At 41.1% G+C, this 72089-nt stretch overlaps 1 pseudogene; it reads right to left on the bottom strand.

Annotated features, from left to right (window-relative positions):
• Positions 1-25739: 25739 nt before the first annotated feature.
• On the bottom strand, positions 25740-45219 carry LOC110591264 (annotated as a pseudogene).
• Between the last annotated feature and the right edge of the window lie 26870 nt (positions 45220-72089).

The raw sequence follows: 72089 nt of genomic DNA, 5'->3' as shown, positions 1-72089 counted from the left end.
ACATCCTCACCCCCCACACTTCCTACCCACCCCCTGTTCCTGCATTATTTAATAGGATTCATAAATCTGGTCTAACAGAGGCATCATTCAACATATTCTACCCCTAATAAAAATTCAAAAGGATAGTTCTGGAAGGGACACTTTGTGGGCAGCTTTAGACAAACAGAAATACTTACTAACCCTTGTGGAAAAAATTATAGCAGGTTACAAGAGCGAGGAAGCCAGGGTAATTTGGAAACAATGTATGTGCCTCAGGAACAGACTTAACTAATAGAAGATCCTTGATTTTGTTGGTAATCATTGCAAGAGATTTCCATAATGAAGTAGGTGAAATGCTCCCATGCTTGGAATTTTATCCAGAATTGTTTTAACATGTTGCCTTTCCTTTACTGGTATTCTAGACACACAACACAGAGTTTCTCTACAATACTAGGAACATTTATATGGAATTCAGGATTGTTGAGGCTAATTTAGGACACCTTCCAAAGGGGTCAGTTACTGCAAGTACCAGAAGGATCTTGGTATCCACCTCACCCATACCACAGTAACATAGCCTCTAACAAAAAAGGGTTTCTGTCACTTTCTGCTTAGTTGTTCTTCTACACACACACACACACACACACACACACACACGACTTTCAGAGCTTTCCCTGAAAGCATGCATGAGGTCCTACTTGACCTATTTATATGGCTAGAGCAATCTGTTAGGTTGGGTTCTCTGGCAGCCTTCCTTGGTTTTTTGTAGTTAAGTCCATCTGTTTTTGCTACCATTTAGTATTTAACATTAGTATGACTTGGAATAGAAGTTCAAAACCTAGTCTAGGCGTCATACTTATATCCAGAGACACATACCCTTTCTTTGGCTTTCTTGTAATCCTTCTATAGGTGATAGGCTTTGCTGGGTACAGCTTGAGACTAATCTATCATTGTTTTCGGGCAGTTTCTGTGTCTCATTAGTCAGGGAAATTGAGAACCAGCTAGATTTGTAAAACAAAGTCTGTTGGCTTCAAATTTGTCTTGCATTTGTCCCACACTGGAGGACGTTAGCAAGATGGCATTGGTAACAGATCAACTATTGTACCCAAGAGCCTAATGGCTTAGCTGAATGCCATGATAACTGGCATGTTCTGCAGTACACTGACTGGGGCAAGGCAAAATGCTGTCTGGCTGGGACAGACAGGGCCCCCACCCCTGGAGAATAAACACACTTGCTGGGTTTTTGTTGGAAGAGAATTCTTCAAGCAGGGGGAGAGGGTCATGATGAGTTGCAGGCATAATGCCACATAGGGTCCCACACCTCAGCTCATAATTCCCACAGCTGTTTTGAGGATAGAAGCCATGAGACAAAGTGTGGCTGCTTGGATCATTCCTTCTTACAAGCTCATTCTGTGCAGAAAGTGAGAGAAAACCTTATGCAAACCTCCAACTTCAGACCCAACAACCACACAGGTATTCAGAAGCAAGGGCAGCCTGCACCTGGGACCACAGCCATACTGCATGAGCTTCTCGTCCATCCCTCCCACTTTCTCAGCCCTTGGAGCAGAACATCCTATAGAGAGCGGCACCTGGAGATAACCTGTATATTACCATGCCTTGCGACAAACAGAGGTTTAGCATCCAGGGTCTGAGACTGAGCCCTAAGCCAAGTCCAGCACATCCACCTTACTGAGCTTCCATCTGTCCAAGCCACTCCCTCTCTGGTCACTTCCAGGACTCTAGCCATCATTTAGATCCTCCTTGTTGACCTCCTTCAGCGACTCTTGCTCCTTCCACTGCCGTACTACTCTTTGAGTGCTTCCTGGTGCCCTATAACTTTACACTTTCTTCAGCCCTATGCACAGACCATCAGAATGTGAAATTCATAGGATATGGGATGAGGCAGACCTGGATTTGACTTTTTGCCTATTTGCCATGGCAGCTCGAACAAGATGCTTAACTTCTCATCTTTGCAATCCTTACAGGATGGCTGGAAGAATTAGCTTACCCTTCATTCACCAAATGTCCCTTAAACAGCCTAAAGTAGGAGAACAAGAAAGCATAGTCCCTGGCATGGAGGAAGTACGTGATAAATAGGAAGTACGCTTATGATGGTGAATATGATAATACAGAAAAAGGTAGTATTACACACAGTCTGACCTGGGTCCCACACTCTCAGCCACTTCTTCTTTTTTTTTTTTTTTAAAGATTTTATTTATTTTTTGACAGAGAGAGAGACAGCGAGAGAGGGAACACAAGCAGGGGGAGTGGGAGAGGGAGAAGCAGGCTTCCCGCCGAGCAAGGAGCCCGATGCGGGGCTCGATCCCAGGACCCTGGGATCATGACCTGAGCCGAAGGCAGACGCTCAACGACTGAGCCACCCAGGTGCCCCTCTCAGCCACTTCTTTCTGAGCTCGATAAATACGGACCCATTGACTGTTGCTTCTGTGACTTTTGCTGGGCCTCTCATTGCTAATCCATTCTTGGCGGGGCTCTTGCAAAGTTCTCAGGCTGTAGTCGTGTCTTTTTCCCTGGCTAATGTAATCATCTGCAAGAATGTGAATGCCTCCACAAGCTTCACATTATCAAGTGACTCTCACTAGATCAGTTCCTGTCCTGAGGTGATGCTGGATGACACCCTGAGCAGTCTCCACCTGCCATATGGTGTGGCGAATGTCATGAGGTCCTTGCTTCCTTCATTTCAGGCCAGCTTGCCAGGAACCTGATGCCACCTCTTGACACACAACACCAATGGCTTAACTGTACTCAGGCCTTCAAAAGCAGCTACTGTGAATGTGCTAACCTCATGGATTCTCTGAACTCTCCACAATCTCAAAGAGCTTGGGTTTCCCAAGTTCATCCTCATAAGTACAGCTCTCTAGTCTTGTGTTCATTGTGCTGGTTTTGACTTCTAATTCCTGGAATTGGTTCTAAGTTAATAAGAGTGTTCCTAGTACAACTGCCAAGTGATGATCCCCTCAGTATTTGTGGTTAACAAGCCCCAGCTAATAATCTTACAACTTGAAGAAGGCTATTTATAATTATTTATGAGTATTTTGTCTATCTTAACCACTTTACAGAAAACCAAATATTAATTGTGTGTGTGTATGTGTTTTGCTTGTTGTACAGCTTATTCATGTCATTAAGCAACAGCTCCCACAAAATGGGTGTCTAGAAGGCATTGTCTTTCTTTAGCTTAATATATTGTCTAATTTATTAACCACATGTATGGCTGATTGGTCAAATTAGTTGCTTTACATAAGAGTCCTTGTATAATGAGATTTTCATTGAATTTCTTTTTCTTGGTCACATCTTTAAGGTTAGGTAAGCAACAATACAATTTATCCTTAACTTCTTGTAACTTTCATTTACTATAAATTGCCTCATTAGCCACTGTGATATTTTTTCCTAGGGTTGCACCTACAAGTCCCTAAACAGAGTGGCAAGAGCACATAGTAGAAGGCTGAGAAGAAATAATGAGTTCTTGTGCCACATGGGGTAAGCCTGGTGTTGCCAGGGCTTCTGATTTTTCAGAAATTAATAAAACAGACACTAGAGACCAAAAAAAAAAATTAATGGACCAGACTCATTTTATGGAATGATAGTCTACAACCCCTGATTTATTGTCTTAGATGAGTGTTCTAATATTTTTTACATAATGAAGGCCAAGGTACTTTGATACTGAGATCTATGCTGTCAGAGACCGAGGACATTTCATTATGCAGAGAATAGTAATTATTTTCATTTGATGACTTCAAATATAGTTAAGAGTTTTTAGAGTGTCACTGGTTGATCTGTCAACCTTTCTGTCATGCCTGGAGTATATGAGTGTGTGTGTGTGTGTGTGTGTGTAAATGATCGTCTTTGGTTCTCTAGGCATTTTATTATTAGCATAATGTATATGTATCTGTAGGACTTTATTTCTACATTCAATTAATATATCAGGGGCTTTTCTTAATTAAAGCCATGGAGATCACAGAATTCTGAATCTTCTCTCAAAATCTTCCAAACTTTGGTTAAAGAAATATCTGACTAACATTCTGGTTGACAGATGCACAGGTCTGTTGCTGAATACTTGATAAGGATCTCTCCCTATGGTTGGCATACCATGTTCCCCTGACTTCCATAGTGTTAAATGTTACAAGAATCTAAATTCTCCATTTCCATAATCATTTGTTTCCTTATAGTTTCTTGATGTGCTCTTAATTTTTTGTGTCCTCCCTAGGAAAAAAGAAACCATGGCCACTATGAACTAGCCCCAGTCTTTAGTGGTTTATAACATGTGCAAGGGAAACTGAGAGCATCTTAATAGACTCACACTGAAATAAATGTGCATAGAGGGGGAGAATGGAAAGGGAAAGCAAAAGGGAAGGAAAAAGAAGACTTCAATCTTTATAGAAACTTTATGTTATCTTTGGCAAATACAACTGGAACTTCTGTCTGGAGAACAACTGGAGGAATGTACACTTACCCAAAAAACCTCTAGCCCTCCCTGGTAGCCTTTACCCTCACAGGCTGTAGATAGTTTACTTAATGTTTCAAAAACATACTTCCTTTTTCAAAAGTACGGGTTAATTCTTAGATAAACCAGAAGAAATCTGATCTATCTCTGAGCAAAGATTTTGCTTATATTGTCCCAGCAGGATATTTTCCTGTTCCATTAAATTTCAGGTTCTTTATCTTTGGCTGATTTTTTTCAATAGATTTGCCAGTTTCAAAATTCAACAGAGGACTAAAATGGCTGTAGCATTCACTGGGATCTTTATACTTGGATCACGAGATGATGGATCTGGCATACACCACTCAGATGCCCCTTTCAGGACCAAGGTACTCATTTCCTCAGCTGTCATGATTGTTGACTGCTAATGGTTCACAGCTGGGTCTCAGGTCAGTATTTGTGGAGAAAGGAAGCTGACATCCAGTGACTGGTTCCAGTGGCCTCCTCACCTCAATCTGGGAAATCTCTGAAGCACCATTACAGTACCAAAGATGCCAGTGAGACCAGCTAAGACCTCTGTTGCAACCACATGGTGGTTCATTTCTCCTTTCCACAGCCCTGCTTCTCTCATTTCCTCTGCAAACTTCCTGCATACAAATCTCTACCTCAGAGGCTATTTTCTGGGGAATTGATAAAAAAAAAATATAAAAGAGAGTTGATGCCAACAGTGGTTCTAGGAAGCAGACTCTAAATTGGAATTTTTGAACTAGATTATCTGCCAGCAAGCTAGGCATGGAGAACCCCATCACTAGTGGTAGGTAGAGGACTAATAGCTCCTGGTGTGTTGTACCATTACACCAGTAGAGAAATGGAATGGGACACGAGCTAAAGAGAATGCACTTGTTGGTGGAATACCTGAGGATAGTCTGAGAAGTATGGGAAAAGAAGTAACCAGGAAGAATATGAAACTCGATGGCTGTTCTGGTCTTACTGGTATATTGGATAGAGACAGCAAAATCCTGAGGAGATTAATCTCCAACATAAGACCAAATATAAATGTTAGAAGGTCGGGCGCCTGGGTGGCTCAGTCGTTAAGCATCTGCCTTCGGCTCAGGTCATGATCCCAGGGTCCTGGGATCGAGTCCCACATCGGGCTCCCTGCTCCGCGGGAAGCCTGCTTCTCCCTCTCCCACTCCCCCTGCTTGTGTTCCTACTCTCGCTATGTCTCTCTCTGTCAAATAAATAAATAAATAATCTAAAAAAAATAAAATAAATGTTAGAAGGTCTTATTGGCAGCACAGAATGACACTCAACTCTAGCAGCTGAAGGGCAGAACAATCTGAGAACCAGGCACAGTGCTCAGTTATAAGAGCAAGAGAGCTCAAGAGAAGGTTGAATTCTCAACCCCCATCAGTCCGCTTCATAAAGATCAATTTCTAAACTTGAGCCTGTAACTTAGATTCAAACTCAGTGACAGGAAGAGAAGCCATGTTCTAATAAGAAAGGACCTGATGCACCATAGCAAGAATGTACAGGAATGAGTCTTCCAATCAGGAGGGAACACTACCCTTTTCTTGGGTAACCATATACTGGGGCAGGGGCATGATCAAATGTTTTGAGGACACTTTGACAAAGGTTCTATGTAAACTCTGATAGCCAAGGACTAAAAGCATCATCATAGCCCTTGTTAGAGTTGTGATGTCTGAGTGCCAGGTAATAAATGGTGTCATGTCCCATATCTGGTTCACAAAGGGTCCAGTTAGTGGCCATGTCTCCATTCAGTAAATGTATATTCTGCAGGATCATGTTTAGCAGTTAGCAGAAACCCTACATTGGTTCCTTGGCTTATGGTGAAATAGCTATTATAATGGGGAGGCAAAGTAGAAACTGATGAATGCCCCTTACTCTATTCAAGAGAGTAAATAAAAAAGACTTTTGCATCATTGAGTAGAATGCCAGCAATTAGTGGCTAAATACTTAGTGTGGCGGTCACCTTCTTATCCCTGTTTAATTCACCAGTCTGGCCACTAGAAAAAGCAGGTGGATCCTAGCAGATGAGAATGGACTTCCCCTAACTCAACCAAGCATTAGCCCCAATTGTACAGGCTACCTAGATTTGGTATTTCTGCTCAAATAGATCAACATGGCCTCAGGAACATAATCGGGCAGATGCATTCTTTCTCATTCCTATCAAGAAGGAGGATCAGAAGCAATTCCCTTTCAAGCAGGAAGGACAATATTTAAGGTCTTGCCTCAGGGTTCTGTCAATTCTGCAACTCTCTGTCATAATATGGTGTGAAGGTACATTCCACAGAATATCACGATGGCATTGGATTTGAGGGCCATTGTAAAACATTTGCTCCTGAGTGTGGGAGATAAACTCTCTGAAGATTTGCATTTCCTCCACATCAGAGAAGTTTTTAAGAGTCCAGAGGTCCAGGGCATGCTTAGACATTCCTCTAAAGTAAAGGACAGATTGTTGCATCTTACCCCTCCTGCCACTAAGAGGGAAGCACAGGTTCTAGAGGCAGCATATCTCACACCTGAGAACACTGCTCTAATCCATTTACTGAGCAACACAAGGCTGAGAGCCTCAGGTGGAAGCCAAAGCAGCAAGTACAAGCCATGGTAGAATCAGCCCTGTAAAATAAAATCCACAGACATGATGGTGCTAGAGGCATCTGTGGCAAAAGGGTACATTCTGTGGCAGTTACAGTCATCCCCCACAGGAAAATCACAATGTAGACTGCTACGAGTCTGGAGTACGGTCATGCCATCTGAAGTGTGGAACTGTACACGCCATTCAAAATACAGCTCTTACTATGCTACGAGACCCTGGAAGAGACTGAGCTTCAGACCTGGGCCATGAGCGACCATGAAGCCACAGCCGTCCATTCTAGCTGGGTTCTGTCTACCAAGCCATAGGTCATAAAGTCACAATAGTGCCCACCTTAAGTTGCAAATGGCGCATCCACGATCAGAAATGAGCAAGGCCAGAGACCCAAGTAAGCTGCACAATCAAGTAGCCCAGATTACCATGTCATCAAACACTATTTCACTAGCTTCTCTCCTTTAGCTCACATCTATGCTGTATGGGAGACCTTCAGACCATATGAAGCAGGGAAAGATAGGTTATTCATAGATGAGTCAGTTTGGGATGCAGATACCCACTGAAAATGGACTCTTACCGTACCACAGTCTTACTCAAGAATGGAGCAGAAAAAGGGCAGTGAGGAAAAATCCTGCTAATGGGTGGAGTTTGGGGCAATGCATCTAGCCATCAACTCTGTGTAGAAAGAGAAATAGTTGAGGAAAAAATAGAGGTGGATTATTGGGCAGTGGTGAGTGGTTTCGCTGGTTGTTCAGGAGTCTGGAAGGAATAATACTGAAAGATCAAGAAGAAGCTGTGGGAAAACAGCATGGGGGTGGGCCTATGGGAACAGGCACAAAGGGTGGAGATCTTTATCTTGCCTGCTAACACTTTCCCGAGAGCACCCACCCAGAAGAGTGCCTGTCACAGTTCTAGGCAGAGAATACGTGCCCAGCGAAGATATATTAATTGGGAAATAACAGATAATGGTCCTTGTCCCCAGCAGACTACAAAGAATAAAAATAACTGTGTGAACCATAGAGATATAAAACCACCCCAAAATTCTCATTTGAGATATTTTTTTTTAAATATGCACAACCAGAAAAAAGAAAAATACACAACCAGAGACAAAAATGAGATAGGAAAGCCACATCATATGACAGCCCAATCTTATATTCTGTACCACATAACTATCATTAGGGCATGATGAGGAGAATATCTTGACCTGGGGTCAGTAAATGAGCCTCAGCACTGCAAGGAAAATTTTGTGACACTGTGTGGATTCCTTTCTTTCCAGCTATTTTCTGGCTTTTTCTTCCAAAATTTTTTTAAAGACAACTGATATATTTTACCTTCTGTAAGATTTAAACTTATTCTCATGTAAGAAACATGCAGCTGAAAAAAAATAAAATAACCCCAATATCTTAATGATTTTTATCTTTTTTAGCTTGGGATGAAGTTTTAGAATCCAACAGCTCAAGGTTTGCTCTATCTAGTTTTAAAGAATTTTGGCTAAAGTTTAATAGTTTTATAAATTTCAACTCTGTTTCTTCCCACTCTATGTAATTCAAATATAACTGTCAGATTATTCCTATTTAAAAAGTTAAAATACTTTCTTCTAGTTTATGTAATTCATAATAATTACACTTCTTTACATTTTACCGTATTTTTAAGTCATTCTGACATGACCATACGATACTGTTAAAATAAGAAAAGTGCTATTTAAAAATATAATCTCCTCAAAACTAATACAGACTTAATAAATTGGTTGATGAGTATCATCAGTTCATAATATTTAGGATTTGTTACAGCATAAGAAAACTTGAAATGTAGTAAAATCTTATAGTAACATAGTAACTGAATAGATGGGTTCTAAAATTTGACTATAATCCTAAAAATTTATGTAGCATTATCATAATGCTCTGTGAATTAAAAAAAATTTTGTGTGTGATCAACCATGCCACAATTATCTTTCTTCTTTCTATCTAGGATAGCATTAAAAATTTACTGTCAAGTGAAGAGACAGCTCAAAAGTATGGAGCCAAGAAACAAAGGAATAAAAAGTATTAAAGAACTGTGTAAGGGAAATAAGTAATAAAATATGTAATTTTCTAGAAAAAAATATCTTTGAAAATATTAACATGTAATGTTAGGTTATTCAATAAAGAGCACCAGGTTGACTGGCTAATCAAAAAATAATCATTTTTCTCTCCATCATACTGTACCTCAAAATATATTTAACATAGATTAAGAGTGTTGTAAAAAAAAATAAATAACACCCAAGAATATAGCACATACTTGTTTTGTTATATATTAGTAAATACTGAATGATGAAAGTTTTAAAAGCTTCAAATCAAAGGCAGAGTCATAAAAGGAAAAATAATAGACTGGTCAACATAAAATTATATTTTTATACGTGAAATAACAATGTTACCATCAATGATACACAAAAAGAAAACAAAAGGGATATACTCATAACATGTAACATACAATACAGTCATTTAACTTAAAAAGAGAGATGCCTAGGGGCACCTGGCTGACTCATTTGGAGGCGCATGTGACTCTTGATTTTGGGCTCCTAAATTTGAATCCCACGTTGGGTATAGAGATTCCTTAAATAAATAAAGCAAAAAGAGAAAGAAAGAGAGAGAGAGAGAGATGCCTATATACATAGAAAAGCAGAAACCATAAATAAGAAATTCACAAAAGAAGAATTACAAAGGGACAATAAAATTTTCACTCTCACTAGTAAACAAAAAATGCAATTAAAACACAAATGAGATACTGCATTTCCTTAGCAAAGGAATGAAGATATGACATTAGAAGTTTTACATAAATAATGTAAGAACACATTATATAATATAAACTTTTGTATATTGGCAGACTATGAATTTGCTGAAAGAATATTTCATATTTGCATATGAAAATAAAGAATGGAAAATAATTTTGGAGAGTTCTCATCTTCTTTTCTAAATTAAAAGTTCTTTTCAGATTAAGTTCTGGGGAACTAATGTACAGCGTGAAGATTACAGTTAATAAGACTATATTATACACTTGAAAGTTGCTAAGACAGTAGGTATATGTTCTCACCTCAAAAAAGAAATGGTAATTATGTGACATGATGGGGGTGTTACCTAACACTATTTTGGTAAACATTTTCCAATATGTAAGTGTATAACATTAACAAGCTGTACACCTTAACTTACACAGTATTATATGTCAATTATTATGTCAAAAGAGTTGGAAAATAAATAAATAGACCTTTTTTTTAGTTAGAGACTTCCTCTCATGCATTGTTGAAAAGCTATTCATCACTCACTGCCCATCATTGAACTTAAAATCTATCACAGTGGCCAGCAACCAAATATTTAATATTTATCTGAATGAATTCATCATGATATATCCGTTTCATGAAACACGAGTTTTCAGTCCCCAGACTTCTATTTTCTGATTGTCCAGGTCTTCACCCACAGAGCCTCTCACCTCTCAGGCCACGCAGAAGGCTGTAGATGTTGCTGAAGAAGAGGTGGGTGGGACTCTCTTGTCAGCCTACAGGGCCCCAAGGAAATAAGGCCCTATTGTGTCCAGCCCAGGAAGGAGCAGCAACTCTCAAGCAGGCAGGTCTCAGCAAGCCCAACCATACTAGGACCTTTCAGGTCAGCTATCCAGAGACTGCTCCTGACACATAAGTCACCCATGAATTATTCAATACTTAATGCTAAAAGATTTTCCATTTTTACACGCTGCCAAAAATAATGTTGGAAGCTAAATTTAAGATCCTGTATTATAATCAACTTGTGTCAACCAGCTTTTATTTAAGGCCTACAGGTACCCACTCATTTAGGAAATGAGGTTGGATTAATTTAGGGGAACTGGTCCCTAAACAGGATTATCCTAAAAACTGCTACCAAAACATCAAAGGAATTAATATTTAATAAGAGCTAACATTTATTAAGTACATACCAAATTCCAGATATTGTTCTAAGTACTTTGCCTGTATTAATTAATTTATCCAATGAGAAAATTTTACAATTGAGGAAAATAAGGCTCACCCAAAAGATAAGTGACTTACCCAAGGTCACACTGCTAAAAATGGCAAGGCCAGAATTTGAACCCAGCTGATATGGTTCTGAGACTATGTTCTTAACTACCAAGCTATTTGATAAAGATAAAAGGAAAAAAAAAACTAATATGGAAGAATTGGTGGCAATTTTTCTGATTAAAAATTGGTCTAGCAAATATAGAGTTGGAAATTTATGATGCATTTAAATAAATAAAATCACAATGTCAGTACTTAAAGGAGAACAAAAAGGTTTCTAAGTCAGGTGGGCTCTGCCTAGGATGGTGGGTTAGACACCAACCGGCTGAATTACGGTTGCCAGCGATTTGTATCTTCTAACGTGTACCAAGCCAACACATTAAGCCTCATTACCTCAGTTATATTGAATTACGTTTTGTAATTTAATGAAATGTGAAGTTAGACCATGAAGTGCAGTCATCAGCTCAAAGCACTGATGTGTTCTCTGGCAAGAGGTCAACTGAAAAGATTCTATTTCCAACCATCCCTACTCATGGAGGTGATCCCATTGGTCACCATTTTGGTCCAAGTGCCAAATGCTTCTTTCTTTGTATCTTTTCTCAAAGTGGTTATGTTACAAGTCAAATAGACAAATTATATTTTTATTGTTATCTTTTATCATTACTTCTCTTTTCCTTTTGATAAGAAGCCTATAAGTTGAGAGATTGTTGGAAAAATGTAACCCAAGATATTGAATACTAATACAAGGCAGAGTCCTGCTTAGAAGGATGACCTTAGTGTCAACATGGTAGGGAAAGTTAAGTGTCCTTGTGTGTGTTTTGGAAAGATCCTGGTACTTTGGTAAGTAGATCCCATTAGATGAGCTGCAAGAACTTATTTTAGGCCTGTTCAGGTTTGATTGTTTTACTTCTTATTCTATTTTTTTTTTTTACAGATTTATTTATTTATTTGGTGGGGGTGGGTGGGAAAAGCAGAGGGGATGGGAGAGAGAGAATCTCAAGCAGACTCCCCACTGAGTGCGGAGCCAACATGGGGCTCCATCTCATCACCCTGAGATCATGACCTGAGCCGAAATCAAGAATCAGAAACATAGGGCGCCTGGGTGGCTCAGATGGTTAAGCGTCTGCCTTCGGCTCAGGTCATGATCCCAGGGTCCTGGGATCGAGTCCCACATCTGGCTCCTTGCTCAGCAGGAAGCCTACTTCTCCCTCTCCCACTCCCCCTGCTTGTGTTCCCTCTCTCGCTGTCTCTCTCTCTGTCAAATAAATAAATAAAATCTTAAAAAAAAAAAAAGAATCAGAAGCATAACCGACTGAGCCACCCAGGGGCCCCTACTCTTCTTTGCTTTTACTATAGCAAGAGGAGGTTATTATAGTGAGGTTTCAGAGCACAAAAGCTGAATGGATGCTCTAATGTCCCTCTGAAAATAAAATAAAGGCAGGATGTCAGAGAACAGGAGGAAATAGAAATGGCTTTTGTCCTAGAGTCTTCTTCTATTTTCTCTCTGGTCAATTACTCTGCAAATAAAGAGAAAGAATCAAGAGGCTTCCCTGACAGCAGTAGTTCACAAAATGTGGTCCTTCGGCTATCAACATCAGTGACACCTGGGAATTTGTCAGAAAAGTAAATTCGTGGGTCTACTAAATCTGAAACTTTGGTCAGGGGGCTGTCTCAGCAATCCGTGGTTTGACAAGACCTCCAAGTGATTCTGATGTACACTCAAGTTTGAGGACCACTGGCTCAGGCTACTCCTAAGATCCTCCCATCTGTTGATTGTTAATAGTCAATAATTAATATTTTGGGAGTAAACAACTGATATTAACCCAAACATACAGAAATAGGTGATACAGTCATTATGAGTTGTCTTTTGATCCATGGAGCTGCGTCAGGTCCTCACCTTACGTCCAATTTGGTATCCCAAGTTGAAAGTGACAGGAAATAAGAGCCAGCATCCCCTTGGTGGGTCAATGCCATTTAAGCAAGAAACATCCTTGTAGATGATATTTGTACTCTTGCCCAATTATTTACTTAAAACATACTCTTGGGAGTGGATTTTCAGAGACTAAAAACCATGTATTTAAAAATGTAATCTATTTTTTTTTAAGATTTTATTTATTTGACAGAGAGAGAGAGAAAGCAAGAGAGGGCACACAAGCAGGGGGAGTGGGAAAGGAGAAGCAGGCTTCCCACTGAGCAGGAAGCCTGATGCGGGGCTCGATCCCAGGACCCTGGGATCATGACCTGAGCCGAAGGCAGATGCTTAATGACTGAGCCACCCAGGCTCCCCACAATGTAATCTATTTTAAAGAGATCCCCCAGAGTACTGTAACAATCTGCATTCTTAACCCATGCAGGCAACATCAACAAATAACAGTCTTTCCCATTTCTCCCAACTGGCTAAAAAATGCGACATTTTGAATGTGTTTTCCTCTGGTTAAATATGATGAAATAATCTGTCAGATGGATTTACTTGTATTTCTTCTTTGAAGAGCTTTTCTTCATTCTTTTTTATTTTCTCATTAGCCTCTTAGAAAATGCTAAATGGTACTGATAGATTCCCTGTTGCATGCCAGGGATAAATTCCAGGTTGGCATGATCCATGTGCAAGTAAACACACACAGTAGCACACTCACAGGCACACACTGTCTTCCATTAACCAAAATTTCTAGTATTTTTTACCTACCTTCATAAAAGCAATGGGGCTAGATATTTTTTCTTAAACTTTTCTCATTTGATTTGGGTATCAAGGTTATACTCCCCTGAAAAAATGAGTTAGATATTTTTTCCTCTATTTTTTAATTATCTTAACAATTTTTTTTTATAATATATGGATTATCTGTTTCTTATAGTTTTGGTAAAATTTCCCTAAAAACTTGTTTGGGCAGGTGGGTTTTTTTTTTTTTTTTTTTGGTGGGAAAATTATTTTTGGTGTAATTTCACACTCTTTGATAGTTATCAAGCTACTAAGCTATTTATTATTCAGTCAGTTGATAATTCATATTTTCTAGAAGAATATTTTACAAGTAGTGACTCAGAAGTATGGAAGAAACCTGATTAGTCAATTATAATAGAGAAATTCAAAAGCTATTGAGGTCTCTACAACTTAATCAAGTCTGACTTTTTAAAAAAAACCTTTTTGAGATAATTTTAGACTTACACAATAGTTATAGAAATAGTCCAGAGTACCCATAGACCCTTTATTCATCTCCTCCTAACGTTGACATTTTATATAACCATAGAAACATTATAAAAACAAAAAATTAATATTGTTGCAATGCTATTAACAAACTATAGATTTCATCAGTTTTTTCACTAAACCTGCTCTAGGATCCAGTTCATGTCTGGATGAATGTGACAACCTAGTTGTCATGTTTCTTCCAATTTGTGACAATTCCTTGATCTCTCCTTATCTTTTATGAATTTGATACTTTTGCGGAGTACTGATCAGGTGCCTAGTAGAATGTCCCTCCATTTGGGTTTGTCTGGTATTTTCTCAGGATCGGATTAAGTTTATGCTTCTTGGGAAGAACACCAGAGAGATTTGCCCTTCACAGTGTATCCTATCAGGGTTTACAGGATATTGATATGTCTTACCATTGATGATGTTAACTAGAATCATTTGATTAAGGTATTATCTGCCAGGTTTCTTCACTGTATTTTGGGAACGGATGATACTTTGAAGTTATTTATACAACATCTTGTTTCTCTTAAACTTTTACCCACTAATTTTAGCAATTATTTGTGGATCTTGCCTGAAGCAATTATTATGGTGTTCTATGGTATTTTCTATCTTCCTTATTCCTTCTACATTTATTAATCAGAATTCTTCTGTAAGGAAGACTAATCCTTCCTTCATCCTTATTTATTCATTCAGTTATTTATTTATATCATCATGAACTCATAGGTATTTATTTACCTTCCCCTAACTCAGAAATCAAGCATGCCTCCAAGTAGCCAAGGTTACTTTTATTAGAGAATGGTATTTTGGAACCAAGATCTGGACTGCGGATGTTTTAATCTTATTTTATAATCTGTGTATTTTAAAAAGTGAATTTAATCCATTCATATTTTATTGTGGAGAATAATACATCTGGGGTAATTTCTATCACCTTTTTATGTTTCTGTTTACTATGCATTTTATTTAATTCTTCACATCCTTCCTACCTTCTATTAACTTGAGGAAATTTTCTTTATTCTGCTTTTTTTTTCTTCTGCTGACTTTGAAGCTGTGGAGTGTTTTATATATTTAGTTATTACTATTAAATTTTTAATATAAACACTTATCTAAAATATTTTCTAGCAAAGTCCAGCATTAGTCAGTATTTCTAGCCCCTTCTAAACAAGGCATCCCTTCCGCAGCATCTACACATTGAATCACCTGCATGACTGCTATCCTTAATTTTACTTCAGCCTTTAAAAAAACTATTTGAGTGTGTGTATCGTAAGGGTACAGTTTGGCTGATTTTCATAAAATGAAAAATTAAGCACACCTTATGACAGCATGCAGGTCAAGAAACGAAATATTATCCACCCCCACAGAAGTTCCCACTAACTCTCTCACCCGGGAATCACCTCCTTCCCCTGAGCCCCACCGTGGCTTAACCATTACTTAACTTCTGACAGCACAGACTGGCTATGACTTCATTCAGTCTCCTTGCTATATACTGTTGAGTTGTGAGCATAGTACTTATTCAACAGTTCAGTCTCCTCGCTATATACTGTTGAGTTGTGAGCATAGTACTTATTTATACATGCTGCCAGGAAGTGGCACTTGAGACCCGGCACCCATTGCTTTTTAGAAGGATGAGCACTGTTTCAGGGTTTGTCTGAAGCGGAACGATGTCATCACCTGGGCTGAGTGACAGCAACCGGATGTTTAAATCAGTGTTGTGATAAATGAGCACTGACGTGGAGAAGAATGAAGACATGTCTGCATTTTATTAAGATTTCTGGTGCTTTTCAGCCTTCCTGGCCCACCTGCAGGAAGGATAGGACTTTAGGAATTGCGTTTGTTTCCATTAAGCAACGGTTATAACTCCTCAGCTTAGGAGAGTTTGGGAAATTCTCCTTCCCTTTGGAATGTTGGCCAGGCCTGCATTTTTCCCCTGCACTCAGGAAGAAATACGAACTGCCCACTAACTCATGTTTTTATAATCCGTGCATTTTCTGGGGAGGGGCAATGTACTCCCTACCTGCCAGGGATCAGAAACCATGCGACTGGTATTCAAAGAGAACCCGCAGGAGATTTCCCTTTTTTAGGAAAACTAATCTCTGAAGAAGCAGAGTGAGCAAACTTCCTCGGTGGAGAGCAAGAGCACATACTCAGGACAGATGTCCAATGTGAATGGGTGGAAGACTCCAGCAAGACGCTCCTTCTCCTCTTACTAAAAGCCCAGTGACAAGCCAGATGAGAGGACAGCTGTGGCAATGTTTCCACAAAAGCATGTGAAGCGCTGACACACCAGACCCAAGCAGAACTGCCAAACCCTTGAGAAAACCACAACCACAGGGCCTCCTAAAGCTTTCAGCAGGGCCAAAAAAGAGGGTGTGGGGGGGAACTATTAAATCCACCCACCTGGTTACATGAACTCTTCATCTTACGGCGTTGTGGTCCATAACTGTCATCTTACTATTTGAGCATCAAAGATGGATCCAGATAGGGACCCAGTTAAAACCGAAGAGAAGAGAAATTCAATTGTTGTATCCGGTTTCTCTTTTTTGAGTAAAAGCAGTGAAACAACTGCAAGGCATGGACCACATGCTTCACATCTTGGATCAACAAGGGAGCCAGGCCAAGTGTCAGATCAAATAGTCCACAGCTGAGGTGTCTGCATAATTTTTCGGCGTCTACCATTTAAAGAAAGATAAACAGTGATGGGCCTTTAAAAAAAAACAAAAAAAGATTCCCTTAACTTGACATGCTCACAGTGTCCTGCCTGCTATGGCTCTCAGCTTGGAAGGCAGGGCCGTGCATATCTTGTCCCCGGAGTGTCGGCGCCAGGCTGGCAAGCGCGGCCCTGGATCTCCATTTGTCCCAGAGCGTGAAGACCCACTGTGCGCCCTGAAGACCACAGCTGCACTGCTGTGTCGTCTAACGCTGTCTGCTGTGGCTAAGAAGCAAATCATTTTAGAAAGGAATTTCCTGATTCTTGAAGTGTCTGTTGTGTTTCAGTAATGGGTTCGCAAGCACTGCGTGTGTTTTCAGTTTGGGTTGGCTCTCTGGGTCTACTGACGAAACGAAACGGGAGACAGGTCTCTTATTGAAACAAGATAACAAGTCTGAATAAATCGACCTTATTGTCATTGGCTCTGGCATGGTTTGGATTAATTTTAGCTTTATATTTCTAAAGGATTGCTCAAGAGGTGACGCTCTGCAATCAGGTTGTGTGAGGGAAGGGAAAGAACGGGCAGGACATATCCTAAGCACCTACGAAGTGTCAGGTGCTTTCATCTAGTATCCCAGTGACTTTTCCTAACAATCCAAGGAAGTGGTTGTTCCTCCATTCACTTTACTGAGGAGGAAATGGAGCTGCTGAGCGAGTCATTCCCTTGCCTGAGGTCATGTAGTCAAGAGCATGAACTGTGAAGTCCAACTGCTTGGTCTCATCCCAGATCTGCCATTTACTTTCAAGACATAATGCAAGTCCCTTTACCTTTCTGCTCTAACTTCCCCATCTGGAATACAGGAATAATCATCAGAATACTCCATCAAGGATTAAATAATGTGTCAAAGTGATCAGTACGGTGAGTGGCCGGTAAATTCAGCCATTGTTATGTGATAGTGCAGATATTTCAACCTAGTACAGCTCCTTTCCAGGCTGGTGTTAAAGCCACTCACCACCCTGCCAGTCAGTGTCTCTTTCCTCCATGGGGAAGGCTGAAATCAACACTGATATTTAAGAGACTCAAAGTAGAAGGAGATTTAATGTCCTGATTCTAAAATTATTTTCCCTATTGAGGCAAACTAGGCCTGTAGCTCTGGCTCAGACTTCTACAAAAGCAGCTTTTTCTGGTAAGAGACCAGAAAGAGAGGAGACCGGATGGGAGATATAGAGGTTGGAGGGCTCTTTCATCTCATTGTCCAGGCCAGTGGCTTGGATTCAGAATTTTATTTTTTTTTAAATTTTATTTATTTATTTGTGAGAGAGAGAGAGCACAAGCAGGGGGAGCAGCAGAGGGAGAGGGAGAAGCAGACTCCCTGCTGAGCAGGGAGCCCGATGCGGGGCTCGATCCCAGGACCCTGGGATCATGACCTGAGCTGAAGGCAGATGCTTAACAGACGGAGCCACCCAGGTGTCCCTTGGAGTCAGAATTTTAAAACGAAAAACTAACATGTGACATGTTTTCTCAAGACAGCTGATGTCTGCTCCATTCACACAGCAAAAACGGAGTTTAACTCATGATTCCAGGATCAATCATAGTGCCTGTCAGCCTGATGCTCCGTCCGACCCCACCTCTGAGTGCGTCCTGTGTACCAGGCTCTGTACTGGCACCTGGGGTGCAAAGAGGAGTAAGATATGGTCACTGTCTCCGCAGAGCTCCAGACTGGTGATCAAATGAGCCCACTCAACACACAGACCTTCCTTTCCACTGAGGCTGTTAACCTCCAGCTCCTCTGGAATTCATTCTAAAGGAAGCCTTGCATACTTCGAGGTTGTCACATACCCAGGAATTATGGATGCTTTGTGAAGAAGCTTAGGTAACTTTTTTTAATAATCCTCAAAATCAACAATTAGGAGGGAGGCCCATCATGCAACCAACTTGGTTAATCACATGGAATTTACCCCAGTCTTACAAGGATTTCTTGGGCACCAGGAACCACCCCCCTAGGGACGTGGAATCAAGACCTGAACACGAGCTCTGCCCTTGTCACTTAACAAGCTGTACAGTTTTAGCCAAAATCACTCAAACTATCCGAGTCATGTTTTTGTGTCTGTAAAATGGGGAGATGAATAATGATGAGGCTACAGGTTTATTACCAATGAGTAAACAGATTAATGTCTTTGAAAGCATTTTTATGCAGTAATGACTTGTAAATATTTATTTTGTTACTTCCCTTCATACTTTCACTTCCATTTATTTTGGATAAATTTTGCATAGTGTAACTTTTAGGCTGTGTTTCTTGCTTTATATTCTGATGTTTGTGAATATTTTTATAAAGAGAGGGCAGAAACGAATAGCATCAGTGAGCAATCTTTCAAAACCATATCCATGAGGGACAATGGGTAGAGAGGACACCTCTACTATTTTCTTTTTTATTCTTATTTTATAATTTTTTTAGAGAGAGTAACAGTGAGTGGTGGGGAAGGGCAGAGGGAGATGGAGAGAGAGAATCTCAAGCTGACTCTCCACTGAGCATGGAGCCCGACGCGGGGCTGGATCTCATGACCCTGAGATCATGACCTGAGCTAAAACCAAGAGTTGGATGCTTAACTGACTGAGCCACGCAGGTCCCCCTATTTCTTTTTTAAATGATTATTGTGATTATTTACTTTATGTCGGGTATTGTCCTAAATACTGTATGTATGTTTGTAAAATCTCAGAACATTCTCATTCTCATGACTAACTTATTAGATATGATTGCTTCCATTTTACAAATAGAGAAACTAGGGTTCTGAAAGCCTAGGCAATATTCTCAAGGTCAGAAATCTAGTAAGCAGTTTAACTGGGATGTGAACTTCTGTCTGTCTGACTCCAAAGTACAGGTTTTTAACTATAATTGATTCTGTGTCTGAGGATGATAATAATTATAATAATCTGAAATGGGAAAGGGAAGACTAATAACAATGTCCATTTATTATGTATATAGGAGCGTGAAATGAGATACAGCTTTGAGGGTTGGATAATTGCTATAAATATGTACCTATGGATAGGAAGTTATGAGATACGATCTAAATAAGCAACAAATAGAATAAAATACAGTTGACCCTTGAACAACACAGGGATTAGGGATGGCAACACCCTGTGCAGTTGAAAATCTGTGTAAAATTTCTGACTCTCCCAGAATGTGACAACTAACAGCGTCAGTTAGATTTGCTGCCTCAAAACTAGAATGGCACTTGGCACACAGTAGATGCTTAATACATCGCTAACTTTAAATGAATAAATGAAGAATGAACAAATACGGCTCTTTTTCTTTTTTCTTTTCTTTTTTTTAAGATTTATTTATTTATTTGAGAGATAAAAAGTGTGCGCATAAGCAGGGGAGGGGCAGAGGGAGAGGCAGTCTCCCCATTGAGCATGGAGCCCGACATGGGGCTCGACCCCAGGACCCTGAGATCATGACCTGAGCTGAACCCAGGAGTCAGCCGCCTAACCCACTGAGCCACCCAGATGCCCCTGGCCCTTTTTCTTTTACATCATATATATGGCAGTCTTACCTCACCTAGGAAACTGTGACCTTGTGAGGACAAGATCTATGCCTAGGTTCACCTTTATATCTCTCTAGTTCTTAACATAATACTTGCAATTTGCTTATTGATTGAAATTTTACAGAGATTTTATATACAATGTCTCATTTGTGACCTAACAACTCTTTAAAATAGGTTGGTATTCTTATTCCCAGCTGTCTCAGTCAACTTGGGCTGCTATAACAAAATACCACAGATTAGGTACCTTAAACAAGAGACATTTATTTCTCATGGTCCTGGGGGCTGGCAAATCCAAGAGCAAGGTGTCAGCCAGTTTGGTCCATGGTGAGAGCTTTCTCTCCTGACTTGAAGACAGCCATCTTTTCATCGGGCCTCACATGGTAGAGAGAGGGAGAGAACTCTGGTCCCTTTCTCTTCCTACAAGGATATTAACCTCATCCATGAGGGCTCTACCCTCATGACCTCATCTCACTTAATTACCACGCAAAGGCCCCCATTCCCAATACCATCACATTAGGGTTGGGACTTTGACATGTGAATTTAGGCAGGGGAGACATCAACATTTGGTCCATAACACAATCCACACAAAAGAAATCATAATGCAAGGAAATGTAATGATTTTGCCAAGGTGGGAAAGAATGGATAAATCAGATTTGAAGCCCAATTCTTTGTCCGTAAGTCCAGGACTCTCTTTGAAGGACAACTCTCTCTCCCAGTATAACTACTGAACCAGGAATGAATAAATAGAATACTGAAGCAGGGCTCCCTCCCCTGTGAGTCCAGAGTAGGCAGGACTCTTCCGGAACATAAAAAGCCAGCTCACATGAAGGTACATTTCTACTTTGGGGTTTTGGGTTTTTTTTTTTTAATTTTATTTTTTAAATTAAATATGGTTTCTTAAGTTTGTTTTGTGATAGCCAATCTGTCCTCACACTGCTATCTCCATGCACTACCCCCACCCCCTGCTTTCAGTGGAAGGAATGCAGACTCTGTGAGGTAGAATAATTCCAATAGGCCACATAACGTTAAGATGGGGAGACAGGGTTTGAACCCAGGACAGGTCACCTCCCTGTTTTACCTGCAGGGTTGAGAAAGCACAGTGTGCTCTTCTGTGTGGTCTGCTTGCTCCAACGAGCAGGGGTAAGTATAGCGTTCTCTTCTCCCATAGAAGTGAACAAGATACAAGTCTGAAAATTTAAATCCTTGGTCATTCATTATTCTTAAGTATGTATGCATATAGATATCTATATATATAGTCTATATACATATATACACGTGTGTGTGCGCTTGCATGTGTGCATGTGTTTGAAAAGTCCTTAAAGCCCATGTATTTTTTTCTGGTTTTGATGAGTTCTTTAACCTCCAAATAGTTCTGCAATCTGTCATTAAGCCTCAGAACTCCTGGAACCCTCATATGAAGTTAACCCATATTCCAAACTTAATCAGATTTATCCACCACTAATCTCTGTATCTATTTTTAACAGAAATATCTTATTTGTTATTTTCCCCAGACAGAACATGTCTCCATAACAAGCCACTGCAGCAAATTCTTCATCCTTGTAGATCAGAGTATAAGACCTAGATCTCAACCCAGAGACTGTTTTATCTTTCATTTTTTAGGGTGGACTATAGAAGGAAGGACTGTGTGACTTAGGCATTACAAAGACTAATTCACATTCAAGGCTACATTTAAATTTATATGTCCGTCAATGCATGATTATGCCACTTAATTGGTAATTCCATTCCAGTTCTACCACCCTGGGCCAAAGCAAAGTGAATCACAACAAACAAAAAATCAAAAACTTGCTTTATTTGATGATAGTCCTAAATGTGTAGCATTCTTACAATTCACATGATGAGCTGCTTTTCCCTGGTACCCACTAGACATGAAAAACTTGTGTGTCCCTAGGGTGACCTAAGTTAAGAAACTTCAGAGGGGCCACCGCAAAAGGCTTGTACTAATGATGCAAAGAATGCCAGAACCCTTTGGAACTCTTCACTGGAAGTGGGCCCGTCTTTTAATGCTGACTTGAGAACAGAGAAGAAATGCAAGGCAAACAAAACTAAGATGCCCACCACACTTTCTGCATCTACAATATGAAGGATTTTGGGCTGATGAAGAGAATGATAAGGACCATTTAAGTTGCAACATTCTCTGATGATCTAATTTTCCCCTACATAATATGCTTCTCTGCCAGACCCAATGGTATTTTCACAGAAACTCAAACTACTTTACATGGAGTAGGCTGCTTAATATGATTTCCCTGTGAGTAAAATAAAATAGCTTTTTCGAGGCCTGAAAGGGATTCATAGCATATCAGTACTAGAGCAGTTACTTTTTTCCCTTGGGTTTCTTATTCTGGACTCATGAGCCACAGAGTACAAGACACAGACAGTTGTTTACGCTACTTCCAACTAGCTTCAGAAATTGTCAAGGTCTGTGCAAGAACAATGAAGAGACTAGAGGTATATCACATTTCCAGAAAACCCAGAGTTCCTGAGAAATAATTTTTTCAAACTTTAAGATGTTCTAAAGTAGCTTGTTATTTTAAGCACTGACATGGCAAAGAATCCCTTCCTTTAGCAGATAGCCTTCTAACAGCTTTTCTATTTGGCAAGTTGAAATTTTCCTAAGTTGTATTTATTTAAAGTGAGTACACCTGTGAATAAATAGAGAGCATTAAACTCGGGAGAGGGACAAAAATCTCTGGTGAACCGGCGGTGGCTTGCATTTGCTGCCCCACATCAATGCCATGGGGCTTCCTCATTATCAGTGCATTTAGAAGCTAAGAATCTTTGACATGACATTTCTTAAAAACACATATTTATTGTACCCATTTGTCTATGACTACTTATGGAGTGCTATCATCACAACACCTAAGCAAGTTTAATAAAAAACATTTTAAAAATGAAGAGTCTTCACAAGATTCCTTCTTGAATATAAATAAAAACATAGTGTGGAAAATATCAGCTAAAAAAAAAAAGGATGGCTACAAAAAATTGAGGTGTAGGCCTGTACTCAGAATACAGCTGACTCTTGAACAACGTGGGGGTTGGGGCGCCAATCCTCAGCACAGCTAAAAATCTACATATAACTTTTGACTGTCCAAAAGCTTAAGGACTACCAGTAGCCTTACTGAGGACGTAAATAGTCGATTAGCATGTAATCGAAGGGTCTGGCCGAAACAAGCTGCTTTAAGAAAATAATTTGGGGATGCCACAAAAGAGTCATTTTAGAATGCCAATGAACCTGATAAAATTTTAACCTCCAGCTTTTCCCGAGGGACATTGTGCAAAAGATTCGTATCCAAGTCCCCAGTTTCCACACCTGCAAGAGGATCTGCCGGCAGCATAGGGCTATATCATCAGCATGGCCTTTCACATGACACTTGATCTGATGTGGCCGCTATTTTCTGAGCCAGGGCAGAACCACGCTGTTACAGACTGCATGTGTCCCCTCCAAATTCTTGTGTGGAAACCTACTCCCCGGTGTGCTGGCAGTAGGAGGTGGGGTCTATGAGAGGTGAGCTGGTCACGAGGGTGGAGTCCTCATGAGTGGGATTAGTGCTTTCATAAAAGAGACCCTGGCCCCTTCCTCCATGTGAGGACGGAATGAGGGGACAGCCATCTGTGACCCAGGAAGCAGATGACATCAGACACCCAATCTGCTGGAGCCTTGATGTTCGACCTCCAGCCTCCAGAACAGTGAGAAACAAATGTTTCTCAAAGCCAGAGTCTATTGTAATTTGTGACAGCAGGCTGAACAGATGATGTCACACAGTAGGCCCTGATCCTGCCTAACTGTGCTGATAAGAAGCAATCTGATAAACTTCCCTTACCTTTTAAGGAATGCTAGCATTTTCCCCTCAGCACCTTGTAAGCTCATGGAAATGCCTCTGTCATCTGCTGCTTGGTTTCTCTGAAGCTATTTATAGCTCAGGTTAGGTCCTCCTCCAGGCTACTTTTTTTTTTCTAATTTCTTAAACTGAGTATCAAGTCTCAACTTGTTTGAATTGCTCCCTCCACCATTCCCCATGTGACGGATACTTTAAAGTGGTTAAAGAAAACATTTTACGCACCTGCCTAACATTCAATGAACATGTATATGCAAAACATCTATATGCAAAAAATTTTGGACGTGGAGCATCCAAAAGTTGAATCAGACTCAGACCCAGCTCTCATGTAGTTTCAGCTTACAGGAAAGATGTTTTCAAAAAAGGAAAAAAAAAAAAGGACAGAAGAAAGTGTTCAATGTCACTAGCATAGCAAGTTCAAGGGAAAATGACATTTGGTCTTTCCAGGGAGATCAGGAAGAGTCTCCTGAAAGTCATTTTTTGATTGAGACTTAAAGTATTCTTTTTAAAACAGTTTTATAAGAAACAATATATTTCCTTTTTCTGATGTCACAGCCCCAGCAAGTGGTTTTATACCAAATTTAATGGCAGTGACACACAATGTTTTGTGTGTGGGAGGAGGAAGAAAGAGAAGTAAGCACACAATTCAAAAATACAAAAACAAAAACAAAATCTTGGATAACTTTTAGCATCTGTTCCACTCCTACATTAATAAAATTCACCTGGGAATTCTGAGGAAAAGGAGAACAGAGAACAAGGGCGGGGGGTAAAGAAGGGCATACTGGTGAATAAAAAGCCACAGGGGGAGAAAAAAGCCACAGAGATCCGCCCCCAGGACAGACTTCACTCCCCCTCCCCAAACCAGGAGGACACTGTGCTGGGAAGCTGAAGCTCTTCTGCTGGATTATGTCCCCCAAAAGAAGGCTGCCTGCTGCAGCACCCAGCGGAAGAGTGGGGGAGGGCAGCAGGGAGGGAGCGGCCGGGTGGGGGGCGGGCATAAGGGAAGGAAGCACTTAGCTGAGCAGATGGTGAAGGGTGAAGGAGCTGTATTTGTATATTTAGAGAGATGGACAGGGCTGAGGAGCTTGTAAACTGAAAAGGAAATGTCCTAAACGTCATTATTTTTAAAAAAGAAAGATGTCCTTGCTATCCCTACCCTACACCCAACTTGTTAATAACTTAGTTCTTTTTCTTTTCCTCTTCTTCTTCTTCTTCCTTTTTTTGGGGGGTGCATTTTATTAATACTTTGCTCTTACTTGAGAGAGGTCAGTGATCTCACTGGGCTGAGGCGTGGCATGGACGCACCTGTACCCAGAAGGATGGCCAGAACTTCTGCTGACCCCAGACCCACCCTGCCAGGTAATGCTAGTGCCATTCTGAAGTCTGGCTTGCCATTGTCCCCTGTGCAATAACCCAGGTCGAGGATCCCAGTGCTGTGTATAGCCTGGGACTTTACTTCTAACTCTATGACCTAGAGATCAGGGTCCATAGACATAGAAGGCATGCCATTGCTCAGCGTAATGAAGGAGTCAGGACCCCTAGGGCCTCCAGGCTTGCAAGGTGCTGCATCTGCTGAATTTTGAGGTAGGTTATTGGGATGGCCAAGTGTGCCTTCTTCTGGAACACCAACATCTTTTGGGAAGTTCCTCTGCCTCCACTGGGACCATGGTAAGGAAATGGCACCTACTCCCATGACCCACTGTAGGTTTGTGTGACATCAAATCAGGCCCCACTGAAAGACATGCTGGTTCCCATGGTATTCAGGTCATACGGTTGGAGTGAGAAGTGGCTGGGTCATTCCCACTGGGCTGAGGGTTGGCATTAGAACATGAAATTTGAGGATTTCGTGTGTTAATGCCCATTCCTGGCGTGCTATTCACGGATGGCAAGGTGGGTGTAAGAGTTAGAGGGGAGTTGTCATGTGAGTCAACAGCAGTCTTGATGGTATGATGGTACAAGGAGGCATTGCCAACTTGGATATTCAACACATCATAATGGAGAGCAGGTTTGGGAAAGGACAGGCTCTGGAGGCAAGCTGTACCAGAGAAGACATCTGGATACTCACAGAAGCAGAACAAGCAGAGCAGCAGCAGACCCTAAGATGGGACTATTTAATCAAAGTACCAATGTCTGAGCCCACCATCAGGCCCACCACATACGGTGGAATCTGGAGAAGCTTGAGGTTCCCCAATGGCAAGTTCGGCACTGACGATTGGACTGCACATGGTGGGAGGTTTCAGAGAAATATACGAGCAGAATGCACATGGTGGCTTGCCAGAGATTTATTCATGGGCTTCTGCCTTGGTTGTGTCAAACTGGGGGAGCTGTGTGTAGAAGCTAATGGGGTTTCTAGAAGAACCGACAAGTAGCAATGACTATGACAAAGCTGGCCATTAGCCCTTTGGTGGGTCTGACTGGCTCTCTGAGATTTTGCAAAACGATTATTGCCTCCTGGACCTTGAGACACAGGAGGGAATGGCCCAAGGCCCATGCCTTCCTCCTGCAGGGTACTCACCATATGGCAGGGAAACCATCCTCTGCTAAGCAGGCAGCATCTTGGAGCCACCTGAGTGTAATTCATCATCTCTCCAGGGCACACCAAGCCTCTCATCTTTTAAGGTATCACATCTGTTGGATCTTGTGTTGACATTTAAATTCACATCTCTCTTCATGGCATTAAGGCCCATCCCAAACTCAAAGCCCAACCAGTGCCCATCTGTGGGGCATTGCTTTTAGAAAGTCATCGCTGGTGAAACTTAGAAATGGAAAATGGAAATGTGCACTGAGAGCCTGGGATCATCCTGGTTATCTCCATGCTGGGCCTGATGCCTGCCATGCTTATCCCAGGGAGAAGGCCTGGGCATTCTTTTGCCAAATGCTGTTGAAACCTCTCCACAGACAACTCTGGGGATTTTGGAAGTGCTCCCCTCAGTCTAGACCACCGAAGATGGCTTGGCCAGGAGAGAAGTTTCAGTCATCTAGGATTTTTGACCTATTGTCTGGCCCAATGACTCCAGAAAGACCAGGTCTAGGTGCACAACTGGGGATATCTGTCCCTTCCATTGTTGAGCTTATCATTCCTGCAAATCCAAGGAGGCCTATCTGCCCCCTGGCATGTTGGGGTTGAGGGTAATCGCCCTAGGAACAGAGAATGTGGCATACCAATACTATCAGGAGATGACTCTTCTTGCCCAGGTACCTAGCTTTCATCAGGAGTCATCTGCTATCAGAGGAGAGCCCCCTAGATCAATTTGCATGTCCATGTTAATAAACAGTCATACCTGGGGAGAGTACTGTGGTACTGATTCCTCTACTACTCTTTATAAAAATGCCTCCTGTCATTTCAGCCAAAACTCTTTGCTCAGGAACTATATGATCTGGGTGGTTGGATCCTAGGGGCCCACAAGGGAGTTTGTTGAAGGTAGAACCACTTCAACTGGAGAAAAGGACACATGTCTGTATCCTATAAGGACAAGCAGAGCCCCCACATCTGTCTGGGGCCCAAGTCCCTTACCTAGGCGTTGGTACTGAATCATCATGACCTGTATAAACCGTTATGGTTACTTGGGAGTTCCGTGTAACACCCCAGCATTCTGCATTGTTTGTGCTATGTGAATACTTTCTCATTAGGTAAAAGCATATGCCGGATATTTCTGAGAGTTTGAAAGGAAAGCTACTGATGTTTCAGCTGCTCATGAAACAGTCTATCTGGATTCTCTCCCAGGGTGGGGGGATCTCCACCCAACATTAGTGGAAGGGCTGAAGGGAGAAGGGGGAGGAGATATAGGGATTTTCCAAAGAGCTATTGCCCTGGTAGGAGACAGAGGAAACTGCTTGGTTTGGGGGCATCAAATTTATTTGTCCCAATACCATGTAGGAGCAGTGAAATATAGCTGGCCAGGCTACATTCTACAGAAGGAATCAGTTTGTTTTCTCCCCCAGGCCTGTCCTAGGCCAGGAGACACATGGGAGCAGCTGGTCTGGGGGCTGATGCCAGAATGCAGAGTCATGGGCAGTTGGCATTCAGAGAGGAATTATGGCCCTGGTTGGCTGGAAGTGGGGGCTGTTGTAGGAGAGGTTTTAGATCATTCCAAAGGCAGTTATCTGTGTGTTCAGAGGGGCTTTGGTTCTCTCTCTGTCTTGCTGCTAGGGATGTCCTGGATTTGGAAAGGAGTGGCAGTTTCAACTTCACCCTCAGTGCAGCTTCTGCAGTCTGTAAACATATGTACCATTTGGGCTAACATCCTCTGAGCAGGTGTGGGATTTGGACAAGTCTGACTGTGGGAAAGTCTGGAAGACCTGTGGGTCATGGAATTTGATAGGGTCATCACTGTGCTAAGAATCCTGGGACTTCCTGTGGTCAGCATAATTACTTTCTTTAGTCCTGGGAGCTCTCTGACCAAAGGAGGGGATGAAAATATCTTGCGCCCTTGGCACCATTTCCAGTTCCATTCTTCAGGCCCATGATCTCATCTGACCCAAGGAGTGCTTGAGGGGTATGGCTCCCACTCTTGGAGTCACAAGGAGAAGGGGGAAGGAGACTGGGATTAACTGGCTAGTTTCCATGTTTACTCTGCATAGAGAATTTAGGAACCAGGTGGGGCTTTGCAGAAAGGGACATCACTGTAGGAGGAATGCCCATTACCTCCCACTCTACCTTGAGTTTTGACTCTCTTTCGTGATGCGGAATTTCCCTCTTTAGGGTTACTGGAATGGACCGAACCCCTGAGCTTGCTGTCACAAACAGGAACAGGCTCTCTGAGTTCTTCTCAGATGGCAGCAGAAACAGCTGTGTGATAGTAACCTGATGCTTTCTGTGTGTGTCCCCTCATGCTGGCCACCTGAATGCCTTGTTCCTCTTTGTTCTTCTGTGCACTGAAGTTGGTCTTGCAGCTACACCATTCTCTAGGTAAGCCTCCTGCTGCCAGAGGAGAACCTCGTATCTCGAGGGCACAACAATACAGAGAGCTTGCTGATCCTGGAGCTCAGGGGTCCAGGAACCATTCTCAAAGGCAATCCACACCTTTCAGGACATTCGATTTCTTCTTTTTCTATAATGGGACACAGAAGAACTTTCCAAGATCATCTCCCACTCCCAAACAAAAGTGAAAATCAGGGCGCCTGGGTGGCTCAGTTGGTTAAGCGACTGCCTTCGGCTCAGGTCATGATCCTGGAGTCCCTGGATCGAGTCCCGCATCGGGCTCCCTGCTAGGCAGGGAGTCTGTTTCTCCCTCTGACCCTCCCTCCTCTCTCTCATTCTCTCTCTCTCAAATAAATAAATAAAATCTTTAAAAAAAAATAAAAAAAAGTGAAAATCAGGCTGACATCAGTTAGTTCCATGTTCAGTCTCTGGATGTGGAGTGAGGGCAGGGAAAGGGGAGCTGGCTTTGGTCCATGGCCTAGCCAGCTGCTAGGCTGGGCAGCCCCTCCTCTCCTAGCCCCTGCAGCTCTTAAAGTGTTTTAACCACTGGAAGGGATCATGTAAATGAAGCATATAAGAAATGAGGTTGGGGGCATCTGGGTGACTCAGTCAGTTAAGCATCTGACTCTTGGTTTCAGCTCAGGTCATGATCTCAGTGTCATGAGATCGAGCCCTGCCTCAGTCTCCCCACTCAGCTAGGAGTCTGCTTGAGATTCTCTCCCTCTGTCCCTCCCCCCACTTGCACGAGCTCTGGCACGTGCATGCTCTCTCTCTCTCATTCTATAAAATAAATAAACAAATCTTAAAAAAAAAAAAGAAATGAGCTTGGAGAGGCAAGTTGGGACAAAATTTACAGTGTTTTGGTAGGGAGTGAGGAACTACCAAAGATTACTACTGCACGTGAGAGTGACATGATCATGACTTGGCTTCAGAGTGATTCACTCTCCCATTATTGTTTAAAGGAAAAAGAGATTCTTTTGGATGCAAGCAAGAGAAAACCAAATCAAGATGGCTTCGCTGATAGAGATTATCTCATAACAGGAAGTCCATATCTATAAAGAGAGATTTGATTGTCTTTTACAAAGCAATGGTGATATTTGAAACCAAGGGATTGGCTGAGGGTGTCAAGAGAGGACACAGACAAAACAACAACAAAAAAGTGACCAATAACAGAAGTTCAGAGAACGCCAAAGAGGAAAGCTAGGAGGCAGAAAAAAAATTGAGTCCTTATTATCCAATTTTTTGCCATCTCTATTTTAACACAAGAGTTCACCTCTACCCCCTCAATGATTATTTTTAAATGAAAGTGATTTATTTAAATGAAATGAAAAAGACACTCAGTCTGTCAGGAATATTACATTCTCATTTCAGAAAGCCAGTTTATCCAAGCCTAAGGATAACCACCGGTCCTTCCTCCATAGACAAGCCTTCCAATCCATTTCTAAATAATTTTATTTACTGTTACCAAAAGTAACTAGAATATTCATCCCTAGGGGCCATTTGTCACCTTATGAGAAGTTTCTGCATGTATATAGGGAGCACCTACTGGAATTCATAGAGAAACTGAGTAACCCACAGCACAGTGTCCCACTGAAAACAGGAAAGGTGCTGTTTCACAGATGTGCTACAGTTGTCTGCAGCTAGGCTGGGCACTCAGCCAGAGGCTCAGATATGAATGCCCAAGTCAGGGACAACTCTTCATGTATCTTGGCAGATCATCCTCTAAGACGTGATTATAATCACCATGAGATTCTATTTTGCACAGCAGGATAAAGGGATATGGACTTAATATTACAAAATGAAAAGGCTATTTGCCCTCTTCCATTTTTTTTGAGAGAGAGAGAGAGATAGAGGTGGTGGGGTGAGGAGAGGGAGAGGATGAGAGAGACTCTTAAGCAGGTTCCACACCCAGTGCAAAGCCTGATTCGGAGCTCGATCTCATGACCCTGAGATCATGACCCGAGCCGAAATCAAGAGTCAGACACTTAACCGACTGAGCCACCCAGGTGCCCCACGCCCTCTTTCACTTCCAAGCTAGCTCAGTTAGGACATCACTTCTGTCATTCTTGTGACCACTTGAGGTATATGTGCCAACCCCCAGACAAGGCAGACATCACTCAGCACTCTGCCACCTGTTTCCTCATCAACAGACCAAAATGGCCCCTCACAGGAAACACACACTAATGATTCCAGGGGAACCAAAGGGGATGATGAACCTCTGTAGATGATGAAGTCGATGTTAGGCAACCAGCTCTTGCCAAATGATTCCAAGGTTCACACCTAAGGACTCAACTCCTTGCCCTTGGGCAGATGTGCTTTTGCCACAGAAAATAACGAAAACTATCTAACTTGAATTCAACAGTGCTATATTCTGTAAAATTATATCAGAGCTTTTAATTTAGAAAGGCCAATTGTGTAATTTTTAAATTAATCCCTCAGATACTATACACTTCTTAAGCAGATCTGAATGAATGAAAGAATAAGTAAACATGCACAGACATGTAGCTATAGATAGTTAACGTTTATTAGTTAACTAGTGACCTGGACAGGCTGAGCAGCAATCTTCAAGACTGTAAAGGAAAGCTGCTAATTAACAGAACCTAAAACACCCCATACTCTTCTGGAACAATGTGTCCACAGACATTTGCCTCACAGAGCTAGCTGGTGAGAGTTCCATGATGGCTCTTCCAACCATGTCTTTAAACTGTGCTGTTACAATATGCATACAATTCAATGCATTCAGTAATTAGTTCTCAGCATCTTGTGAACTGAGAACCTATTCCCAGAATGATTTAGTACAGTTTCCTCTAAAGTTCATGCTAAAATAAGAAATAATTAGGCTCAGAAGGGTTTTACGTAAAACCTTGTGCCTCTACTTATCTAAAATGACAGTGTTAATTAGGCTTCTCATAAATTTCCCTGCCACACTTCACTCTGAGGATCACACACCTCAGGTGTTCCCTCAGGGTCTGGCACGGTGCTGAAAACCCATTGAGGTGGGAGCTGCTCTGTCTGGAATTCCTTGAAATACGTTATTCACTTAGAGACACAAGGTTCTTGTATGGCAATGTAGTCAATGGTGGTTTTTGCCCTAACCACATATCCAAGTCAATCTGTTGGGAGTTAAAAAAAAAAAAAAAAAAAATTGGTCTAAGCAGAGATACAGCAAATGCTCTCCATGGACCGGGTGATGGCCTGTGAAATGTCACTAGTGCACGGAGTGATATGTACAGAAGTTGGGAGTAAACACTGAGAAACTGTTATAGCAATCTGATGGAGTAATGTTTTATCCAATAAATTTAATATTTTTTAAATGGGGATTATATTTTATGTGTCACGTTTTTCTGTTTCATTTTCATTATAGTTCATCTTCTGGTAGTTGATTTTTCTTTCTGCTTATAGATCATATTTCCTATTTCTTTGCATACCTGGTAATTTTTTAATTGGATTGTGGAGAGTGTGAATTTCCACTGCTGGGTGCTGGCATTAGTCATATTCCTTTACACAGCAGTCAACTTTGTTCTGAAATACAGGTACGTTACCACAGATCAGTCTGATCTTCTCAAGGTGTGCTTTTGGGCTGCCTCCAAGCAGGTCTCACCTTGTTTGTTTCCCTTCTGTGAAAGGATCATACTCCTAAAAGGACTTTCGTCCAATATCTGAAAACCACTGTTTCATATATTTTGCTGGTTTCCTAATCATTTAAGGTGGAAGGGTAAATCAAGCCCTATTACTTCATTATGGCTAGAAACAGAAGTCCTAGGACTTAACATCCTTCATTTTGGTATCCAGTAATTCACAGATAGGTAATTTTACTGTATTTTATAAAAATATCAATTTATAATGGAAGTGAAGTTAAAAAACGAAACAAAGCAAAACAACCAAGAAACCCAAACAACTCAATTTAAAAATGAGCAAAGGACTCAGATAGACATTTCACAAAAGAAGATCCCCAAATGGCCAATGACCACATGAAAAGATGCTCAAAATCACTGATCATTAGAAAAAGTGCAAATCAAAACCACAATAATATACCTACCTCATACTCACTGGGATGGCTACTATCAAAAACAACACCAAACAGAAGCCCCCAGAAAATAACACATCTTGGCAAGGGAAAAATCAGAACCCGCATCCTCCATCCCTAATGGTGAAGTAGTACAGACTCTATAGAAAACAGTATGGTGGTTCCTCAATTAATGAAAAACAGAATTAGCACATGATCCAACAATTTCACTGGATTGAAAGAACTGAAAGCCGTGACTCAAACAGATACTTGTACACCCATATTCAAAGCAGTATTATTCACAATAGCTAAAAGGTGGAAGCCACACAAGTGTCCACTGATGAATGAATGGATTGAAACGTGTGGTATCCATACAACGTAATGTTATTCAGCTTTCAAAGAGAGGGAATTCTGGCATATGCCACAGCCTGAACGAACCTTGAAGACATCGTGCTAAGTGAAATAAGCCACTCAAGAAAGGACAAATACTGTATGATTCCACTTACATGAGGCACTTAGCATAGTCAAACTGGGGGAGTCAAAAAGTAGAAGTGGGGTGGCCAGGGGCTGGGGGAAGAGGAGAATGGAGAATTATTGTTTAACAGGTACAGTTTCAGTTTGGGCAAATGAAACATGTTCTAGAGATGGTAGTGATAGTTGCACAACAATGTCCTTGAACGTACAGTGAATGTACTTCATGACCCTGAACTGTATACTTACAGATGGCAAAAGGGTAAATTTCAGATGATGTGTATTTTATGCCCAAAAAAGTATATTTAAAAGCAAAACAAAATCAACAGCTACTGGATCTTTTCCCAGGTAGCCTGAGAATCACTTATCTATAGAGGCTGGCGGTAGGAAAAGGCCTAAGTGAGGGGGAGTCTGATGAGCTTTCTACCCACGATCAAAGATGACAAACAAGCCTTTCATGCCACGCAGGGACCACCCAGCCAGGGAAATGGGAAGGTCTAAGGACGTCAGACCTATAGAACCTACCATGGTGGCTATTTTTCTATCATCTGTTTTCCTACTTAATTAGCAGCGAAATCTTTAACAATGGTCTATGTGGTGGGCTTCACGCACAGTGAGGAAAGTAGGATCTGGGAGGCTTATTGTCTTCTGCAGTGAGTCTGGGGGACAGACCTCAAGAAGTTGGGGCGGTAGCAGCTGCTCTGAAGACAGACAAAAGCAATTAAGTCTCTGTGTTCTGAAGGGAGGAAGAAGAACAATACTGGCCCAAGACATATTGTTTATCCTAAAAAGAGAATGTTATTAATAATATGTATAACATGCTCCCATTCCTACATATTAGGAAAATAAATATATACAGGAAATATATATATTAGGAAAGTATATATGTATTTAATAGAAAATATGCTGGAAGGAAATAAACCAAAATATGAACATTGGTTATATCTGTGTAATCAGATCATGGATTATTTTTACTTTCTCTCTGCAAGTTTTTTTCATCACCTGTTGTCTTCACAGTGCGTAGGTAAAACTCTTCTATAATCGGGGCAAGAAAGCAATTTTTATTTAGAAATTAGAGAAGGACTGAAGGGAGATGTTATGTGGCCCAGATCTGAGGTACATTTAATTTTCTTTTTGGAGATTTATGTATAAATTAGTCTATGTTTCATTATTTCTCATTCCACTTTTGTTTTTAACATTAGAGATCTAACCAGCAGTTTGTGCATTAAGGTAACAATGCTTATCGTTTTATGTGCTAGAAATGCATTTCATTCATCTAGGTCAGATAAGATTAGAGTAATTAAGGTCACTAGACTTTGTCATTTAACAAATCCTTAAATCCAACTCTAATCTCATTCATCAATGCCACAAACGAAGGGGTTAATTGCTAACATACAGTGTGTCATACCCACCCAGACACTAATGTTATAATATTAAATGTTATTAATGTATTGCTTTGTATCTTTAGACAAGGGCTGATGTATTCACTACTCTAAGAGTTAGAGATTTATTAGTTCTGAAGAGGTTATCCCTGGGGTAACTCATTATCGCTTGTGCAAGCACAGAATGTTCTGTGACAGGAGAATGTCTAAGATCAAACAACCCAATTAATCAAGATGGGGCATGCATGTGGTGGTTTTGCAATACGAATCCACGCTGTCAACTCTCGAATTGTCACCGTGCCGCCCTGTGGCTGAGGCCATGCCCCCGCTAGCAGGCTAGCCGCCGACGCGGAGAGGGGGATCCTGCTTGCCTGTTGCCACATCAGACTCCTGCTCAGTCGCCTCGCTGCAGCTCTGACTATCATGAGGCTTTACGATTCTCCTGCACCAAACCTTTCACCACTTTAAAAAGGACACAATCGAACTGATTTGAGGCTTAATCCATCTCTCCCTTCCTTGATCCCTCCCTGCCGCCCCCCACCCCCGCCTCGTCTCTCTCTTTTCCTTTCTCCAATTCTGACAAAGGTGCTAAGGAGGAGTTAAAGTTCCTAAAGGGCAGTCTCGAAGGATCAGCCTCCAAATAAATGTGTTATCTCAAAATTTGGAATCCTCTGAGGCCATTAAAAATGATGTCGTAAAAAGTTTTTGCACACACGGGAATGTGTTCACTTCACGCTGTTATTGTGAAAAGAGCGGCTTACGGATGTAACGCTATGAACACAGCAGATGACTCCAATTTTGTAAACTAAAATGATGCGGAGAGTCTCCGTCTATTATAAAAGATGAAAAGGAGTAAAAGACCTAATATCAACATTTGAGGGGGAGAGGAAAGCTTTGCTGGGTTGTGTTTCTTAGTTTGTTTGATGCCTATATATTTTTCTCCATTTTCCAAATATTATAAAGGAGAAATATATCACTTTCTAAAAAAAATTAAAAAAGACTCCCAATAAATTTTACTTTTAGGGTTATTCTCTAAACCAGGGATAGAGCAGAGTCTATTTCTTGCTACCAATTCCAATGCAACAGCAATTTTCCTGTAAATCTTGATCTTGTCATGTTGGCATGAGGCTCAAACAGAAATTGCTCAAACATGCCACCTTTTTCTCAAACTAAAATCTTATATATACCTTGACCCTCTTTATCACAAAATCAGAAAACCCATCCAGAAACGGAGGGGCTGGGGGGGGAGGCATTGTCCAATCAGTTCTGCTTTTTCCTCAAAACTCTACAGGAAGATTTCATAAAGAGGCTGCCTTGGGCCCAGGGGTCACTTCCTTTGGGAATGCTTTCCTCTCTCCTCACCCTGACACCAGGAAGGAAAACAAAACAAAACAAAAACAAACAAACAATAATTGGCATTGTTACTGTGCTCAGAGCTTTGAAAGTACTTTCACACATAGTAAGAAGGATGCAAAGAGAAACTCTTTCCTGAGTAGTCTGATGCCCTGCTGACAGACACGTCCCCTCAGTGAGTACATTGTAACTGGGGTCCCAGGTGGCAGCAGGGGACTCGCAGAGGCATGGGATAAGGGAGCGGACCCTTAGAGCTGATGTCAGCCAGCCCCTATTCTGATCATTTTACATATGGCATGCAGCCCTCGTGGCGACGCCGGGAGGAAGGTAGCATTATCTGTATCGGGGGTCAGCAAACTACAGCGCATGGGCCAAATGTGACCCACAGCTTGTGACTGTGAATAAAGTTGTATTGGAACATAGCTACACCCATTTGTTTACTGTCTGTGGCTGCTTTCCTGCTACAACCACGGCACTGAGTGTAGTTGCAACAGAGGCGATTTTCCTACAATGCCTAAACTAGTATTTGGCCCTTTATAGAACATATTTGTCGACCCCGATCTACTGATACCTATGAAGAAGGCTCAAGGCCCCTGAGCCACTGACTGGCAGGACCAAGACGTAAACATGCATCTATCTTACTTCAAGCCCACATGCTTTTCATTTCTCCAAACCAGAACTTCAAGAGTAAGACCCTAGCTTCCTCTGAAGCATATCATACCAGTGGCACCTTACAAGCTGAGAAAGAGGACACATGGAAAACTGTGCTATTATTTTTAAGACACATTAAGAAACATAGTAACTGTTGGATTCCTTAAGTGAAAGAATACTTCACTGTAAGTTACCTCTTGTTTTTCAACTTTTAACTCTACAATGAAAATTATAAGCCAGAAAATTAAAAAAAAAAACCCTAGTGAAATTTTACAGGCAAAATTGGCATTAGATTTCATTGTATAGCTTTCACAGAAAAAAAAGACCCTAAAAATACATAATGTGTTTCTTTAGTGTGATATGGTACCATCTGTCTGAACTTGCTAGCTTCTTCCCAGCCTAGATAGGAAGGGGTAGGGAAACACGTGCCTAAAGTAAGAGTCTAATCTAGTCTTCGTTTTTAGCATGGCTTTTGTTTTAAATGTCAGTGTCTCTTTCAAAACTCCTTTTGCTAACTTCTTAACCACTCAGTTACCTGGGGCATAGCAGACACTTTCTGTAGGGGCTTGATGGAAGAAACTACTAACTCTTACTTGCTCACACTACCTTACCCACTGGTAACACAAAGGTACGAGGCATGAAAAACAGAGACCAGAGAAGGGTGGGATGCTGGCTCCATTCCCTCTGGCAGCAGCAAATGTAGGAAAGGGAGCATCTCCCCAAGACCTCATCTTTCTTAGAGTCCAGCAGCTGAGTGGAGGAAAAGTAAGGAAAATCCTAGAGGACTGTCCTTGGCATGTCCTCACATGTGGTGGGAAGGATCTGGTTCATCTTGTTTCTTCCTGAGGATCCCCAAGGAGTATGTCATGACTCTGGGAAAAGGCAATTCCTCCAATGTTTACAAGAATGCATGGAGATTCAACCATCTTCTGGGAGCAGCTAGCAGGGGCAGAATGAATATAGAGGGTGTCAAGTGATATCCTTAGCATGGAAAAAGAAAGGAGGGAGATGAAAACAAGGGGGTGGAAGTAAGAAGAGTAAAATAATCTGAAGCCTATAAAATCTTAAATGAGAGTTCTCAGAGGAAGCTACTATCATACAAGGAAAATGGCCTCAGTTGCCATTCTAACTATACATTAAGGAAGAGTCAGTACAAGAACTAAATGGAAAGAGGTTCCCTTCGATGTCCTTTTAAAAAGCTATACCAACGGGCGCCTGGGTGGCTCAGTTGGTTAAGCAACTGCCTTCGGCTTCAGGTCATGATCCTGGAGTCCCGGGATCGAGTCCCGCATCGGGCTCCCTGCTCAGCAGGGAGTCTGCTTCTCCCTCTGACCTTCCTCCTTCTCATTCTCTCTCTCTCAAATAAATAAATAAAATCTTTAAAAAAAAAAAAAAGCTTATACCAAAGTATAACTGACATACATTAAACTTTCCATATTTAAAACAGAGTTTGATAGCTCTGATGTATGTTTACATGGATGGAATCAGCACCACAACCAGGATGGTGAACATATCCATCACCAGCAGAAGCTGATTCATACCTGTCTGTAAACTCTCCTTCCCAATTCTTCACTCCCACCTCCAGGCGACCATCCACCTGGCAGACTGTTAGTCTGCATTTTCTAAATGTTAACGTAAAGGAACATACCATTTTTATCTGGCTTTTTACACCCAGCATATTTTGAGATTCATCCATATTATATTTTATAATGTAGCTTTATGCCTTTTTATTGCTGAGTAATATTCCAGCACACAGATAAGCCACAGTTCACTTATCTGTTTACCTACTAATGGGCATTTCAGTCATTTCTAGTTTTGGCTATGATCACTTAACACTTAAATCTCTGTAGGACGTGCTTTCATCTCTCTTGGGTAAACATGAGTTGAGAGGACGGAGCATACAGTACATGTTTGTTTAAATTTCAAAGAAACCATTAAACTTTTCCAAAGCAGTTGCACCACTTTACATTCCTACCAGTAGTGCATGAGATTCCAGTTGCTTCAAATCCTTACCAACCCTTTGTATGGTTACTCTTTTTAATTTTAGTCATTCTAATAGGTGTGTACTGGTATTGTCTTATGTTTTCAATTTACATTTCCCTAGTGACAAATGATGCTGAATATCTTTTTCATGTACTTATGCGCCCTCTGTATACCTTCTTCGGTGAAGGGTCTGTTCAGATCTTTTGCCCACTGTTTAGCTAGGTCTTTCGTTTTCTTATTATTGAGTTTGGTGAGTGCTTTAAGTATTCTGCATATAAGTCCTTTATCAGATATAGATTTGCACATATTTTCTCCCAGTGTGTGACTTGTTTTTCACTATTTTAACAGTGACTTCCAAGAGCATAAGTTTTTCATTTTAATGAAATCCAACTTACCAGTTTCTTTTAAGCACCGTGTTTTGGTGTCACAGCTAAGCAATCTCTGACTAACTCAAAGTCACAAGGGTTTCTACTTGTGTTTTCTTCTAGAAGTTTTATAATTTTAGGTTTTGTGGTTAAGTCTGTGATCCATTTTGAGTTTCTGTTTGTATATGGTGTGAGTTGTGGATTGAATTTATTTATTTCTTTGTATATGAATATCCAATTTTTGAAAAGGCTACTCTTTACACTAAATTGCCATTAAACTTTGTCAAAAATCAGCTGTCCATGTATATGGTGGATCTATTTCCATGCTCTCTGTCCTGTTCCATTGATCTGCATTTGTCAATCTATACCAATAACTCAGCACTTTGATTACCATAGCTTTATATTAAGTTTTTTTTTTTCAAAGATTTTATTTATTTATTTATTAGAGAGCGAGTGAGAGAGAAACAGCATGAGAGGGGGGAGGGTCAGAGGGAGAAGCAGGCTCCCCGCCAAGCCCGGAGCCCGATGTGGGGCTCGATCCCAGGACTCCGGGATCATGACCTGAGCCGAAGGCAGTCGCTCAACCGACTGCGAGCCACCCAGGCGCCCCGCTTTATATTAAGTCTTAAAATGTGATTGTTAGTCTCCCAACTTTGTGCTTTTTGTCAAAGTTGTTTTGTCTATGTTACATCCTTTGCATTTACATGTGAGTTTTTTTAGTATAGCTGACACACAATGTTACATTAGCTTCACGTGTAACCTAGTGATTCGACAACTTTATGTTATGCTATGCTCGCCCCAAGTATAACTACCATCTGTCACCATATAACGCTATTACAATACTATCAACTATATTCTCTGTGCTGTACCTTTCATCCCCATGACTTATTCTATAACTGGAAGCCTGTATCTCTCACTCTCCTTCACCCATTTTGCCTATCCCCCCCATTTCCCTCCCCTCTGGCAATCATCAGATTGTTCTCTGTATTTATAGGTCTGATTCTGCTTTTCATTTGTTTGCTTATTCATTTGTTTTGTTTTTTAGATTCCACATATAAGTGAAATCATATGGTATTTGTTTTTCTCTGACTGACTTACTTCACTAAGCATAATACCCTCTAGGTCCATCCACATTGTCATAAATGGCAAGATCTCATCCTTTTTTATGGCCAAGTAATAGTGCATTGTATGTATGTATGTGTGTGTGTGTATATATATATATATATATATACCTCCGTGTGTTTCACCATTGAAATGGTTTAATATATATATATATATATATATATATATATCCCACATCTTCTTTATCCATTTATCTATCGATAGGACTTGGGCTACTTCCACATCTTGGCTATTGCAAATAATGCTGCCCTAAACATAGGGGTGCATATATCTTTTCTTCAAATTAGTGTTTTTGTTTCTTTTGGGTAAATTGCCCAATAGTGAAATTACTGGGTCATATGGCATTTCTATTTTTAACATTTTGAGAAACCTCCATACTGCTTTCCATAGTGGCTACACCAATTTACCCTCCCATCAACAGTGCACAAGGGTTCCCACTTCTCCACATCCTCACCAATGCTTGCTATTTCTTGTCTTTTTGATTCTAGCCATTCTGACAGGTGTAAGCTAGTATTTCACTGTGGTTTTGATTTCCCTAATGATTGGTGACGTTGAGCCTCTTTTCATGTGTCTATTGGCCATCTGTATGTCTTCCTTAGAAAAATGTCTATTCAGGTCCTCCGACAATTTTTAAATCAGACTATTTGGGGGTTTTTTTGGTTTTTTTTGGGTGTTGTGTTGCATAAATTCTTCATACATTCTGCATATTAAACCCTTATCAGATACATTATTTGTAAATATCTTCTCCCATTCATTAGGTTGCCTTTTCACTTTGTTGATGGTTTCCTTCATAGTGCAGAAGCTTTTTATTTTGGTGTAATCCCAGTAGCTTGTTTTTGCTTTTGTTTCCCTTGCCTGAGAAGACATCTATAAAAATGTTGCTATGGCCAATGTCAAAGAAATTACTGCCTGTGTTCTCTTCCAGGAGTTTTATGGCTTCAGGTCTCACATTTAGGTCTTTAATCCATTTTGAATTTATTTTTGTGTATGGTGTATGAAGTGGTCTAGTTTCATTCTTTTGCATGTGGCTATCTAGTTTTTCCAACACCATTAATTAGAGACTGTATTTTTCCCATTGTATATTCTTGCCTCCTATGTCATAAATTAATTGATTATAAAAGCATGGGTTTATTTCTAGGCTCTCTTTTTGGTATATGTGAATTTTAGATTTAGCTTGCTAACTACGGAGCTTTTGATTAGGATTGCATTGCATCTACAGATCAATTTAGGAACAACTGGTATCTTAACAATACTGAGTAGTTGACTCATGAATGTGATGTATCTATCCATCTACTTAAGTGTTCTTTAATTCTCTCAGCATAGTGTTACAGTTTTCAGTATGCAGCTCTTTCTCATCTTTTGTCAGATTTATCCCTAAATATTTCATTTTTTGGTGCTATTTATTGAAATGTTTTACTTAAATTTCTGATTGTTCCTTGCTAGTGTATGGAAATAGAATAGAATGTTTTATATTGATCTTGTATCCTGCCAGCTTTCTTCCTTTTTTTTAAAGATTTTATTTCTTTATTTGAGAGTGAGCAAGCGAGAGAGCATGAGCAGGGAGAGGAGCAGAGGGAGAAGCAGACCCCCTGCTGAGCAGGGAGCCCAAAGTGGGGCTCAGATCCTGGGACTCCAAGATCATGACCTGAGCCGAAGGCAGACACCTAACCAACTGAGCCACCCAGGCACCCCAGATCCCGCAACCTTTCTAAACTTGTTAGTCCTAATAGCTTTTATTTTTGTTTGGATTCTGTCTGCTTTTCTAGATAGTTTCTCATGTTGTCTGCGAATATTGACAGTTTCCTTCTTCCTTTATAACCTGGATGACTTAGTCAATCATTCATTCATTCATTCATGCATTCATTCACTGATTTCTGGTCTTACTGCACTGTTTAGAACCTCCAGTAAAATGTGGAATGGAATGATGAACAGACATCCTTGATGTTTTCCTGATCTTATTCCTATAGATTATCTTTAAAAGCACTTTTTAAAGTAGAAAGAAGGAAAATGCAAGAAGCAGGCTAATACCATTCAAGTAAAAAGTGAAGAGGGAAAAAAAGACTAGGGCAAAGGAAGAACCAGCAGATGGGGGCTGGGTTTAAGCAGATTCTGTGGACAGGTCAGGCAGTGTTTCAGTCTTGGGAGAATCTGATTAGGTAAACAGCATTTGTAATCTCCATAGCTAGACATCAGTGCAGGCAAGCTGGAAGACAGATGACCACAACCTGACACCCCTAGTGATCAGGGATTTGTCCCTCCCATGCACTCTGTACCATAATAGTGGAAAGCACATTTTAATACTCACGGTAATAATTTATTTATCAGCCTGTAAGACTGAAAATATGCCTCAAGTGAAATATCCTTCATTACAATCTCTAGGTTGCTAGGATCTGACCCAACTTGTGGACATTATTAAGTAAAAACACACCCAAAAGAAAGCAAACTTATCCAAGCCCCCAAAGCAGCATGAACTTATTTCTTACTCAACAAAGCTTGATTATTGATTGGCTTTTCCCAGTGTTTTGTATGATAGCACCCCATGAAAAACAAGTTGAGTTTAAAATAATTCTGCTTGGAGCTGAATAACAATTTCTCAAAACAGAGGCAAAGCCTCATGTTCTCTGCTGGGATTTTGCTGTATGCATCTCTTTGTATTATGATATGTGAATTCAATCATCATTTACATTCATATATTCAAGTCTGGTAAGAAAAAGAGCACTCAACCAGGAGTCAGGAGCTTTGTATTCTAAGTTCATCAGACTTTTTAAAAAATATATATGGAACAAATACGGAGAGGCACACTTGCGCATCAGGAAAGAACACGGGAGTCTCTTGAGTTAGGAGAGAGACAGTGACTCTAAGAAGGGGTCACAGCTATTTGGAAGAGTCACCGAAGTGAGATCTGAGAGCTAGAGCAGGGCCCAGGAACCTGGGCTCTACAGTAGGAGAGACCTAGGTTTCCATCCTGGCCCTAGCACTTCCTTGTTGGGTTCAATTAGTTCTTCAATTCTCTTGCATTTGCTTCTCATTCTTTAAATTGGGATTATGGCAGTGCCTGCCACACAGGGTTTTTGTGTGGCTTAAATGATGCCATGAAAATGTGAAAACTCTTCATAAATATTCCTGGAATATAAAAGTATAGTCTGATAGCATTATGACGGAGATGACTTCATTCACTTGACAAATATTTATTGAGCACCCACTATGTGCCAGCACTGTTCCGGGCAGTTAGGATACATTAGTGATCAAAACAGAGGAAAAAACCTCTGCCTTCATGGTGCTTCTAGTCTGGGGGTGATAGACAGTGAACATAACAAATAAATAAGACAGTATGATTAAAACTGTAATGTATTCAAAAGAAAAGTAAAGCAAGTAAGGTGTTATGGGGGTAGGGAGTGCTGGAGAGGCTGTTATCATAATAAATGGGATGGTCAGGGCAAGCCTCATTGAGAAGGTAACATTTGAGAAAAGATCGAGTGGGAGAAGTGTAGGGAGTCAGCGTGTAGGGAGAGCATTTTAGGCAGAGGGAACAGCAGGGCAAGGCCCTAAGACAGTGTCATGTCTGGAGTGTTTAAAGAACAAGGATTTCGGGGGGGTGAGGGAGGCCTGTAAGGGATGAGGTTATGAGCCGGGTTATTAGCGCTCTGGGGGCCTGATGAGGACGTGGGTTTTTACTCTCAGTGAAATAGGAAGCCACTGGAAAGTCTGGCAGAGAGGAGTAACTTGATCTAATTTATGTCTGAAAGGCTCCCCTGGCTGTGAATTAAGGCTAGAATCACAAGGGTGCCAGTCGGAAGACCAGTGCAGTAAAAAAAGGGAGGTGATGTTCACGCAGATGCACAGTAGTAACAGGAGAAGTGATGAACAGTATTTTGAAGATAGAAGCATGAGGATATTTGGAAGAACTGGATGTAGAGTGAAAGAGAAAGTGAAGAATCAGGATGACATTGAGGTTTTCAGCCTGAGTAATGGGAAGGCTGGACCTGCCATCACGGAGACAGAACACAGGCTTTAGGGGTCGGATCAGGAGTTCAACTTGAGGCATCTTACATTTGAGACGTCTGTTAGCCATGAGTATCCATTTTTGTGATGCTCAAATGAAATAAAGTACGTAATTTGGACAAATTACCTAAGAATGTAGAAACAGATGGGGTAGGTTGTTCAGAGAGAATTGGCCTGCAGGGAATTCACCTTCAGGCCAAAAAACATGAGGTCACTACTTTAATCTTGTTGTCTATTAACCTGCTTTCTCTGTCTACTGTCCCTGTTTACACTTAAAAGCACTTAAATGTTATATGAAGTTACAGGACTCCCAACTCTTCTATTTTGCCTGTTACGTTTCATCTAAAATGTGTATTCCAACCTTATTTCCAAATATGAAAGATGCAAGAGTAAAGTTTGGCTGTCATCTGGCTGGTGACAATGGGAAACCTGGACCACTTGACAGCTTACCAGCCCCACCCCCCCAGCTTCAAGCCATCACTACAAATACCATCGCATAGTTGCCTTACACCTGGACTGAGCCAGGCACAATATAAAAACACCATTTCCTTTCTTCTACCCTCTCCCCATACCTTGTTGCTCTTTAAACACTCCCCATGCTTCCTCTTGCCATACTCCCTACATGTACTATGCTGGGTCTATCATGGGACAGGGTCCCACTGAGCCATCTTGTGGAGAGGCCTACCATGCGCCATGTTCTAGAGATGACATGCAGATGCTCATCGAGAAGGAAGCACTGCACAGCATATTAGATGAGGCAAACCCATTCTCTCAGCCACACAAGTTATCTGAAAAGGTGACCAATAGTCAGTTTCCTGACTACTACTGAGGACTTCCAATCTGGGCAAGGGGAAGTAGTGATGGTGATCTTTGTGGCACTTTCCCACAGCAGAGCTGATAACAAACTGCTGCTGAGCCTGGTTCTCTTGGAGGCGGCAGATGTTTGTGTTCGTGATTCCTATCATCAAGAATCAATTAGATGCCTTTCTGTCCCTCTGTTCTCATGTCCTTTTCCTATAAATCACTTCTCGGAAGGGTAGATGAAGGCTCTGGGGAGCTCCCCAGGGGAGCTATAATGCCACTGCTTCATTTCCCCTCCACCGTGCACTTGTTTAATATACCAAGTCACCTCAAAAGCCAATTTCTGACTGACTTGTAGCTTACTAAAAAAAAAAAAAAAAAGTTTTTGATGTTGTTCATAAGATACGTGGACTGAAGAAAGTGATAAAAGTCCTAACAAAGTTATCCTGAGATTCAGAAGAATGAGGAAATATAATTCCCCATTGAAAAGCCAAACTGTTCTTTTGAAATCTACTTAGGGGTGCAGGAAAACATCGATACTTTGCTTCAGTGCCTTAGTACTTAGAAGAGATATATTGGGCTCTATAATTTAACTGCCAAATCCGACATTCATATCCATCTGGACATTTTTAAAAGGATCCTTGAGCCAGTGAGAATTGGCAGTTGGCTGTGTTATCACACCTGCATATGGCGCAGGAGGATTTTAATGGGCAACAGTCAAAGCAAGAAAGTGCTGCACGATAAGCATTCGCTGAGAACCCACGCTTAAACATGTTTGCACGTGTGAGTAATTATATTTTAGAGCTCTCCGGTAACAAGACTTTGTTCTTTCTTTCCTACAAATCAAATTAGTTGGGGACGTAGTTCATTTTGAAATTGTTTGGAAAATGTTTTGGTGTTCTAAATTTCCTTTGTACCAAACTTGTGCAAAGTTAAAAGGCAAGCCACAAACCTCCACAACCAGTGAAAGCAAAATGCGTAAAACCAACAACAAATTAAACATGATAAACACCACAATAAATAGGAAGGACAGTGTAAATAAAGCTTGTGTCTCTAAGTATGTCAACCTCCATGTGGGATTTGGGTTCAACTCACTGTAGATGAGGATAATTTTAATGATTACATAGCTGCAAAACCTGGCTTCACAAAGATCGTATTTGTCTTGGTCCATTTTAGGCTGCCAGGTCTCTCCTCCCATCTCCCTTGTAAATGCGAGTCTAACTGCACATATCTCAGCACCATCTGGGAGTGAAGCTGATGTATTCTGGGGCCTACTCTTTGAGATGATTTTCAAAGAAAGATCAAAGATAATGGGGAAGGAAGCCTCCTTATTTGGAGAGCCCAAGTAGGAAACTGTCATGACCCACCTACTCTGGTAAACAGAGCTCAGTTTGGGAAAATCAATGAGATAATCTACAAAAAAGCACTTGAGATGGTCTTGTTAAGGATGGCCCATTGGCCCTAGCTACTCTGCTTCTTTAGAATAAAAGTCACTATGTGAAAATCCCATAAAGAATGGCCATTCATCCCTAAATAGGAGATTCCATCTAAACAGCTTTTGGGGAATGGTTTAATAACTTCCAACCACCAACCTAGACACTAAGAACACTTGGAAAATTCTAAATTATATTTAAAACACAGGGTGGGGACCTATAGGCAACTTCTATTTTATATGTGCAGGGAATCTGTGGCTGCTTTGGTCATGCTTGGCATTTCCTCTTCTACACCCTCATCTTTTCCGGCTTCCTATCTTCCCATCTGTCTCCTGGCTGGACCATCAGTTTCTGACACCAAAAGAAATTATAATCCTTTGTGTGTAGAAAATACTCTTGAAAAATCAGAGATGCCTAATATAAAAAAAATGTGGTCATCACAAATATTATTTGAAAACAAAACTGTGTTGCTTACTAAACGTGGTTCTCTTTCTTTGGTAGAGATAAAGCAGATCTATGCATTTATAGGATAAGACTTATGTTTGCTTTTGACTCCTGAAATAAGTGGAAAAAATCATTTCTTATTTCTTAGCCAGGCAGTAAAGGATTCGCTCTTGCCTTTCCAAATGGGAAGGGCTTTTCAGACTTGGATGGGGCAAGTGTCAGTACACAAGATTTTATATTTATCACAAATATGACTTGAACACTCAAGCTTGGGAGGGATGCATACTGGTGGGAAGGGTGGGGATAACATTTAGAAAGAGAGCTGTTCTTAACGAGGATCATAAGTTTGGATTGCAGAGTAGTTTTCTTATGACTAATTTTTGTTTCTGATGGACAAAAATCCAATTTTTAAATGGAAACAAAACATAGCTCAATTCAGGCACAATCAATGATGAATTCAGACCTTACATAGATGAATCAGCGAGGATTCACTAGCAGGTAATGAAACCACTCAAGCTGTTTTAAGGGGAAAAGGATTTAAAGGGAATTAAATGCTTACAAAATGGATAGAAGGGCTCTAAGTTGACTTTTGCATAGATGATTTGTGGAGTAACACTGAAAAAGCTGCTCAGCACGACAACTATTCCCCATCTTCACCAGATGCCTAAGGAAATCAGAGAGTTTCTGTTCCCACTGCAGGCTCTAGAGCTACTGCATCTCTGCTCAGCTCCACCCCAGTAAAATGAATCCCCTACCTCTTGATGTCTGGGAAACTAGGGATGAACAGTGGGGCCCCTTAACTGCTTCCACAGGAAAACCATAACTGCATAGTAACACAAAGTCAGACTACTTCATGCCCAGATATGAATTACTTGACAGAAGTTAGGTCATCTGAAAACATAAAATAGTTGAGAAATAGAATATCTAGTTTCCCAGTCTCTAGCATGGCATAAGGCCATGGTACTCACAACTTTGCTGCAGATGAGAACTATGTGTGGGAGCTTTAAGAATCCAAACACCCAGGCTACATCTCACATCAAGTCAATTTAAATCTCTGGGGGCCTCATGTATTTTTTTTTTTTTTTTTTACAAAAACACCACAGGTGATTCTAATACATAGCCTGTGTTGAACCAGACACAAGGCATGGCTTCTCAAACTTCCCCGTACATACGAATATCCTGGATATTTTGTAAAAATGCAGAACCTGCTTCAGTTGGTCTGAGTTGGGGTCCAAGATTTGGCATAGTCGCAAGTCGTCTGGTGAGGCTAGTGGTTCTGCCGATGACACTGTGAGAAGCAGAGAGGTACTGCAGTAGCCCTTAAGCATTAGTGCGCCTCGGAATTGCCAGAGAGTTTGTTACAACACATATGGCCAGGAGTTTACGATTCAGTAGGTCTGAAACAGGGCGGGAGATTCTGAACCCCTACCAAGTTCTCGGGTGACGATACCGAAGCTGCTGTTCAGGAGACGACAGTGCCACAGATGCCACCGAGGGAGCTGATCGTGCTCTCTGTTAACAGATGGCCACCACGTGGAGTTTCTAATGAATTCAAGGAGTTTATATTCCATTTGGATCCAACTGATGGAGAGGGACTCAGAGGAGAAAGTGAAATGCAATTACTTACACCAAATCTAGTTACTTTTATCTGCCTTCCTTCCATACATGGAATTATCAATGAGTTAGCTGGGGAGACCTCACAGGAACATGTAGCTGGATAGCAGACGTGAGGACAAGAAAAGAGAGAATATTTGTTTTATAGATCTCTGTAAACAGATGGGGCTGTGTATCTCCACATTTTCCTCTTTGGGAAATCAGGGAAAAATATCTAAATGTTAGACGTGGGGCAGAGGTAAACAATCGACAGCTCAGGTGGTTCTCATGGAAGAAGTCTCAAGTGACATCCAGCTTACTGCTAGTTCACTAGACACGTATCAAATGGCAGGGCATTGTCTTTACTGCAATGCACTCTGGGGGTTAAATTTTATCTCTGGAGGGAATGCATCATCAGCCAACAGCTTTTTAAAAACAGCCTTGTCATAAGCTAAAGCAATAACAGTCTTCAAACAATGTGTTTGTAACTTACCAAATCAGAAAGAATTTCACTCAAAATCATGGTGTGGGGTCATTACTTACACTTTACCAGGATATCTCCTATCTCCCCACTTTCATTACTTCTAATCCACATTCACAGGGTACTTGTGAACTTGTAAAATGGAGGTTCAATATTTCACTCACGGTTACCGCATGAGCCAAATGAACCTGAAAATATCATGACCTCCATTTACTGTGGAATGAAGATAGCTAAGCATCTGGACTTAAATGAAATGCAAGAACCTCCATTAAAAGAGGAGGAAAGAACTCCATATGAGAATTTGACTAGTAGTTTCTGATTTTTTTCTTGAGTTTCAACTCAAAATGAATTACAATATGACCACTTGTCCCCACTGGTTCAAAGCATTTTCTCAGAGACTAGTAGAGACTCTGTCAAAACTATTGAAACACATGGTATACTCCTAAGCCTTGGGAATGCAAAGATACATATGACAGTGAGCTATTTTTACTCATTTTTACACTTCTGACATCGAACAAGAGGGTTTTCTTTTTCCCTTACAGCAACCCGATTCTCTGATTCTCCAGACACCAACTGGCTGTCCATCAATTCAATTAAATCCTGATACTAGCTACCCAGAGTTAGCACAGACCCCACATGTTAAGGGCTCAGTCCCAAAAGACTGTCCCCCCTACTCCAGATGCCAGCCACACATCCCCGGACTTCCCTATTTCAGACCAAATGGCTGTAAATTGGGATTTCCCACAACCTCTTCCCTCAGGTTCAGTAATTTGCTACTATGGTTTACAGAACTCAGGAACATACTTTGCTTACATTTACCAGTTTTTTATAAAGGGTACAACTCAGGAGAGCCAAGTGGAAGAGATTTATGGGACAAGGCATGGAGGGGGGTGCACAGAGTTTCTACGCCCTCTTCAGGTGTGCCATCCTCCAGCACATCAATGTGCTTCCCCACCCTGAAGCTCCCCAAATCTCATCATTTAGGGGTTTTTGAAAAGCTTTCCTTACATAGGCATGATTGATTAAATCATTGGCCACTAGTGACTAACTCAGTCTACAGCTCCTCAGAACAAAAGATGCTCCCATCACCCTTATCACTTAGGAAATTTCAAGGGCTTTAGGAGTTCTGTGCCAAAAACTGGCAACAAAGGTCAAACATCTTACTATGCTATCATAAGGGTATAGAGACCTTGAAAGTCTTGCAACCAAGCTGTGGAGGTAGGACATGGGACATAATATAATTAACAATACAACAAAGCACCATCTTTAAGTGTTACAGACTCGAAGTGTTACAGGCATTCAGAAAAGAGAGGGTTCAGGTACCAAGGGCAAGGATAGCCTGGACCAGCCCAAACTCCAAGGTGCATGTGGAGGTTCTTGCCCTATGTCAGGAAAGGAAACCTGACATGGGGTAAGACACACAAAAAGAAGACCCTGGAAGCTTAGTTTGGTTTGGTTTGGTTTGATCTGAGGAACAGTGGGAAAAAGGAGAGAGTGAACTTAGGAATGGAAGGTAGGGGGAGAAACTTAAGAAATAGTAGATGACTGATATTGGGAGGTACTGGCTTGCCTTCCGAGTCACAGTGAAGACTCACCTGTAACCCCCTAGAGGAACCCCAGCCTACAATTTGGCACCAATATAGAGATAACACAGAAGTGATAGTGTTGGGGAAGGCAGCAGGAGGAAAAATGATGCAAGAGCATTTCAGCACACCACACTCTGTGTGGGATGTGAGGGGGCCCAAGAAATCCTTCATTCTCCATGAGGAGAGGCAGACATTCTGAGAGAACCCAGAGAATGGCAAGGGTCCAGGGAAGGATGGAAGATGCCTCTGTGGGCAGGAAATCCATGATGGCTCCAAGACCATGAGTGTTGAAAGAACACTTCAAAAAGCCAAAGGGGCCAGTCATACCTCGGCAGGAACCCATCCAATGGATAGACCAGTCTGGCCACTCCTGCTGCAGAGGCCAGGAAAAATCCAAAGGTCACAGCAAAAGTTTTGTTAGGTCAGATAATTTCAAGAAGGTCAGAGAAAAGTACAGGAGTCTTCTATTATTCCAAGAGAAAATACAGTTGGGTGTTTGGATATGGGATTCATCCAAATAAAAGTAAAAACTGAAGTCATATACTAACGAATGAAATCTCAGAGGGGTAGTATAAGAGGAGCCAATCATATGGGAAGAAGGACTGTGGCTGTACAAGATGGAGAGGTGACCATGGTAAGTTTTCACCTCTCCATTTTGCTCTAGAAAGGGAAGCTCAAAGGCAGGGAGAGCATTTTGTGATTTACAAAAGATGTTGCTGAAAGAGATTTCTAATGCTACCCAAAACCTGTTGCCAATTCACTATTCACACATCAGATGCTGAGAGTTGTGTTATCGACACCATGTGGCAAGAAAATCCCGTTAAAAAAATTCTGAATTTTGTCAGTGTATCATCCATTAACAATTATTAAAGAGAGACGGCACAGCGGCTTCAGATGGAGATGAATGCACACACTGCAAACAAGGAAGAAGAGAGCTTTATGAAAAGGTGAGTCATCAACAATGCTGAATCCAGTGAAGCCTGAAGTCTAAGCTCAGGCCTGGTAATCGACAGAGATAAAAGAATCCAGAATAAAAAATGGAGAGTGGGGAAGAAGAGAGGGAACAAGATGTTCCTACTCCAGGGAGAAATTTTGCAATAAAAAAGAAAGATGGTGCGTTTCAAAGGGTTTAGAGAAGAGTTTTTGAATCATCCATCATTTGCTATCTTTTTTTGGGGATTCCTACTAAGTTAGGAAAACCTCCGTATTTATAGACAAAGAGGAAAGGAGGAATTGTAGGAGAAACGATGAAGGGTGCAAGAGAAAGAGGGATATGCACAGAGCAGTGGAGCTCTGGGAGAGAAGGAAGGGCTCATGAGGTGGGGAGGGAGGCAGGGGTCTCCTCCTCTAAAAGAGCAGAAGTGGGGGACAGCATGAGGAAGTCCAGACCACAAACTGTGGACAGGGTAAGGAGGCGGTCATTGCTCACAGCATGGTTTCTCAACCTCAGCACTGTGGGTATGCTGGGCTAGATGATTCTTTGTTGTGGGCAGCTGGCTTGTGCAGGGTGTTTAGCAGCATCCCTGACCCCACCTGGTAGATGCCAGTAGCAGGTGTGACAATCAAAAGGTCTCCAGACTTTACCAAATGTCTTCTGAGGAAGGTGGACAAAAGCACCCTCGGTGGACAACCACTGGGTTAGAGAGACTGGGTGGTGGCACCAAGGTTAAGGAAGGTGCTCATGTGTCCCAGAGGCCTCAAACCTCCAAGAGGTGAGTCCACACGGCAGAAAGAGGAATGTGTGTGTGCAGGACACTGGCATAAACATGGGGGCCTGGGTTACAGAGATGGAGAAGGGGTTAAGACCCATGAGAAAACCCTCGTTCCCTCTTCAACTGTCTCAAGGCAGCAAGGTCACATGGCCTGCTTAGAACAATTCACTGCCTTTCTGGAGAGGTGGCCATGAATCTTGCAAAATCCCAAGCACTGTTACATATGCTGTGGTGGGGGAGCTGCTCTTGAAAATCTCACAGTCTATGTGTTAGGTTCAAAAGCCTTGTGGGAAGTTTGCAGTAAATTACTGCAGCTGCTGACTTTTAAAACTGCACAAGAAAGGGCTACAGGGGGCACGCCCTGCCACACCGTGGGTCCACACCACCTCTTTAAAACCCCAGGGCCACCCTGTCTCATGCCATGGGATGGGGAGTGTGGTCGCCAGGCCCTGGGGCCAAGTGTGCTTAGTCTCCATGTTCTCAAGGAGGTTCTGTGGGATAGAGATGGGAAGACTTAAACAAACTGCAGATTCTAGAAATTCGGGCTTCTGAATTACGCTGGTAGGAAAAATGAGTCTGCCATTTCCAAGTGTAAGCTCAGAGAAGCAGACTGCTTTGTGGCAAGGAGCTGTCTCCCTCAAATCCCTCCTTATCTCTAGTCCCCGTTGCCACAACATGATTGGTAGCAGGGAGTAATGGGCACAATTTTTCTTCACATAGTAGGTGCCTTCAGGAGCAAAGCTACAGATACTTTTCCCTGCCTCAGTGACACACAGAATAGGATTAGGACTCTTCCCCTTGGCCCTGGACACAGCCATCATGCTGCTGTCTAGTTAGAAATATGCTTACACATTGCTCATCAAGCCAATGGCACAAGATGGGAAACATGTCCTGAGAAAGTGGAGGACAAGAGCAGAATCACCGCTCTCTTGGTGATTCTGGTCAAGGGAAGTTTGCTGTCTACTTTTATGGAGGAAAATATCTCCAAGAAATGAAACAGAGCTCCGGGGAAAAAACTGCCTCTTCCTTTTACCACACTTATCTCAACTGCCGCTCAGAAAGAGAATTTGTATTTCTAGAATCCCCATCTCACTATCCCCCTCACAACATGAAAATAACCTCTTCTGATGATATGAGGACGAGTGGTATAGGGGAAGTACCACTGGATGAACTCATTCACTCATTCGTTCATTTGCCCTATACCGACTGAGCACCTGGCAGTGTGTCCAGCTCTGTGGATGAATAATGAATGTTCCTACCGTCCTGGATGGTGATGGGAAGGTGTGGTGCTGACCATCACTCTACTTTGAAAAAGTGTTAGTCTCTAGGCTTCTCTTATCTATAAAACAAAGGGCAAGGACTTCCCATCTTCAAGCCTATTCTATCTTAAAACCCACAAATGGTGAGTCAGCCTATAGCAGTGCCAAACATTTGGCCTATGCTATGAGCTGAATTGTATCCCACCCTCCCAACTCCCCACCCCCCCCACCCTCCCACCTCCCCCCTGCCCCATCCCCATCACAGCACCCAAACATTTGTGCTTTAGTCCTAATTTTTAGTACATCAGAATGTGACTGTATTTGGAAATGGTATTTACAGAAGTGATTAAGTTAAAATGAAGTTGTTCGGGTGGACCCTAGTCCAACGTGACTGATGTCCTTATAAAAAGAAGAGTTTGGGACAAAGACAAATACAGAGAGAAGACCATGTGAAGACAGCCATCTGTAAGCCAGGGAGAGGGGCCTCGGAAGGAACCAATCCTGCCTTTACCTTGATCTCGCATACTTCTAGCCTCTACAACTGTGGGAAAATACATTTCTATTGTTTAAGCCACCAGGTCTGTGGTATTTTGTTATGACAGCCACAGCAAACTAACACAGTCTATATTAAGATCACTCAGAAACACTTAAAGATACACAGGCCTGGTCCTAAGCCCCCAGACTGAATGAGACTATCCAGGTATTAGGGTCCTAGCTAGATAAAAAATTTGAAAGTGGCCTAGCGATATATGTGATGTCACCAAAGTCACAGATCCACTGGTCTACAGAATTAGTGAAGCATCAGTCTGCTCACCCTATTGATATCCTTCATCTTTTCAGATGCATTATTTACTTTCACGGAGATGTTTACTGAATCATCACCTCCTATCAGATGTGTGTGAAACCCAGAGATGAAGAGGCCAGTCTTCTAGTGATATCCCCTGTCACAGGTCTTTTGACCTCTTCCCATCTCAGTAGGCTTCCTTCTGAACAAGGCAGAAAAACAGTACACTGCCTGCTTCATGGGTTATTTTGAAATTTAATTACTAAATGCTTATTAGAGCTCTCCAGGAAGACTTTTGATGAAACAAATTCTCTGACTACAAAGTATTGTTTAATATGGAGGTACAGCCCAGAGGCACTGCAGTCTCCAACAAAGCCTAGCTCCTTTTTTAGGCAAATTAAGCACCACTTTAATCCACCTGGCAAATTACTGTGCTATCAGCAAGGTTTAGTCAGGGGCTCTGTGGGTATCCTTGCTACCTCCTCCTAATTCCTCTCTACTTTCCACCTCAGTTGTTACAGGGTGTTCCTGTCAGAAAATCCCACAGGTATAATCTCACGTTAATGACCTTCTGATACCTGTGTGTTGCTATTCTGGTGGGGTAAGGTTGTGTCATCTTAAATATTAGTGTGACTGAACTAATTGACTTTATCACTGTTGTACCCACTGTCATCTTCTTGGCATAGAGCCCTGAGGGAATGTACCTGGTGGTTTAGCTGTGTGGAGTTGAAAGGTGGTAGAGAAAGTTATCTAGAAGTTACAATTATCTGAAAGCACTGAGTCACCTAGAAGCTAAAAGGAGAGGACCAGACAGAGAGAGATAGTAGGGAGTTGGAAAGCAACTGGTGGCAATTCAAAGGACCTCCTTATCCTGGAAGTAATTTGCGTTTTGCATTGATGGTCTTAAAAGAGAGAAGGTAAGCATCAGAGATAGGATTAAAGCAGAGCTTTCCAACAGATGCGCAGACAATGGCTTACAGGTATGCAGAAATGCCTAGATACTGGATTCTCTTCAGCCAGTGGAAGAGTCTCCTGGCCTAGGAGCACCTATGCCCAGGCCTGTCCCTTCCAACAGCTGGAAGCCTAATCAGGAGCTACAAATTCCCTCCAGTTTAAACAATGTGTAGAAAAATATCATTTTTTTCACGTGTTCCATGATGAAAACATTTAGGCACAAGTGGACTAATGACCTTTCATAGCTTCCTCTGTTTCACTGCTTCCTCTCTCACCCTTAAGGTTAATCTCTAGCAGGACCCAACTGGATGTTGTGGAAAATGCCTTGCCTTGATTCAAATCCTTCTGAAATTTCCCATTATTCTCAGTGGGAATTCTCCCCAATATGGCCAAAAAACTTTCATGATCCTCCTCTACGTACATGTTAGCTCACATAGCTCACCATTTCCCACTTCATTCAAGCTGAACTGTTTTCAGTTCTTCCAACAAGTCATGAAGATTCTCGGTTCCAGGTTTTTACACATGATGCTCCCTCTCTCTGGAACACTACTGCCCATGCCCAACACACACACACACACACACACACACACACAGGCAATTCCTACTTGTTACAAGGGAAACATCCTATCTTTTTTGCTCACCATTAGCATCCAGTGCCTACTACACTGTTGCACATACAACAGTCCTGGTGGGATGAGTAGACAGATGAATGGATGAGTTTCTTTCATACTGGAGAGTCAACAGTTTTGTTCCTTTTAACTTTTTTTAGTTTCTGTTTGCTTTGTTTTTAATTCTACATCAACACTGAAAATAAAATAACTTTCTCCTCAATCAATCTCCTCAATCATCTCTGGCCAAATTATAGACAATAACTTGAACAAAATGAAGTTTGTGTTAGCAAAGAAGATGGCTAGGAAGTGAATGTTGGGTAAGAAACCACTAGTGTGGGGCGCCTGGGTGGCTCAGTTGTTAAGCGTCTGCCTTCGGCTCAGGTCGTGATCCCAGGGTCCTGGGATCGAGCCCCACATCGGGCTCCCTGCTCCACGGGAAGCCTGCTTCTCCCTCTCCCACTCACCCTGCTTGTGTTCCCTCTCTCACTGTGTCTCTCTCTGTCAAATAAATAAATAAAATCTTAAAAAAAAAAAGAAACCACTAGTGTGTTTTATAGTATTCAAGAGGAGGAATGGAGATAAAGGGAGGAAGTCATGAAGGAAGGACTACAGTTCAACAAATACTGTGTTCCTATTATACAATGTGCACAGCACTAAGTACTAGGGATAAGGTGGTGTACAAGACAAATGGTTTCTCTCTCCAGATACCTTGGACTTGAGTTGGGAATCCATACACTCAGAGAAGTAATTTATTTTGACAAGGATATTGAGAAGAGAAACAGAGTTGTCATAGACAAGTATAATGATCCATTTAACTTAATCCAGTGAATAAACCAACACTTCCTTGAAAAAGGGACCCCTAAGCTGAGATGTGAAGAACAGCTGGGGGTTGTACAAAGTGTGAAGAAAAAGAGTGTTCTAGGTTGTGTGCCAAAGGACCAGCTTCCAGAGAAGGAATAACAGGCTCAAAAGGCTGACAGGGTATCAGTGTGATGGGAAGGTAAACAGTGAGGGATGTGCTCTGAATGGAGTGTGGAGGAACAGGCAGCCCATGTCACCCAGAGCCTTGTAGACCATGTTATAGATTTGGGGCTTTATCCTAAGGGCAAGTGAAAACAAGTACTTTATACTGAGGAGTAACATGATCAGACTTGTATTTTATTAAAAATCACGTTGTCCACAGTGTGGAGAATGTTGGAGAAGGACATGTCGGAATACAGGACTCTATGCAGAAGGCCTCTATGAACCATCAGGTGCTGGTTCCTGAACTAAGGTGGCAGCAGTGGGACTAAATGACAGTATATGGACTAACGAGACACTGAATACACAGAAGCAACAGAGCTTCATGATTTAACCAGTTAGTGGTTGGGGAGTAAAAGAGAAGAGAAAAAGGAGACTTTGAGGCTTCTTGCCAGAAAAACCAGGTAAATGTGCTGCCATTTACTACAAGAGGGAAAAACTGGGGAGTTTGGCAGGTGTAAGGAGTGAATAATGAGCTCAGTACTCCATACTTGGATGTGAGGTGACTGAGATACCTCCATATTGAAAGAGTCTAGGATTTGCTACAGCAGTGGTTCTCAAAGCGTGGTTACAGAGCCAGCAGTTTCAACATCACCTGGGAACTTGTTACAAATGCACATTTTCAGGCCCCACCCCAGACGTACTGACGTGGAAACTGGGGGTGGGGCCCCTGCTCCAGAGCTCAATGTTCTTCTACTGAAAACTCACTATCACACACTGCTTTTCATACAGAGTAGGATGCAGTGAGATGTCATGGAAATAACACCTGGAATTCAGAAGATAAGGGTTCAAGTCTCAAGGCCCTCCTTTAACAAGGCTTCCAGGTGATTCTGAAGCCAATCTATGAAGACTAGAAATAAGAAAGGGTTGGAAGCAAGAAAGAAAGCAGGACAAAGAATATATCAGACCTACACTACTCTGGGTGGGAAATTATTCTACTTTCTCCTACTTTGCTCACCAAACTGGATTGATTGTTTTATTTTTTTAAAAGATTTTATTTATTTATTTGACAAAGAGAGAGACAGTGAGAGAGGGAACACAAGCAGGGGGAGTGGGAGAGGGAGAAGCAGTACTCTCGCCCAGCAGGGAGCCCGATGCGGGGCTCGATCCCAGGACCCTGGAATCACGACCTGAGCCGAAGGCAGATGCTTAACCAACTGAGCCACCCAGGCACCCCGACAAGCATATTTTAAAAGTCTTTTTTAAATTTTTTTTAGATTTTTATTTATTTATTTGAGAGAGAGAGAGAGAGACAGAGATAGTGAGAAGACAGCATGAGCGGGGAGGAGAGGGAGAAGCAGGCTTCCCGTCGAGCGGGGAGCCCAATGCGGGGCTCGATCCCAGGACCCTGGGATCATGACTTGAGCCGAAGGCAGACGCTTAAAGACTGAGCCACCCAAGCACCCCAGGATTGATTGTTTTAATTTAACACTTCTATATGACCTGTTCTGCATCTTAATGATGGTTCTTTCTTTCAAGAGGCCTCCTTTCCTCCAATTTCTCTTCTGCCAATTTCATTTGGCTGCTAGAGACATCTTAATAAAATACAGCTCTGACCATAACTGTCCTCAGGTTAGCAAGCATCAGAGGCCACAGGGCCCCACTCGACAAATCCCAAGCTCTTTGGTTGGTACTCAAGGCTGTCAGCACTCATCAGATGCTAGATGGCTAGGATTTGCCACAGCAGTGGTTCTCAAAGTGTGGTTACACTGGGACCTGGTGGGACCACTCATCCACCTGCCTTTACCCATACTCATCCACCTGCCTTTACCCATATTCATCCCCTGTGGGACCACTCATCCACCTACCTTTACCCATACTCATCCCCTATGCTCCAGGCAACTGAAATGGCCATCATTCCCAGAACTTGCTTAGCACTTGCCTGCTCTTAAGATATTCCTTTTGCTCCTTCTCCTCCTTCTATACACTAACTTCACCTGTTGATATCCTACCTATAGCCCAGAAGTCTTCAGTGACACTCTCAGGCAGTGATGTGCTGCGACTGGCTTACACACATCTCTTTCCCAACTCAGCATTCAGTAACTCCATGCTGGTAGCTTGAAATCAGCCTTGACGGGGAATATTTACAACACAGAAACTGGCAAACATTACAAATCAGGTTTTCCTCACCCAGAGATCCACTTATTAAATATTTACTAGTCCACCACTGCCAAGAAGAGACGAGCCTGTCTTCCTATTACCCTCTATAGCAAAGACAGACAAACTATGGGATAAATTTGAACTGCTGCCTGTTTTTATACATAATGTATCAATGGCCCACAGCCACACCCATTCATTGATGTGTTGTCTACAACTTCTTTCACACCAAAATGGGAGTAGTTGCAACTGAGACTCTATGGCTTGCAAAGTCTAAAATACCATCTGGACCTTTACAAAAAGTTTCCCAACCCCGCTCTCAAGGACAATATTGTATATTCACTACCTATCACACACTGTTTTTTATGAATACTGGAGAGCAGTGAGATGTCATGGAAATAAAACTTAGAATTCGAAGATGTGGTTCAAGCCTCTCTACTTGCTAGCTATACATCTTCATCAGTGTACCTAACTTTGCTGAATTTGAGTTTCCTTATCTAAAAAAGGATGGCCTACCTGAGAGCGATGTTCTAAAATCAAACATACATGAAAACACCCTGTGAATTGTGAAGCATTATGAAAATGAGAGATAACACAATTGTAATTTATGTGTACGTCTTCTTCCGCTGCTAGACTCTTTCGGGACAGGTTTCACACCTCCTTCATATCTGCCTCCCTCACAGCTAGCATCTTCCATGCAGGCGGTATTCACTGTGTTACTGTGGAATGAAGCCTGAATGGCAGGGATTTGCTTTTTCAAGCTCTAACAGCTAACCTGGTTTCTCAGCAATGACCCCAAGGATAGCCTAACAAAAAAACTCTTGTTTCCCGGACTGCCCCATTCCCTACGTTGTCCCTACTGTGGCTCTTCTTCCTATCTGAACCTCATTTCCTCTGGGATCCACCCTGTGCCCATTAAATGCAGATGTCAACTGTGTGTGCTGATAAAAGAGTGTCAACATCAACAGTGTTTTGAAGAGTCTCAACTTCTTGAGATATAAACATGAGATGGCTTTATTTTTTTCACACAGCAGTCCATCAAATTTGCTTTGTTGAGTCTCTCTGCCCACTAGTTTGTGGTTCCTTTTAAGCTATCATTTCCAGATTTTATCGTTTTCCTATCCTTTCCAGCATTAGCCTGTGTCAGTCTCCTCTGAATCTATTATTTTGTTTCCTAATCATTTTCCACACCCAGAGCAGTATTAGCAGATAGTAAGTGATTAATAAATATTCATGCAATGAAGGAATGGCTCCCAGTATTTAATATTCAGTCCTCTCTTAAAACTTAAGTGTCAAACTCATTGCAGAGCACATTCCTCCTCCCTGCTAGCCCTGGCCAGGCCTGTCTGGGGAAAGAGGAACGTGCTATGCTGTTCACACACTCCTCCCTCTTCCTGGCTCTTTCCCTTAGGTGTGGGGGCCAGGAGAAGAAAATGGAGAGGCAGTTTCCTTACTGCTTTGGGAAGGCTGAAGTCTTCTTGAGGTGGGTTGCTGTAGGATCTCTTGCCAGCACTGACCAACCCCAGCATCTTCTCACGGCCTCCGTCCATGGGTTGCTGCCTGCCTCCTGAGCTAAGCTCATGCATTCCTCAAGGAAACAGCTAGGGTCTCTTCAGTGCATAGTTCCCAGTGAGAAGAGTCAGCTATGACTTAACCTTTCTCATCAACCCCTCCTTCAGCTACCTCCTTGGTGGCCCACCAGCCCCTGGTGATCCACTCTTGCCTTTCAGGCTGCTCTCTTGGGGGTGGGGCGAACACCACCACACTGTCTTTTGTTGGTGCCCTCGGTCTGAAAACAGTTCACACCTTCTCGCCGCACCGGGTGGCTGGAAGACAGCCTGCTTGGTCTTTTCTTCTTCTCCTCGCCCCACAGTCACTCTCTGGCTGTCGTCACTTCTGTTAGAAAGCTGCCTAACAGAGTAATAAAATGGTAGCAGTGCCGATGGAACTGGTGAGTCTCCGGTGACCGTCCTACACTGGTTTCAGGGAAACTGAAGCTCCCACCTGACCGTCACAGTATGAACAGAAAAGAGAGCTTCTCTCCAAGAATACCAGGCTTCCTAAATTTGACCACCCAGGCCTCTTGTCATAATGACCAGGTGGGGGAAAGGAAGAGTGGCTGGATTAATAGAGCTGATTTGGGGGCCCCATGATAAGCCTTTTAAACTGGGAGGACAGGGGCGCCTGGGTGGCTCAGCCGTTAGGCGTCTGCCTTCGGCTCAGGTCATGATCCCGGGCTCCTGGGATCCAGCCCCGCGTCGGGCTCCCTGCTCGGCGGGGAGCCTGCTTCTCCCTCTCCCTCTGCCCGCCACTTTCCCTGATTGTACTCTCTCTCTCTGTGTCAAGTAAATAAATAAAATTAAAGAAATAAAATAAACTGGGAGGATAGCTGTCAAGACTGGCAGCCCTCCAGACTTTGGAAACTGCCTTCTTGGTAATCACCTTCTTGGTATCTACTTTTGGCCTTAGTCACAATTCTGGGAACATGAGAAAATGCATTCCCATAGCCTGTTACAATTAAACAGTGATACCTTTTAAATTCTTCAAAATGTAAAGGCTCAAGTAGTTACTGATGGTAGAGGGGAAGTGGCAGGGTCAAGGGCTAGGAGATGCCATAAGAAGCTGCCAACCCACCTTCCTAAGAGTGCCTTCTGCAAAACCCTGAAATCAGGCTCTGTTTCTAATGCCCGAAGGTTCCCTCAGGATTGTGCTTCAAACTTCATTTACTGTTGGACACCAAGGCCTACACTTTTGTAATAGGGAGTCAGAGTCCAGGAAGACAGTGGGAAAGGCAATACATGGGCAGCACGTAAAAATGAGCCAAGGATAACTGAGATGAGATGAGGGTGGAAGAGCAAAGCACTTGACTTCCTGTAGAGAAAACTGGTGTAGAGTCTGAATCAGGTGTCTCAGTAACCCAGCATCTCCGTAAACTCAAGTAAAGTGACCATTTAAAACTTAATGGGAACTACTTGAAATTCTTTAAATTTGAGACACTGTCATTTTTTTTATTGTCTTTCTTATCTCCCTTCCAAATACCGACATCTTGAACAATGTTTAATTGCTGTTTTCTGATGGAATATTTCCTTCTCACAAAAAGCCTCTGCCACAGAAATCAGTGAATAATCTGTAAGTGCTCTCAAATGATAAAGAGGGATGGAAGCGGAAAAGTAATTGCATGTCTTGCACCTGCCTCCTGAAAATCATGAGCAGCTTACAGTGCTCCAAAATCCTCTCTGAAGATGTTAGAACAATCACACAATTGTTCTGTCTCATCCTGTGTCTTATGATTCCAGCACTTAAGTGGCACAGACAAAAAGAAAGATTAGATTAGATTAGAAAGATTAGATTCCTAGCCTGTTTTCAGACACAAACTAGATCTTGGCCTGCCATTAACTCTGAATTCTCACCACTGCTCAGAAGCACCTGTTTTTGCTTTAAGGGGCCATACCGACTTGAAACTAGTGAGTTAAGGAATGCATGAAGCAAAGAGAAGTCTGAAAACTTACACTTTTAAAGTAATTTCACAAGCAGAAATCTTGAGTCAGTAGTTTCTTCATTGCTATGATTTATTTAGAGGAAACACTTCATTTCCTTACACAGAAATGCCAAACAAATTGAGAGGTTCCAGTGCACAGACAGGAGAATCTTCCTCCTTTCCATATCCCACTCTATTAGCGTTCCTCACACATCCTGTGATGGACACCAGCCCGGACACCATCAGTGGCTCTTCTTTCTTAGCGCTGGGCTGATAGGGCTTCTGCAGGGTGCTTCATCCAATTTATTCCCCCACAGTCATCCTGCAGAGTTTTCCTGGCCCAAATTTTCACAGAAGAGGAATTCTACTTTTCCTATGTCCTCTCCTCAAGCGATTTTAGTTAACAGCTATTTGCGAATGACTGTCTCTAAGAGAGGAAATGGCCAAGCACGGCTATCATTTATTGAGCCCATACTATGGGGTGCTGCTGTGCTACATTAGCAATGCTTTTCTAAAACAATCTAGAAAGAAACTTTAGCCCAGTTTTTAGCAGGAACTGAGGCTCAGAAAGATTGTAGCTGGCCAAAGACCCCCTATCTCTAAGTGGTTCTGTCTCAACAACAATGGTAAAAATAACTTGCGCCCTGCCAAGAGTTCTGAGGCCAAATATCTGACGGGTGAGACTAGATTATTTATGTTAAGAGTTCAAGTAAATCTGGTCAGTTCATCAGGAGTTAGTTTAAACCCCCACATCCCAGGTGCTAGCGGGGATAAAGAGCAGGTCCACGACAACATCCTCCTGCCCTCAGGAATATACATTTCACCGACCAGACAAAATTACCCTGGGAAAAAGGGAATCGGATACAAAAGGTCCAAGACAGTATATTCACAAAGTGCAAAACTGTGTGGCAGACAAAAGTGTTAGAGAGGGCCAGAGCCAGGGCTTTGATTTCAGGAAGCAAGACGGGACAGACAGGCCTGTGAAACCCATTGTGATTTCAACCAAGGGAGTAGAGAGCAAAAGGGTTTTCAGACCAAATTTCAACCAGTTGCTGCTTAAACAAATCCTGGCCTTCCCCCTTTCTGTGCAGAGGAGAAACCTTCCGCTGCTTTCACGTGATGCCTGGGAGCACAGAGTTCCCGCACTGTGAGCCTGAGGAGCTGACCCGGGCGGGTCTAGGCAGGCAGCTCACAAACCCAAAGACTCAGGGGAATTGCAGTCTCCCTCAGGCTGCTGCTAACGGTGCTCAGCTCACGTTAGGTAACTAGATAGTCAATGTCACATTGCTGTCACAGCCACTTGCATGACTTCTACCTGCCTATCATGGCCAAAACAGGAAATAGGCATCTATCGGGCTTCACGCCTATGCACGCCCTGTTGTGTCCGCCCCGCACAACCCAGCACTGGTCATCTTTCCATCAGACAAATGGTTCTTTGGCAACCCCACTCTCGTCACTGTTCTCCATCCTCAGGCAGGCTCTGCTGAGTCAGCTATTTTTGTACGATGCTTTCAAATGTTCTGGTAGAGTACATTTATGAACTATTCTAGCATTCTCTAACCTTATACATTTTATGACTGTTTTAGAATTACAATATTATTTTGAAAGGTTCAGCTTAGTCCTGGTATGGCCTAGGTACCCAATCACCACTAATCTCTCTTCTTCTTATCTCTTTCTCTTGCAATTTACAGATAAAGAAACTGCAGCTCACAGATTAGGAATCTTGCCAAAGTCACAGATAATAAAAGTATCAGTCGTATGAGATGAGTTTAGGACTGAGGGAAGCCTAAGTTCCTGTGGTTTCTACTGGGTAAAACTGCTTCTGAAAATAAGACCTGAAGTAAAGTGTATCTGTGATATATGATTCAGATAGCGTCTCATTCTTGTCCATTCTCTTTTTTTGTTTCTCTCTTTGTTTTGATAAGATTTGTTGAACTGTAGGGGCACCTGGGTGGCTCAGTTGGTTAAGCGACTGCCTTCGGCTCAGGTCATGATCCTGGAGTCCCGGGATCGAGTCCCGCATCGGACTCCCTGCTCAGCAGGGAGTCTGCTTCTCCCTCTCCCGCTCCCCCCTCTTGTGCTCTTTCTCTCTCTCAAATAAATAAATAAAATCTTTAAAAAAAAAAAAAAAGATTTGTTGAACTGTAAGTTGCATACACTAACTGTGAGTCATATTAAGGACACAGTCTTATGGGTTGGACAAATCTGTACAGTTGTATAACTTAACACCACAATCAAAATGTAGTATTTGCCATCATCCTAGAGTCTCTCCCTACCCCTTTTTAGTTAATGCCCTCCTCCAACCCGTGGGCCTTGGGACTAGATTTCTAATACTATGGTTTTGTCTGTTCCAGAATGTCAGATAAATGGAATCATATAGTATACAGCCTTTTAAAAATTTGAGATATGATTCATATACCACAAAATTTACTCCCTTTAAGTATACAGTTCAGTGGTGGTTAGCACATTTGCAAGGTTGTATCACAACTAACTCCAGAACACTTCCATCAGTCAAAACAAAACAAAACAAAACAAACAAAAAACCCTCATGTCCATTAGCATTCACTGTCCATTCCTCCCTTCCTCCCTGGCCCCAGAAACCACACACCTACTTTTTATCACTATGGATTGGTGTATTCTGGACATCTCTTATAAACTGAACCATAAAATATGTGGCCTTCTGTGTCTTGCTTCTTTCACTGAGCATGTTTTCAGGGTTCATCCATGTTGTAGCATGTTTCAGTACTTTTATTCCTTCAATAACATTCCTTTGTATGGATACACCACATTTTGTTTATTCACCCATCAGCTGATGAACTTTTGGACTGTTTCTATTTTTTGCTATTATAAATAATGCTGCTATGAACATTCAGGTAAAATTTTTTGCGTAAACATATATTTTAAATTAGTTTGGGTATATACCTACAAGTGGACTTGCTGGCTCATTCGGTTAACTCTATGTTTACCTTCCTGAGCGACTGCCAAACTGACACAGTGGCTGTATCATCACTTACAATTCAATTGGGTTGTCTTCTTTACGGCCTTTTATCTGACTTCTTTCACATTGTGGAACGCTCTGGAAATTCCCTCATGTTGTCGCATCCCTGCTTCCTGTTGCATAGTGTTCCACTATATGGATATACTGTCATTTGTTTATCCATTCACTAGGTGATGAACATTTGGGTTGTTTCCAGTTCCAGGCAACTGTGAATAAAGCTACTTTAAACACTCTTGTACAAATCTTTGTTTATACAGATTATTGCATCATATGGTAGTATATGTTGATCTTTATAAGAAACAAGTTGGTTTTCGAAGTAGTTGTCCCATTTTGCACTCCCACCAGCAATGTATGACTATAAAATAATTCATGTCTTAATAGCTCCTTGTCAGCACTCAGTATTTTTAGTCTTCATAATTTTAGCCATTCTGGTACATATATAGTAGAATCTCCTTGGGGTTTTAAATTCCATATGTAATTGGCAATGTCTAATGATACCGACCCTTTTTCTTTTTAAAAAGAAATTTGTGGGGGGATTTTTTATTTGTTGTTTTAAATTAAGAGGCTTTTTAAAAAGAGCACTTTCATGTTTACAGAAAAATTTAGTAGAAATAACAGAGTTTCCATATACCCCGTCACAATGCCCATCATCCTCATTTCCCCTTTTCTTGGTATCTTGCTCTACTGTGCCAATATTGATACATTACTTTTTTTTTAAAGAAGGAGTACATTTTTAAAATTTATTTATTTATTTATTTGACAGAGAGACACAGCGAGAGAGGGAACACAAGCAGGGACAGAGTGAGAGGGAGAAGCAGGCTCCCTGTGGAGCAGGGAGCCCGATGTGGGGCTCGATCCCAGGACCCTGGGACCATGACCTGAGCCAAAGGCATACGCTTAACGACTGAGCCACCCAGGTGCCCCTGATACATTATTATTAACCAAAGTCCATAGTTTACATTAAGGTTCAATCTTTGTGTTGCATAACCAATGGGTTTTGACAAATGTATAATGATATATCCACCATGCAGTATCACACAGAATAGTTTCCCTGTCCTAAAAATCCCCATGTTGTCCCTATTCATCCCTCTTCAACTCCTTCCCAAAACCCTGACAAAGACTTGTTTCTGTCTCCATAGTTTTGATTTATCCAAAATGTTATATTGTCGAAAATATAGAGTATGTAGACTTTTAAGATTGGCTTCTTTCATTTAGCTATATTCATTTAAGCTTCTTGCATGTGTTTTCATGGTTTGATAGCTCACGGCCTTTTATTGCTCAACACTATTCCATGTATAGATGTACCGCAGTTTATCCACTAACTTAAAGGACTTCTTGGTTACTACCAAAGTTGGACAATTATTAACAAAACTGCTATAAGCATTTGTATGCAGGTTTTTGTGTGGACATAAGATTATAATTCATCTGGGTAAATACCAAGGAGCATAAATGGTAGACTGCATGATAAGAATATATTAGTTTTATAAGAAAATGACTATAATATCTTCCAAAATATGTCTCATTTCCATTCCCACCAGCAGTGAATGAACATGCCTACTGCCCAACATCCTCACCAGCATTTGGTGTTTCCAGTGTTTTGGATTTTAGCCACTCTAATATGTTCAGAGTGGTATCTCACTATTATTTTAATGTAAAATTCCCTATTAATATATAATGTTAAGCATCTTTTCATATGCTTACTTGCCATCTGTTTAACTTCTTCAGTGAGGTGTCTCTTCATATCTTTTCCTCATTTTTAATTGGGCTGTGTTACTGAGTTTTAAGTTTTCTTTATATATTTTGGGTACCAGTCCTTTATCAAAAAACAAATACATGTTTTGCAAAGATTTTCTCTTAGTCTGTGGCTTGTCTTTTTTTTCATTTGCAAAAAAAGTCCAGTATAATTAAAATTAACACACAGTGTTCTATCAGTTTCATATACATTACTCAGTGCTCATCACAATAAGTGTGCTCTTAATCCCCTTCACCTATTTCACCCCCCCCCCACTTCCCCTCTGGCAACCATCAGTTTGTTCTCTATAGTTAAGAGTCTGGTTTTTAGTTTGTCTCTTTTTATCTTTGTCTGGTTATTTTGTTTCTTAAATTCTATAGATGAGTGAGATCATATAGTTTATGTCTCTCTGAGTGACTTATTTCACTTGGCTTTATACCTTCTATATCTAACCATCTTACTGCAAGTGGCAAAATTTCATTCTCTATTATGGCTGAGTAATATTTCATTGTGTATATTTAGATATCTATCTCACATCTTCTTTACACACTTATCTATTGATGGACACTCGGATTCCTTCCATAGTTCGGCTATTGTATATAATGCTGCAATAAACATAGGGGTGCACATAGCTTTTCAAATTAGTGTTTTCATATTCTTTAGGTAAATACTCAGTAGTAAAATTACTGGATCATATGGTAATTCTATTTTAAATTTTTTGAGGAAACTCCATACTGTTTTCCAGAGTGGCTGCACCAGTTTGCATTCTCACCAATTATGCACATGGGTTCCTTTTTCTCAACATCCTCACCAACACTTGTTTCTTCTTTTTTCCATTTTAAGTTTTTATTTTAATTCCAGTTGGTTAACATACAGTGTTAAATTAGTTTCAGGTGTACGACATAGTGATTCAACACTTACATACAACATGCAGTGCTCCTCATGACAAGTGCCCTCCTTAATCTCCATCACTTATTTTATCCATCCCCCAACAACCCTGCCCTCTGGCAACCACCAGTTTGTTATCTATAGTAAAGAGTCTGTTTCTTGGTTTGTCTCTCTCGCCTTCTTTCCCTTTCCTCGTTTGTTTTGTTTAAATTCCACATGAGTGAAATTGTATGGTATTTGTCTTTCTCTGACTTATTTCGCTTAGCATTATACTCTCTAGCTCCAACCATGTCATTGAAAATGGCAACATTTCATCTTTTTATGGCTGAATAATATTCCACTGTATACATATACCACATCTTCTTTATTCATTCATCAATTGATGGACACTGGGGCTGCTTCCACATCTTGGCTACTGTAAATAATGCTGCTATAAACACAGGGGTGTATGTATCCCTTTGAATTTGTGTTTTTGTATTCTTTGGGTAAATACCCAGTAGTGTGATTGCTGGGTCATAGAGTAGTTCTATTTTTAACTTTTTGAGAAACATCTATATTGTTTTCCACAGTAGCTACACCAGTCTGCATTCCCAACAACAGCACACGAATGTTCTTTTTTCTCCACATCCTCACCAACACCTGTTGTTTCTTGTGTTTTTGATTTTAACCATTCTGACAGGTATGAGGTGATATCTCATTGTGGCTTTGATTTGCATTTCCTTAATAATTAGTGATAATAAGCATCGTTTAACATGTCCATTGGCCATCTGGATGCCTTTGGAGAAATGTCCATGTCTTCTGCCCACTTCTTAACTGGATTACTTGTTTTTTGGGTGTTGGGTTTTATAAGTTCTTTTTATATTTTGGATACTAATCTTTTATCAGATAAGTCATTTGCAAATATCTTCTCCCATTCCATAGGTTGCCTTTTAGTTTTGTTGATTGTTTCCTTTACTGCTCGGAAGCTTTTTATTTTAAGGTAGTCCCAATAGTTTATTTTTGCTTTTGCTTCCCCTGCCTCAGGAGACATATCTAGAAAAATGTTGCTATAGTCAATGTCAGAGAAATTACTGCTGATGCTCTCTTCTAGGATTTTTATGAAGTTCTCACATTTAGATCTTTAATCCATTTTGAGTTTATTTTGTGTTTGGTGTATGAAAGTGGTCTAGTTTCATTCTTTTGCATGTAGCTGTCCCGTTTTCCCAATACCATTTGTTGAAAAGACTTTTTCCCACTGCACATTCTTGCCTCCTTTGTCGAAGATTAATTGACCATATAATCATGGGTTTATTTCTGGGCTCTCTATTCTGTTCTAGTGATCTATGAATCCATTTTTTTGCCAGTACCATACTGTTGATTACTACAGCTTTGTAGTACATCTTGAAATCTGAGATTGTGCTACCTCCAGTTTTGTTCTTCTTTTTCAAGATTGCTTTGGCTATTTGAGGTCGTTTGTGGTTTATACAAATTTTAAGATTCTTTGTTCTAGTTCTGTGAAAATGCTGTTGGTATTTTGATAGGGATTACATTAAATCTGTGGATTGCTTTGAGCAGTATGGACATTTCAACAATATTTGTTCTTCCAACCCATGAGAATGGAATGACTTTCCATTTTTTTGTGTCATCTTCAATTTCTTTCAATGGTGTTTTGTACTTTTCAGAGTGCAGGTCCTTCACCTCCTTGGTTAAGTTAATTCCTAGGTTTTTGTTTTTGGTGCAAATGTAAATGGGATTGGTTTCTTAATTTCTCTTTCTACTACTTCATTATTAGTATATATAAATGCAGTGGATTTCTGTATATTGATTTGGTATCCTGTGATTTTCCAAATTCTAGCAGTTTTTTGGTGGAGTTTTTAAGGTTGCAATATATATGTATATATATAGTATCATGTCATCTGCAAAGAGTGAAATGTTTACTTCTTTCTTACCAATGTGGATTTTATTTATTTTTCTTATCAGATTGCTGTGGCTAAGACTTCCAGTACTATGTTGAATAAAAGTGGCAAGAGGGGACATCCTTGTCTTGTTCCTGACCATAGGGGAAAAGCTCTCAGTTTTTCACCACTGAGTATGATGTTAGCTGTCAGTTTTTTCTATATGGCCTTTATTTTGTTGAGGTATGTTCCCTCTAAATCTACTTTGTTGAGGGGTTTACATGAATGGATATTGTACTTTGTCAAATTTTTTTCTGAATCTATTGAAATGATCATATGGTTTTTATCCTTTCTTTTAGTGATATGATGTATCATGTGGATTGATTTGTAAAACTGAACCACCCTTGCATTCCAGAAATAAATCCCACTTGATCATGGTGAATGATTTTTTTAAATGTATTGTTGGATTTGGTTTATTAATATGTTGTTGAGGATTTCTGCATCTATGTTCATTAGAGATATTGGCTTGTAGTTTGCTTTTTTTTTTTTTTTTTTTTTTTTTTTTTTTTTTTTTTTTTTTTTTTTTTTTTTTTTTTTTTTTTTTTTTTTTTTGGAATAGTTTGAGAATAATAGGTATTAACTCTTCTATAAATGTTTGGTAGGATTCATCTGTGAAGCCGTCTGGTCCTGGACTTTTATTTGTTGGGAGTTTTTTTTTATGACTGATTCAATCTCATTGCTAGTAATCAGTCTGTTCAAATTTTCTATTTCTTCCGGATTCAAATTTGGGAGGTTATATGTTTCTAGGAATTTATCCATTTCTTCTAGGTTGTCCAGTTTGTTGGCATATAATTTTTCATAATATCCTTCTTATAATCCTTTGTACTTCTGTGGTGTCAGCTGTTATTTCTCCTCTTTAACTTCTGATTCTGTTTATTTGAGTCCTCTCTCTCTCTTTTTATGATTCTGGCTAAAAGTTTATCAATTTTGTTGTTCTTTTCCAAGAACCAGCTCCTGGTTTCATGGGTCTATTCTATTGGGGTTTTTTTAGTTTCTATTTTATTTCTTGTGACTTGTCTTTTCATTCTTTGATTAACAATATCTTCACAGAGCAAAAATTTTGAATTTTAAGGGAGTCCCATTTTCAATATTTCTTTCATGGGTTGTGCATTTGGTGTTGTGACTAAAATGTCATCACCAAACTGAAGGTCACCTGGATTTTCTATGTTATCTCTAAGAGTTTTTTAGTTTCCCATTTTCCATTTATGTCTATGATCAATTTTTGTGAAAGGTGTATGGTATATGTTTAGATTCATTTTTTGCATGTGGATGTTCAGCTGTTCCCATACCATTTGTTGAAAACACTATCCTTTCTCCACTGAATTGCTTTTGCTCCTTTGTTAAAGATCAGCTGATTTTGCATAGGTGTATTTCTGGGCTCACCACTGATGTATTTGTCTATTCTTTTACCAAAACCATACTGTCTTGATTATTGTAGCTTTAAAGTAAGTCTTGAAGTCAAGTAATGTCAGTCTTCAAATTTTTTCCCCTTCAATATTCTGTTGGATCTTTTGTCTTTCCATATAAAGTTTAGAATCAGTTTGATGACATTCACAAAATAACTTGCTGAGATTTTGATGAGATTTGATTGAATTTACAGATAAACATGGAAAGAAATAACATCTTGATAATATTGAATCTTTCTATCCATGTACATGGAATATCTTTCCCTTTATTCAGATCTTCTTTGATTTCTTCATCAGTTTTATAGTTTCTCTCACATAGATCATGTATATATTTTGTTAAATTTATACCCAAGT

Source organism: Neomonachus schauinslandi, chromosome 7 (genome assembly GCF_002201575.2).
Source record: "Neomonachus schauinslandi chromosome 7, ASM220157v2, whole genome shotgun sequence".
In the NCBI taxonomy this organism is placed as follows: domain Eukaryota; kingdom Metazoa; phylum Chordata; class Mammalia; order Carnivora; family Phocidae; genus Neomonachus; species Neomonachus schauinslandi.
The sequence above is the reverse complement of the archived record's forward strand: the minus strand, read 5'-3'. Positions and strand labels throughout refer to the sequence as shown.